Consider the following 72,089-nt stretch of genomic DNA (forward strand, 5'->3'; position numbering starts at 1 on the left):
TGACAGTTCGCACACGGAATGCCCATTGATATTGAGTACATTGTTTGTGTGAGCTTGCTGCGTTTATACTGCTGAGTTTTCTACCCAGAAATGTTGACAGTGTTTGGGGCACGTGGCATTAAAGTGGTGTTTACAGGCACAGTTAATGGCACCTTGCTTACCCAGAAACCTCCGGGTTCCGGAATCCAGCTGCTCAGGCAGCACCTATGGAAAAGAATAAACAGCTGGCGTTTCCAGCCGAGACACTTCTTCAGCACTGAGCAAGAAGGGGGATTAAAAGGTGGCGGAAGGGGTCGATAAAAAAATCTGTAAATTGATAGACACCATGTTGTTTAATTTTTATGGAAAAACAAAGTTCATTATATAAAAAAATCTCATGAATAGTTATGGCAAGGGGGGGGTCTGAATTTTCTTGATTTTGACAGTCTTAATAATATTTTTTAAGAATAAATCTTATCAACATATAAGGGGAAAGTTATATATATAAGCCTGGGAAAGACTTTCTGCTTTATAAAGCAGAACCCGGCCTTTCAAAGATAAGCAACCCACATAAAGGTCGCTGGTGAACGCAGCAGGCCAGGCAGCATCTGTAGGAAGAGGTACAGTCGACGTTTCGGGCTGAGACCCTTCGTCAGGACTAACTGAAAGAAGAGCTAGTAAGAGATTTGAAAGTGGGAGAGGGAGGGGGAGTTCCAAAATGCTAGGAGAAGACAGGAGGGGGAGGGATGGAGCCAAGAGCTGGACAGGTGATTGGGGAGAGGCCATTCACTTGTTCAAGCTGAGGGAAGAGATTCAGTCACTCATCCGGTCTATGGAAACATCAGCGACTTCACACTGGAGAGAGGCTACTCACCTGCTCAGAATGTGGGAAGACGTTCACACTCATCCAGTTTACAGCCACACCAGCGAGTTCACACTGGAGAGCGGCCATTCAGCTGTTCCATTTGTGGAATGGCATTCATTCGATCATCTCACCTACTGGCACACCAGTCTGTTCACACTGGGGAGGGGCCATTCACCTGCTCAGACTGTGGGAGGGGATTTACTTGGTCATCTCAACCGAAGGTACATCAACGATTTCACACTGGGGAGAAACCGTTCACCTGTTCAGATGGTGGGAAGGAACTTACTCTGTCATCTGACTTGAAAGTACATCAGCGAGTTCACAGTGGGGAGAGGCCATTCACCTGCTCTGAATGTGGGAAGGGATTCACTCAGTCATCCCACCTTGAAAGGCACTAACAAGTTCACACTAGCAAAAAAAAATAATAATTTGCCTGCTGGATATTTAACCTTCACGGTTGCTAAATCCAGAGGCAAACTCAAAGTGACCATTGATGTCGAATTCTGCAATTATTGCTGCTGTTCTTCAAACCCAGTTCTGCACCTTGGTCACTGAGCATGGGAGGAGTTTATTCTGCTGGTGTTCACCTTTGTAGGGACCGGAGTTCAATATTCTGGATCTGTGATATAAATTTTAATTCTGCAATGGGACCAATGACACTAGTAGTTAACCACTTCACTCCCGTCTCATTTTCACCGCTTCTGAAGGACAGTGTGTAATACTGCTGAGTTGTTAGAGAACACCACTGTCCTCCAAAGTCTGAAAGGAGAATGGGGAACCAGAAGTTGGAAGTTCAGTGGAGCAGGGTTAGAAGCCAGAGGTGGGTTAGCACAGGGCAGAGTTAGGGGCTCTGGGCAGCAGTACGGGTAAGAGCACGTGACGAGGAGCAGGGAAACAGAGCAAAGGAGGAGTGACAATGAATGACCAAGCACCAACATGTGGAATGTGATTATTTGTGTTCTGGCTTCCTCCCTCTTCCTTTCCAGTCCGGATGAAAGATCTCAGCCCGAATCATCAACCATTTATTCCCCTCCATAGATGCTGCCTGACCTGCTGAGGTCCGACGCTTTGTGTGTGTTGCTCTGGGTTTCCAGCATCTCTTGTGTTCATGATTCTCCAAATGTGGCCTCAACCAGTCTCCTAAACAACTGCACCATAACCTCCGAACCTTTATACGCAGTGCCCTGATTTATTTAGTTGAGTGTGTCAAAAGCCTTTATCACCATCCTGTCAACCTTTGACTCCAGTTACAGTAAGTCATACGTGCTCTGTCCTGCAGCACTCCCCAGGGCCTTACAGTTCTCGATGAAACTCCAGCCCGAGTTTGACTTGACAAAATGCAACATCCCGGACTTATGCAGCGTAAACTCCACCTACCATCCCTCAGCCCACGTACTCAGCTGACCGAGATTGCCCTTTTCACTGCTCACTACGCCATCTGTTTCAGTGCCTCCTGCAAACTTACTGACCTTGCCTTGTACATTCTCATCCAGATCACTGCTGCAGTTGACAAACAACGTGTTCTGCGATAGTCTCCACAGCACAGCACTAGTTAGTCTCCAATAAGAGAAATAACCTTCCAACTTCACCATCTGCTTTCTACCATCAAGCCAAATGTGTATCAGATTAGTCAGCTATCCCCGATTCCTTGTGATCTGTACTTCCAGTGCAGTCTACCAAAGGTCAAAGTAAATTTACTATCAAACTGCGTATACTATATACAACCTTGTGATTTGTCTCTTCATAGGCAGTCACAAAACAAAGAAATCCAATCGAACCTATTTCAAAAGGAAGTCCATCAAACAACCAAATTGCAGGGGGAAAAAAAAACAAATTGAGCAAACAATAAAAGTAAGTAATTCCCATTCAGAACTGAAGTTCGCAGAAGTGAGTCCACAGACACGAAACCAGCATCTGATGAAGGAGCCCATTAGTCTCTCTGGGAAGAGGTACAGTCGACGTTTCGGGCCGAGACCCTTCGTCAGGACTAACTGAAGGAAGAGTTAGTAAGAGATTTGAAAGTGGGAGGGGGAGAGGGAGATCCAAAATGATAGGAGAAGACAGGAGGGGGAGGGATGGAGCCGAGAGCTGGGCAGGTGATTGGCAAAAGGGATATGAGAGGGTCATGGGACAGGAGGTCTAGGGAGAAGGAAAAGGGGGAGGGGGGAAAACCAGAGGATGGGCAAGGGGTATAGTCAGAGGGAGAAAAAGGAGAGAGAGAGAAAGAATGTGTGTATATAAATAAATAACGGATGGAATACGAGGGGGAGGTGGGGCATTAACGGAAGTTAGAGAAGTCAATGTTCATGCTATCAGGTTGGAGGCTACCCAGACGGAATATAAGGTGTTGTTCCTCCAACCTGAGTGTGGCTTCATCTTTACAGTAGAGGAGGTCGTGGATAGACATATCAGAATGGGGATGGGATGTGGAATTAAAATGTGTGTCTACTGGGAGATCCTGCTTTCTCTGGCGGACAGAGCGTAGGAGTTCAGCAAAACGATCTCCCAGTCTGCGTGATGGCATGAACATTGACTTCTCTCATTCTCACTTCTCTCAAGTGCAATCGTGAACAACAGCCAGATCAGAAATGCTGATCAAGTCAACTAGTTCCCAAAGAGAACTCTGACAGGCCAATCAGCTGCTCAGCGATAGAACGCAAAACAGGCCCAAGGGTCGCTAGCCCCTGTACTCCAGAAACACACCTGAGCAGTGCAGCAGAGGTACGTGCTATGCATGACCTGATCTGAAAGCATCATGTTGACTCATAACAGATCGTGTTCACAGTGAAACAGCTTAGTCAAGGATAGGGTGATCAGCACAGATGGACAAATTATACCTCCACTACCCCATAGTCACAGGCCACTGCCTTAGTACAGTGCGGAGGAGAGTAAAACTTGCAGGACAGCAAGCTGAACATTCCTCGCTCCTCCTATGGCCTCAACACCCTGACCTTTTCAATCTGGCCCGGCGCTTAAATCATCCAAACCTTGGATCATCCCCTGCTCCCAGACCTGTGCCACGCTGGTATGAGATGGTCTTGGGCTGAGATCCACCAGAGATCCACCACCCCAAACCTTCCAAATCTGGTGCACAGGTGAGATTCTAAATTGGAGAAAGGACCATTTTAATGCTACCACACAGGATCTGGCAAGAGTGGATTGGGACAGGCTGTCTTATTGCAAACATGCACTTGTTAAGTGGGAGGCCTTCAAAAGTGAAACTTTGAGAGAACAAAGCTTGTATGTGCCAGTCAGAATAAAAGGTAAAGAAAATAGGGTTAGGGATAATTGGTTTTCAACAGGTGTTGAGGCCCTAGTTAAGAAAAAAAGACGTGTCACAGGTATAGGCAGATAGATACAAATAAGGTTCGTACGGAGTATAAGAAATGCAAGAGAACAGTTAAAAATATACAGAAGGCTGGGCCGGCTGGTGATGCAATGACATCAGCACTAGACTCTGGAACGGAGGTTCCCGGGTTCGAATCCAGTCAGGGCCACTTCCGAGTACGCTTTCCATCCGTGCCAGGTTGAGTGTCGAGATCGCAACTCGACCTCGTAAAATAAAAAGGGAAAAAAATACTGTGAAATGTACGTGTGAGGAGTGGCGCACCACACAGTCTCTCTCTCGCTCTGCGCCTTGTAAAAGCCATGAAAAGACATCGTCCCGCCAACATCGCACACGCACGCAGGCACACACGCCAAAAAAAATATATAGAAGGCACGAGGTTGCCCAGTTGGGGCATACTCTGGATTGATAAGACCATAAGACATAGGAGCAGAATTAGGCTATTCAGCCCATCAAGGCTATCATTCTATTTGACTGAACCTGGATCCCACTCAACACCAATTTTGAGGCTGTGCCCTCTAGTTTTGGATACCCCCACCATATCCTCTCCACATCCACTTTAGACCTTTCAACATTCGGTAGGTTTCAGTGAGATCCCCCGCTTTCTTCTAAATTCCAGTGCGTACAAGCCCACAGCTGCCAAATGCGCCTGATATGTTAACCCCTTCAGTCCTGGACTCTCTCCAGTGACAACACATCCTTTCTGATATATGGGGCCCAAAGCATTATCTCCTTGTTTTTATATTCTATTCTCCTTGAAGTAAATGCTACCATTGCAATTGCCTTCTTTTCCACAGACTAAACCTGTTAATTAACTTTCTGGGAGTCTTGCATGAGGACTCTTAAGTTCCTTTGCACCTCTGATGTTCGAGCCTCCTCCCCATTTAGATAATAATCCGCACTTTTGTTCCTTTTACCAAAATGCATTATCATAAATTTCCCAACGCTGCATTCCATTTGCCAGTTTTTTGCCCATTCTTCCAATTTGTCTCAGCCCTCCTGCAATCACATTGCTTCCTCAGCACCACCTACCCTTCCACATATCTCTGTATCATCTGCAAAGTTTGCCACAAAGCCATCAATTGATGTATATTGCACATATTCATTTCAACAGCAACCAATCTTCAGACCTGAACTTGGATTGTAGTTGAGTTTAAAATATAGTCCAGAACTATGGTGTTCTTGGAGCTGCAGGCTGGTAGGTTGCAGGCAAAGAAATACTCTGTTGACCTGAGATGCCTGCATATGCACGATTGCAGCCCAGAGTCTGTGGGGATTAACATACATCTTGGGTGTATTGAGCGTTGGTGTGAAGATCGAAGTATTTGAAAATTATTTGTAATCCAGCTGAAGAGCTGTGGATACATTGTACTTGTAGAATACTCTTGCTGTTACCTTTGATCTTTGGTATATAAAACTGGTATGTAATATTGGATCAGGGAGGCCTCTACCTCCACGAGTGTCTTCAGTATGATGCCTGCTTCTTTTGCTAAATAAAAACTTCTACATTCACCAGCTTCACTGTCTCTTTGGGGACTTTGTCCATAATCACAGCAGTCCAAACTGAAAAGATGAATTCCACTGATATGTTAAGAGCAAAAGGGTTGCAAGGGACAGAATTGGAAAAGTGGAATGGTAATCCACGTGTGGAGCCAAAAGCGAAGGGGGAGATCTTGGATAGATTTTCTGCATCCGTATTTGCTCAGGAGACATTGAACATGGAAAAGGAGGAGTACAGCAGGTTGGAACAAGTAAGGTACTTGAGTTTAAGAGATGTAGGGGAGCACTCAGGAAATAAATCAGGAGGGTAATAGAAGGCATGCAGTTTGCCTGGGAGATAAGGTGAAGGGGAATCCTAAGGGTTTCTACAGGTATGTTCAGAACAAAAGGATTGCAAGGGACAGAATTGGTCCTCTGGAAGACCAGATGGGTAATCCATGTATGGAGTGAAATGAGTTGGGGAGACCTTCAATAGGCTTTTTGGCATCTGTATTTACTCAGGAGATGAACACATAGAGTCTATAAATGTTGGACAAAATGGTATCAATGATGTGGACCTTCTACAGATTACGGGAGAGGGTGGTGTTGTTTGCTATGTTAAGGGAAGGTTTGGGTGTACAAATCCCCTGGGACTGATAAGGTGTTCCCTTGGATCCTGTGGCAGAAATATTTACATCATAGGACAATACTTTATACTTTATACTTCATTGTCATCAAACAATTGATACTAGAACATACAATCATCACAGCAATATTTGATTCTGCGCTTCACACTCCCTGGATTACAAATATTAAATATTATAAATATTAAAAATAGTTAAAATTAGTAAATATTAAAAATTTAAATTATACATCATAAACAGAAAATAGAAAAATGGGAAGTAAAACCAAGAGGCAGGTCCGGATACTTGGAGGGTACGGCCCAGACCCGGGTCAGGATCCGTTCAGCAGTCTTATCACAGTTGGAAAGAAGCTGTTCCCAAATCTGGCCGTACGAGTCTTCAAGCTCCTGAGCCTTCTCCCGGAGGGAAGAGGGAGGAAAAGTGTGTTGGCTGGGTGGGTCGTGTCCTTGATTATCCCGGCAGCACTGCTCTGACAGCGTGTGGTGTAAAGTGAGTCCACGGACGGAAGATTGGTTTGTGTGATGTGCTGGGCTGTGTTCACGATCTTCTGCAGCTTCTTTTGGTCTTGGACAGAACAACTTCCATCCCAGGTTGTGATGCACCCTAGAAGAATGCTTTCTACGGTGCATCTATAAAGATTAGTGAGAGTTTTAGGGGACAGGCCAAATTTCTTTAGTTTTCTCAGGAAGTAAAGGAGCTGGTGGGCCTTCTTGGCAGTGAACTCTGCTTGGTTGGACCAAGTCAGGTCATTTGTGATATTGACCCCGAGGAACTTAAAGCTTTTGACCTGTTACACTTGCGCACCACCGATGTAAATTGGGTCGTGCGGTCCGCTACTCCTTCTGAAGTCAACAACCAATTCCTTCGTCTTGCTGACGTTGAGGGATAGGTTATTGTCTTCGCACTGTGCCACCAGGTTCTTAATTTCCTCTCTGTACTCAAACTCAGCATTACCCGAGATACGGCCTACAATTGTGGTGTCATCAGCAAACTGATATATTGAGTTTGATGGAAACTTGGCTACACAATCATGGGTGTACAGTGAGTACAATACAACACAGGAACGGACTATTTGGCCCACAATGTTGTGCCGAACGAGCTAAGTAGTGAAACACTAATACCATGTCCATAACCAAATCTTATGTATTTGCCTTTTATCAGCATTGCACCTACCCACTCTCACCTTCAATACATGCCCTCTGGCATTAGACATTTCAACCCTAGGAAACAGACACTCTCTGTCCACTCTATCTGTGCCTCTCATAACCTTGTAAAACCTTTTTATCAGATCTCCCCTCAGCCTCCAACGCTCCAGAGAAAACAACCCAAGGTTATGCAGCCTCTCCTGATAGCCCATGCCCTCTAAACCAGGCAGCATCCTGGTAAACCTCTTCTGCACCCTCTCCAAAGCCTCAGCATCCTTCCTATAGTGGGGTGACCAGAACTGTATGCAATACTACAGATGTGGCCTAAACAGAGTTTATATTATACTGTTACAACATAACCTCCTGAGTTTTGAACTTAATGACTTGTCTCATAAAAACAAGCATACCATCAACCTTCTTAACCACCTGATCGACCTGTGCAGCTACTTTCGAGGAGATATGAACTCTGATTCCAAGAACTCTCTGTTCAGCTACACTGTTAAGGATTTTGCCCTTAACAGGGTACTGTCTCCTTGTGTGCTGCCCTGGTTTGAGACCATGCTTTGCTTTGGTGGAGCAGTTGTGCTGTTCGGTATTTTATTTTCAGCAGATTCTCTAGAAATGCAGTAAGTGTTCATTTGATTGCATCGTACAATTCACTAAGAATAGTTCTCTGATAATGTATTCTGGAGGTCAACAGCATATGTATGGAGTTGGAATTACTTTAAACAAACAAATATCAAAATGTCTTATGGGATATTGGGTGATATCCGATCGGCTGCCTTTAGTTAAATTAAGGGGTAACCCTTTTAACATTAGCATAATCCAAGCCTACGCACCAACAAATGATGCAGATGAAGAGGATAGCAACATGTTTTATGAAGATCTTGACAGCGCTTATGAGCAATGTAAATCTCAGGATATAAAACTAGTCATGGGAGATTTTAACTCCAAAGTTGGACAGGAAAGGGTTAATAACATAATAGGACCTTCTGGATTAGGGGAGAAAAGTGAAAATGGAGAAAGGCTTACTGATTGGTATGTCAGAAACAACCAAGTGATCACCAATACTTGGTATAAAAACCATCCACGTAGATTGTGTACTTGGATTAGCCCTGGAGATAGAACAAGGAATCAAATAGATTTCATTACCATCAATGAACGCTTTAGAAATAATATCACAAATTCTAATGCCTACCCAGGAGCAGACTGTGGTTCAGATCACCATCCAGTAATAGCTATCATTAAAACAAAATTAAAGAAACTGAAATGTGGAAAAAAGAGAAAGTAGTATATGTTGGGAGAACTTTAAACAGATAGCATACTTAAGCAACATTTCAAGACAGCTGTAGAAGAACACCTCAACGAAAATGAAACAACACCTATTTGGGACAGATTTAAATATGCTATACAGCAATCAGCAGAGGAGATAATCCCAGGACAAGAAATTCAACACACCAACAAGGGGTGGATAACCCAAGAAATTCTAGATCTGATGGAACAAAGAAGGTTAGTGAAGAATAATGAAGTGTAATACAGAGAGCTGGACAAACAGATCAGACAATTGTGCGATATTGCAAAGGAAGAATGGCTGAATCAAAAATGCAATGAAGTAGAAGGCCATATTAACAACAGCACAGAAATGCGCAAGAAAATTAAGCAAATTACTGGAACTAAGAAAACCTCCTTTACAGGATGCATAAGATCAGCAGACGGATCCATACTAACAGATCCAGATAGAGTATGTGAGAGGTGGATTCAGTATATAGAGCAGCTTTTTGAAGATAATAGAGGGGAACCCCCAGATATTAAACACCCTAATTCTGGCCCACTTATTACCAAAGAAGAAATAACTAAAACATTGAAAAGCATGAAACATGGTAAAGCCACTGGACCTGATGAAATTTCAGTGGAAATGATACAAGCCCTAGAAGATCTGGGCATAGATATTCCTTTTGAACTGTTTAATGGCATATATGAGTCTGGTGTATTGCCTGACAATCTCTTGAAATCAGTACAGTATTTATAACTCTGCCAAAAATTCCTGGAACTATTGACTGCGAAAATTATAGAGTAATCAGTCTTACGAGTCATATAATAAAGATTTTGTTGAGAATTGTTCTGAGTCAAATTAAAAACAAGTTAAGACCAGAAACTTCTAAACTCCAATATGGGTTTATTGAGGATAGAGGAACTAGGAACGCAATTTTCATACTACAAATGCTTTCAGAAAGGGCAATTGAATATCAAAATGATGTCTTTATATGCATTATTGATTTCACTAAAGCATTTGACAAAGTGCAACATGAAAAATTATTTCAAATTCTCGCTAAACTAAACATAGACGGAAGGGACTAACAGCTGCTTCAAAATTTATATTGGAATCAAACGGCGGCGGTAAAAATTGATGATAATATAAGCAGTTGGACTAAAATTCAAAGAGGAGTTAGACAAGGACGTGTTGCCTCACCGGAATTATTTAATATCTATAGTGAAATGATTCTCAGAGAAATAGAAGACCTAGATGGGATAAAAATTGGAGGTGTCAACATCAACAATATAAGACATGCAGACGATACCACCCTAATAGCAAGTGCTGCAGAAGACCTACAAATCCTCCTAGACAAAGTGGTACAAACAAGTGCGGATTTTGGTCTAACCATCAGCTGTTAAAAAACCAAATGTATGGTAATATCAAAACAGCAGGATACTCCCAACTGCCAATTGTACATCTGTAACCAAGAGATTGAACAAAAGACCAGCTTTAATTACCTTGGTAGTTTTATATCACAAGATGCTAGAAGTAAAGTAGAAATAAAAAGAAGAATTGCCATTGCCAAAACCAACTTCCAAAAAATGAAACCCATTTTTACCAACAGACACATTTCTATGACAACAAGGCTTAGGCTACTAAAATGTTATATCTGGTCAATCTTGCTGTATGCTTCCGAAACACCAGAACTCCAAAGAAACATAGAAGCAACAGAAATGTGGTTTCTTAGAAGAATGCTGAAATTATCATATAGAGATAGGGTAACTAATGAGACAGTACTCCAACGTGCCCATACAAAAAGATCTTTAATGAGAACATTAAATGAGAGGAAACTTAAATTCCTGGGCCATGTTATCAGAAAGGGAGAAATAGAATGCTTTACACTACAAGACTGTATGTCTGGGAAACGCGGAAGAGGAAGGCAAAGAAGAAAATATATGGACACTGTGAAGGAACTAACAGATCTAAGTGTGCGAGATATCATTGATGCTGCGTGGGATCATTGGATGTGGAAAGCCATGATCGCCCAAGCATTTAACATGCAAGGCACATGAAGAAGAAGTACAATAGAGTTTTTCATTTTTGGTGTTTAAAATGAAAATTTAGTTGATTTGGTTTGGCCAATAGGATTTGTCTTGTTAGCATTTTTTTTGTGAGAGCATGTGATCAAAGAAGGAGGAACAGGGAGAAAGGAAACAGACAATGAGCATCCAAGAGGAACATTGTGAAAGGTTCACAGAATCCATTTGGTAGGCCAGAATCAGAATCAGGTTTATTATCACCGGCATGTGAAGTGAAATTTGTTAATTTAGCAGCAGCAGCTCAATGCAATACATAATCTAGCAGAGAGAGAGAGAAAAAAAGTAATAAATAAAATAAAACAATAATAAATAAACAAGTAAATCAATTAAATATATTGAATAGATTATTAAAAAAAATGTGCAAAAATAGAAATACAAAAAAGTGAGGTCATATCCAAAGCTTCAATGTCCATTTAGGAATCGGATGGCAGAGGGGAAGAAGCTGTTCCTGAATCACTGAATGTGTGTCTTCAGGCTTCTGTACCTCCTACCTGATGGTGACAGTGAGAAAAGGGCTGCCCTGGGTGCTGGAGGTCCTTAATAATGGACGCTGCCTTTCCGAGATACTGCTCCCTAACCCTCTGCTCTCAACCTTTCCTCATAATCAGGTCACTTCCTTAATATATAACTATGAAAGTAATCTCGACAGTCCTCTGAAAACCCTGGGTTCCTCTTATCCACTTTCCCCATTTTAATATCCTAATCTTGTTGATGGTTCAACTCAAAACTAGGATCCCACACCTCTATTCGTCTCTTCGTGCGCTCCCTGGGACGCCAAATGTGTTAACCATTCATCAGCTGAACTTGGTTAGGCAACACACAACGCAACACCAAATTAATCAAAGTTCACACTTTATTGTCTCTGCACAAACAAACAAACAATGTAACTATTTTGACCCCAGACTAATAAATTAAAAGGTGTATTCTACTGCTCCCTCTGTACCAATACTCACTCAGACTATACTGAAACAGGACATCTCCTGTTGTCCAAATGATCGACAGTCCCTGGCGTGGGGGGTTCTGCCTTGCGATGGTTAGTCTCTGGAAGTTATCACCTTGTTGCATTTGAATTTTTTTAACTTGATAAACACTTCTCATCAGTTCATATTATGCACCTCATGTTTGTTGGCTCAATGTCATCTGACAGACCAATAACATATTAGTCATAGTCATACTTTATTGATCCCGGGGGAAATTGGTTTTCGTTACAGTTGCACCATAAATAATAAATAGTAATAGAACCATAAATAGTTAAGTAGTAATATGTAAATTATGAAATAAATCCAGGACCAGCCTATTGGCTCAGGGTGTCTGACCCTCCAAGGGAGGAGTTGTATAGTTTGATGGCCACAGGCAGGAATGACTTCCTATGACGCTCAGTACTGCATCTCGGTGGAATGAGTCTCTGGATGAATGTACTCCTGTGCCCACCCAGTACATTATGTAGTGGATGGGACACATTGACCAAGATGGCATGCAACTTAGACAACATCCTCTTTTCAGACACCACCGTCAGAGAGTCCAGTTCCATCCCCACAACATCACTGGCCTTACGAATGAGATTGTTGATTCTGTTGGTGTCTGCCACCCTCAGCCTGCTGCCCCAGCACACAACAGCAAACATGATAGCACTGGCCACCACAGACTCATAGAACATCCTCAGCATCGTCCGGCAGATGTTAAAGGACCTCAGGCTCCTCAGGAAATAGAGACGGCTCTGACCCTTCTTGTAGACAGCCTCAGTGTTCTTTGACAAGTCCAGTTTATTGTCAATTCGTATCCCCAGGTATTTGTAATCCTCCACCATGTCCACACTGACCCCCTGGATGGAAACAGGGGTCACCGGTACCTTAGCTCTCCTCAGGTCTACCACCAGCTCCTTAGTCTTTTTCACATTAAGCTGCAGATAATTCTGCTCACACCATGTGACAAAGTTTCCTACCATAGCCCTGTACTCAGCCTCATCTCCCTTGCTGATGCATCCAACTATGGCAGAGTCACCCGAAAACTTCTGAAGATGACAAGACTCTGTTCCATTGGATGTAGTCCAAGGGCAATGCGACTTCATGTCTCAGGTGACTTATTTTCTTCTGTTCACTTCTGGTTCAAAACAGTCAAACCAGGTCACTCAGGCACTGGGCCGAGATAATGGGATCACTTCTGCAAACCTGACGATGTACATAATACACAGCGTATCTGAGAGAGATCTCAGATTTAGCTGTTAAATAGTACAAATGTTTGCAGAAACTCCATGTGTCCACATTCAATTGCTCTGATTAAGTTATCCCAGATGAAGTAACAGTTTAGCAAACAGTTCACAAGATGTAGGCTACAGAGCAGCTTCACAAACAGGCAGCCCCCATTCCTTCAACCTCATGGCAAGAACAAAGACAATTGGTTTCTTTACTTCCCCTGTCCTTGACCCATTTAAGTTTGATATTTTCTTCCATATTTTAATTTCTTCATGGACAACAGTGTATTCTAGCAACCCAGCAGTGTGACACACACACAAACAGCCCTTCAGAAGCAGTGAAAATGACCCATAACATTGAAATGACCAGGGAGTATGGAGGCTAACTGCCAATGTCATTCTTCCTTGGCCCAGAGATTTGATGAAAAAAGAGCTGGTCAGACATAACTGCAGTCAGATCGTCTTCTTCTTCAGACTGCAGAAAGTCATTCTAGAAATCCAAGGGAAAACTCTTCACCCACTGAATGGTGACTGCTTGGAACAGGTAGTTCGGAGCAGGCAGGTGACAATAAACTTGAGGATGGCGTCATCAGAAGCCCTCAATTGATCCACCGCTCGCTCCTGCCCCTCCTTTCCCTCTGCCTTCATGGTGATGGCAAACTGACACATGGCCTTCACCCCTGGGGTAGGAACGCTCTCCCACTCCTCGCCCCTGACCAGTCCCTCATGCACCCGTCGGGACAAAGCATCAGTATCAACGTTCCTGCTTTCTGGTCAGTACTTCAGGCTGAAATCATAAGCAGACAACGCTGCCAACCACCGAGGGCATGTGGCATCCAGTTTTGCCGAGGTCAGGATATCAGTTAGGGGGTTGTTGCCCGTCCTCACCTCAAACTTGGCCCCGTAGAGGTAGTCACTCAGCTTATCCACCTCCGCCCATTTCAACGCCAGAAATTCCAACTTGTGTGGATAGATTTTCTCGGAGGGCGACAGACTCCGGCTGACAAATGCAATGGGTCTCAACCTGGAGCCTTGATCCTGAAACAGGACGCCCCCAAGACCCTCTTGGCTGGCATCCGTGTGCAGGACATATGGCAATCAGGGGTCCGCAAAAGCCAGCCCCGGCGTCTGGGTCAGCAGCTCCTTCAGCGACTGAAAGGCCTCCTCACATTTTGCATCCCACCTCGGTGCAAAGGCTCCAATGGGTTTAGATATTCTCCACCCTCCTGTCCTTTTTTCCCCTCCCTTTCTTCCCCAAGGGAGGGTAACTGCACAGAAGCTGATTCAAACGGTGACTCACTTTCACGTAGCCTTTCACAACCCTCCAATAGTAACCACAGAACCTGAGGAACAAGCGCAAAGCGCTCAGAGTTTGGGGTCTTGGCCAAGTGGTAACCGTCTCGATCTTAGCTGGGTCTGTAGCTACCCCACCCGTGAGACTATGTGCCCAACATAGCTAACAGACGTTTGGCAGAACTGGCACTTGTCCAGGGAAAGTTTTAACCCTTCATCTTTCAGGTAGCACAGCACCTTCAGCAGCCTCGCTTCATGTTCTTCCAAGGTGGACCCAAACACAATGAGGTCATCCAGATATGTCAATATCTCAGTCACGTTCATATCCCCCACTGTCTTCTCTGTGACCCGCCGAAAGGTTGTAGGAGATCCCGAGATGTCCTGAGGCATCCTTTTGAACTGGAAAAATACCAGGGGACATCTAAATGCCGTTTTCTCTTTGTTGGCCTAACTCATGGGGACCTGGTAATATCCACTCCTCAAGTCTAGCACACTGAACTACTTTGCACCACTCAGACAGGCCAGTATGTCTTCAATCCTCAGGACTGTTTACTCATCAGGAATGGTGTGCCTGTTCAAAGTCTTATACTGCACACATATCCATCCCTTCCCATTCTTCTTTCTGGCCACTACTACTGGGGACATATAGGGGCTTCAGGACTCGGTGATGATCCCAGCTTCCTTCAACTTACACAAATGCTGTTGAAAGTCCTCCACCTCTGCAGGGGCCAGTCGCTGCAACTTTTCTCTGAACGGGGTATCCTCGGTCACCCAGATAGTGTGATGCGTGCTCTTGGAACAACCCACATCAAACTCGTCAGTGGAAAATACACCTTCCAGCTTCAACATCTTCTCTACAAACCTCCTCTTCCAACCTGCAGGAACCAGAGAGTCCACAAAGTTGAATGATTCAGATGTCAACTTTCCCCCTTTTCCAATAGTTTCTCCCCGGCGTGCCTCACAGGGGCACCAGACATTACCGTCACTGGGAACAAATGCACCAGGAGCATCCCCCGCTTGAAGGTGACCTCCCTCTTCATAATGTTCCTGACAATCACTGCCACCCTGTACAACTGAGGGCTTCTGAAATTCGGGCCTCACCAGTACCCCAGCCAGAAATCCTAACCCCGCCCCCAACCCCCCGTGGTCTTCCGGAGTGTCCACTAAGTGGGCTTCACCCTCAGGCACTCCGGGAAATTTTGGCGTCCCCATCACTCTCGCTACTTCCCCAGGCCATACCACCATTGGCTTTGACTGGGTGAACCACACAGTCCCTCGTCTAAATTCAGTATCTGGCCTGATGCAGCCCAAAACGCTGGGTGCACAGACAACGTCCCCAGAAAGCTCTCACCCGCCTTCTCCTTGCAGGCCCCCATGAGCCTCCTCACAAGAGGGGTGCTGGTCCCCACCAGAACTGAAACACCGCCCTTCTCAACAGGGTCTGGACAAACCAGCGCTAACGTATCACTGACCTCAGACACTCCCACATCGGCCTCCGAGAACTCCAACTTCACTGACAAATAACTGTCGTATGGATAATCACTAGCACGAAGCCCCCAGATCTCCAGTGCCCTGAATGGTGCCAATGGTAAATGCTTCACATACCGGTTGTAAAACGAACGGTACAACAACGTGACCCGCGACCCGATGTCGAGTATGGCTTTAGCATAAATACCCTCTATCTGTAGCGACACACTGGAGCGTGGTCCCACTAAGCCTTCAGGAATAGGGCCTTTCGCTCTGGGGGTTCCTTGGTACATTGCTGGGAACGTGTTCCCCCAGAGACACCAGGCCTGGGTCACTTTCCCAACGACTCTCCCTGCTGAGGTACCCGGGGGCTCACTCTCATTCTGGCGTGACACCTGCTGCCAGCAGCCCTCCGCATTGTTCGTCCCCTTGGGGAATCCGCCCCCCACATCAGCTCCATCATATGGGGGGGGTCACACCCACGGACAACAGCCGACATATCTCCGTTCTCAACTCTGCCACAATCTCCTCTACTGCTCCCCGGGGTAGGCTATCTGTGGTCACTTCACTGCAGGGGACACTACCGAGGACTGTACCCTGCTGACGGAGTCCTCCCACGCCTCCGCCGCGTTCTCATCCCCGTACCTCTCTGATCAGCTCTACAAAAGATGGGGGGGGAGGGCGCATCTTACGAGACTGTCAGAGACCCCGTGAAATCCGGTCATGGGACTGGGCGCCCCTGGCTACCTGGTCTATTCTTAACTGAACCACCTCAGCCGCCTGAATGACCCCTCTGCGCTGCGAGCAATTTAGCTGCCTCTCTAGCCGAGAAATAAAAGCAGAAAGCTTCTCCCCCTTCTCCTGACGCATGTTCTGAGACCCCAACAGGAGCTCCATTGGGCTTCCTGTCAGGCCAAAAGCATTGTCCAGATTGAAAACGCAAACACGAGGAAATCTGTAGATGCTGAAAATTCAAGCAACACATACAAAAAATGCTGGTGAACGCAGCAGGCCAGGCAGCATCTCTAGGAAGAGGTACAGTCGACGTTTCGGGCCTAGACCCTTCGTCAGGACTAACTGAAGGAAGAGCTAGTAAGAGATTTGAAAGTGGGAGGGGGAGGGGGAGATCCAAAATGATAGGATACCTTATTTATTCATTTATTATTATCTCCCCCCCCCCCACTTTTCTCTCTCTCTCTTTTTTCTCCCTCTGTCCCTCTCACTATAACTCCTTACCTGCTCTCCACCCTCTGGGCTCCCCTACCCCTTTCTTTCTCCCTAGGCTTTCCATCCCATGATCCTGTCCTTTCTCCAGCCTTGTATCCCCTTTGCCAATCACCTGTCCAGCTCTTGGCTCCATCCTTCCCCCTCCTGTCTTCTCCTATCATTTCGGATCTCCCCCTCCCCCTCCCACTTCCAAATCTCTTACTAACTCTTCTTTCAGTTAGTCCTGACGAAGGGTCTCGGCCTGAAACGTTGACTGTATCTCTTCCTAGAGATGCTGCCTGGCCTGCTGCGTTCACCAGCATGTTTTGTGAGCAGTGTCCAGTGCTTGCAGATATTTGACAGCTGTCACTACAGGAGACTGCAACCTGACAGCGCTCACAACATCAGCAGCCCGCCCATTCAAACTTTCAAACAATCTCTGTTGCTTCATATCATCAGAGCACTGCCACTCATCTAACGACTGGAGGTCCGCTCTGCCTAACTCTCATACTCCTGCTCCCCTTTAGGGGTGGGCGTTATTCCAGAGAATAGGTAGAGCCTGCCACAGCTGGGACTTTGGATCTGATTTTTCCATTTATTCACCAGAGAAGTAAGGGCGGATACTAACTCAGAATTCTCACTCTTCACTGGGGGACGTGGACTAATTAGACATTCCAAATCCGACCACTCTTTCCCCTCACTCCTCAGAAATGAGAGAACCCTGTCTTTGAAATCTCTGCCCCCAGCTACCGCTACCTCACCGCTGGTCTGCATTAAAATGAGAGCTGCGTCAGCCAATTTATCAAACCTCCCCCAACAATCGTAAGTTTAACAGTACGTAACAGGCGAATTAACAATTCATCCGGAGTACAAATATCCTGGTTCACTGCTCAGGGTAATCACACAGCCTCCAACGGAATCAATCCCAAACGTAGCCCCCACAGTTGTAACTCTCGCTTCAGCTAGCGGCTTAATATAGGGGCTGATAGTCCCCAGCCCGGCTAAATTTAAGAAATCTTTTTGGGTGGATGCCGCGCGATGTGTCCCGTTACAAATCAGTACCCCGAAATAACAAACAGTACACAATATGAAATAAAACAACTGAGCTTTATAATTCTCACTTTGACTATATAGTTAGTAAAGAAAACAAAAAGAAGAAAAAAGGCCCATTTTCATGAAACAGTCTGTTGCGCAAAGTTGGAGCTCACTGTTAAGCCGTTCGTCCACCATCGACCTCCTCCCATCGTCACTGACCTGCGGACCCTCGCTCCAAGTCCACCCCGTCCGGCCGTCTACCAACTTTATCCATTCACGTCTTCTCTCCTCATCTCTCCCAAGCAAAAGACTGCAAAGATTTCTCTTCCAGACTCACAAGAAAGAACATTTCTCTCATTGGATAGCCCCAGTATTCCAAACCCTGTTATCTCCAGTCATAACCCAAACATTGCTGTTACAGAGAAACCATTAGAGAGCGTGACAGAAACCCTGAATGCTAAAATGTGATGATGATGGTACTCTGTAATGAAGGCTGATTGCTGAAGGTAGGTGATTAGTTTAATAGCATAGAATAGGAAAGGTGTTGGAAAATAGATGGGGAGGGATTTTTAAGTTAAAGCAGTAACAGCAAATTCCACTGCTTCGATGGCATTTCAGACTACACATGGCATCTGAAGGCAGTCACCCCAGTCTGAATGAGGAGCTGGGCCCTTTCAGCAGTTGGGCCAGTGATCGACTGGACAGTTCGGAAGGGGGTGCCACAGAGGAGAGGTCCTTGCAGACATTGACATAGAGACCCCTTCCTGTGCATCGATGAGAGGTGTTGTGGGTGCTCCTGGACAGAAAGAGTTTCCGTGGCCAGAGAATGAAGGGGTGAAGACAAGGGGTGATTAAGCTGCAATCAACCTGCAGGGAAAGAGCCAACAGGCACAGGAAAAAAACCTGTTCAAATTTCTGGAACAACCTCTCTGCTTAACATTTGGTAGGTAGTGATTAGGGAATGCGAGGGTAGAGATCAGCACACAGAATTGGGGGGGGGGTGGATTTTAAGGCAGGACATTTTTGCTGCCCTATTGGAGTAGATCCTCCTAGGTTGGCCTTTCCTGGTACAAATTTATTTTTGTCCAGGAGGGCCAAGAGGAGGGACTGTTAGAGTGATTTTTAGGTTTAGGTCATTTACATTTGGCAAATGGATAATGTATTGTGGATTCTGTTTGAACAATGCGTTCCTGAAAGCTGTGGATCCCAGTCCAGACGCTGCTGGCGTCTGTGGTATGGATGCAAATCAGAAGGTGTGAAGTTTGCATGTAGTTTCAAAGAAAGCATTGTCTATACTTTGTAAATATGGAATTGTGTTTTGTGTTTTGCAGAGAACTATCGAGCCCCGCGTTGGGCCAGCAGACCTTTTCCACCGAAAGCATCTCCATATGAAGCCTGCTGTACCTTGTTTTGTCGAATAAAGAAGCTGCTTTGTATCTACCAGTAACTCTCTCCAGTGATTTCAACCATGCAACAACAGTCGTAAACAACATCAAACAGCCTTAGGGACCCCGGCTCCGGATTTCTTCCTCTGGATTTACTCCAGATGCCTTTCCCATGGGTGGGTATGGCCGCAAGACAGCGGAGGCTTAAAATCAGAGATTCCCTTCTCCTCGGTGGGCTGCCGTCCAAGGCTGACGAGCCCCACCTGCCTGAAGGGTCGAAATTACTGCCGTAATTTCACACTAGGGTTCTCAACACCAGTAGCCTCGATGCAGGCTTTGATTAAAGGAAGCAAGCCCCCTCTGGAGGAGGTAAGATGACGGCCAGATGAGGAAAAGGCTTTTACAGATGTCAAGAAAGGCTGGTCTCTCCACCCACGCTAGATTATCTGATGCGGCTCGCCCCTGTCACCAACACTGCGGCTATTGGGAGGGGGGTACTCGACGCAGTAGTGGCACAGGACCATGGGGACTCAAGAAGGCCAGTTCCATAATTATTCAACAAAACAGACACTCGCTGCAGGAGGACTTTCCAGTTGTGTAGCTTGGGCAGTGCGCGTATGCGAACCAGTTGTAATGATGGAAGTACTCGTACATGGGGAGAAAGGAGTCGTGGTCGCCCCACCCTGTGTTAGGTGATGATATATCATGGGATGATGAATCAGGGAAGGCAGAGCATGATCACCACCCTCCGGTAGAAACATAGAAACATAGAAACATAGAAAATAGGTGCAGGAGTAGGCCATTCGGCCCTTCGAGCCTGCACCACCATTCAGTATGATCATGGCTGATCATCCAACTCAGAACCCCGCCCCAGCCTTCCCTCCATACCCCCTGACCCCCGTAGCCACAAGGGCCATATCTAACTCCCTCTTAAATATAGCCAATGAACTGGCCTCAACTGTTTCCTGTGGCAGAGAATTCCACAGATTCACCACTCTCTGTGTGAAGAAGTTTTTCCTAATCTCGGTCCTAAAAGGCTTCCCCTCTATCCTCAAACTGTGACCCCTCATTCTGGACTTCCCCAACATCGGGAACAATCTTCCTGCATCTAACCTGTCCAATCCCTTTAGGATTTTATACGTTTCAATCAGATCCCCCCTCAATCTTCTAAATTCCAACGAGTACAAGCCCAGTTCATCCAGTCTTTCTTCATATGAAAGTCCTGCCACCCCAGGAATCAATCTGGTGAACCTTCTTTGTACTCCCTCTAAGGCAAGGATGTCTTTCCTCAGATTAGGGGACCAAAACTGCACACAATACTCCAGGTGTGGTCTCACCAAGGCCTTGTACAACTGCAGTAGTACCTCCCTGCTCATGTACTCGAATCCTCTCGCTATAAATGCCAGCATACCATTCGCCTTTTTCACCGCCTGCTGTACCTGCATGCCCACTTTCAATGACTGGTGTACAATGACACCCAGGTCTCGTGGCCTGGTGGTGGCCAGCAATGGGCTGGGATGTGGTTAAATTCTGCCACCGTTGCATCATTTGTGGCCAGCATAACCCTGGTAAGGGCACAAGGGTACAGCTGGCAGACCAGCCACGCCTGGTGGGGGGGGGGGGGGAAGCAGGGGAAAACATCCAGATGGACTTCGCAGGACAGCAGAGGACACACTACTGTCCGGTGATCATAGATCACTTCACCCAGTGGGCAGAGGCTTTCCCAACAAGCGACTGCACGGCTGCACGGATTCTCGTTCAGGAAATCGTCCCGATGTGGGGAACCCCTGTCTGGGTGGACTCGGACCACAGGGCACATTTCACAGGGGAAGTGATGCAGGAGATGTGTTAGGGATTCGACAACAATTTTATGTACTCTACCACCCTCGGAGTTCAGAAGTGGTGGAAAGGATTAACTGAACAATCAAGCATGCCTCAGCCAGAGCTATAACTGAGACGAGAAAGACATAGGTTGATGTATTACCAGGAATTCTGATGAGATGGCGAGCAACACCAAACCGCAAGCTGGCCCCTACAAATTATTGATGGGGAGGGCAACGCCACTCCACGGGGCAACTGCGGTTTGTGGTGAGCCTGGGGCTTACAGGGATAGAAACATAGAAAATAGGTGCAGGAGTAGGCCATTCGGCCCTTCGAGCCTACACTGCCATTCAGTATGATCATTGCTGATCATCCAACTGAGTACCCTGTACCTGCCTTCTCTCCACACCCCCTGATCCCTTTAGCCACAAGGGCCATATCTGACTCCCTCTTAAATATAGCCAATGAACTGGATAGAATGACGGAGTGTGTGAAAGACCTTTGTAATCAATTTAAAGTGTTGAAGGACTTGGCAAAACAATGGCAGCACATAGCTGATCAGAGAGAGAGAGGAGATCGTCCTCCCACAGCCCGGCGACCAGGTCATGGTGTGGGTATAGCTCCCAGACGGATAGATCACAGATGGCACTTCTAATAAACGATAGTTGATCCAATAAATCGATATGTCTGTGCGCAGACCTGGTGAGGTAACCCAGTGGAAACACTGGTCTCAGGACTCACCTTCTTGTCGTCCCCGCAGATGGAGATAGTACCCAGTAACAGCGTCATTTCAGACAACCCAAGTGATGAACACCAGCCCTGACAATAGAGAATGGAAGCAGACCCACAGCGGGCCGGCAGGTGGCGCAACGACATCGGCGCCGGACCCGGGAGCGGAGGTTCCCGGGTTCGAAACCAGTCGGGGTCCGCTCCGGAGTACGCTTTCCATCCATCTGTGTCGGGTTGAGATCGCAGCTCGTAAAATAAAGAGAAAATACTGTGAAAATGTCTCTCGCTCCGCGCCTTGTGAAAGCCATGAAAAAGACACACGCCCAAAAAAAAACCCATCATGACAGAAACCGTCAACAGCATGCTAAAGTGTAATAGTCACGGTACAGTACCCTGTAATGAAGCTCGTTGCTGAAGGAAGATGATTAGTCGTATGGCAGAGAATAGAAAAGCTAGTGGGGAAAATAGCTGGGGAGGGATTTAAATTAAAGCAGAGACAGCAGGTTTCACAACTTCGACAAGCATGGCAGACTGAGAAAGACTAAAGTCAGTCACCCCAGCCTGAATAGGAGTGAAGACAAATGAACTGGGCCCTTTCCGCGGTTGAGTTGGGCCAGTGATCGACTGGACGGTTCAGAAGTGGCTGCCGCCGGGGAGAGGCCCTTGCAGTCATTCAAACAGAGATCCCCACCCCACCTTTCCTGTAGGGTCTGACAGCCTGATACATTTACTTTGCTGGTGTCCCTAACCGGAGGGTAACCACTGCACAGTTTTAGGTCTCAGACAATGAAGGTGTGAAGCTAAAGAATGTGGTTAAACTGCAATCGGCCAACGGAAAGATGGAACAGACACACGAATAACGGAGGTGCATTTTTAAAAACTGTTCAAATTTCTGGAACAATCTCTCGGCTTAGCGTCTTGTAGGGAGCCATTAGGGATGATAGGGTAGATGCAAATGCACATAAGAGTAATTGGAAAGCGTTTCGAAACGGTATTTCTGCTGCCCGATGTGTGTAGATCCACTAAAGGCTGGCCTTGTCTGTTACACATTTATCTTTGCCCAGGAGGGCCAAGAGGAGAGACTGTGAGAGCATTTTGGGGTTAGCACATACAACAATTTACTTAATAGAAACATAGAAAACCTACAGCACAATACCAGGCCCTTCGGCCCACAAAGCTGTGCCGAACATGTCCTTATCTTAGAAATTACCCAGGGTTACCCCTAGTCCTCTATTTTTCTAAGCTCCATGTACCTATCCAGGAGTCTCTTAAAAGACCCTATCGTATCCACCTCCACCACTGCCGCCGGCAGCCCATTCCACGCACTCACCATTCTCTGCGTAAAAAAACTTACCCCCGACATCTCCTCTGTACCGACTTCCAACCACCTTAAAACTGTGCCCTCTTGTGTTAGTCATTTCAGACCCGGGGAAAAAGCCTCTGACTATCCACACAATCAATGCCTCTCATCATCTGAACTGGCAGGAGCGGACTGCCAAGGTGAAACAGAAACTGGGACTGTGGGGAGGGCGCTCCCTGTCGATAACGGGCAAGAACCTGGTCATCAGGTGTGAGGTGCTGTCAGGGCTGCTGTACTTGGCGCAGGTCTGGCCCATCCCCCGCTCCTACAGCTCGGAAATCACCCGGGCTGTCTTCAGATTCGTCTGGGGATCCAAGATGGAGCGGGTGAGACGGACCGTCATGCACAAGTCCCTGGACAACGGGGGCAAGAACGTCCCCAATGTCGCCCTCACCCTGATGGCCAGCTTCGTATGTGGCTGCATCAGGTTGTGTGTAGAGCCCAGGTATGTGGGCACCAAGTACCACTATGTGCCCAGGTTCTACTTGTCGCCCTGGCTACGAAGGATGGGTCTGGCCCCACTCCCGCGCAACGCCCCAGTCAGCTGGTCGTTGCCGGCATACCTCTCCTACGTAGCAAAGTTCTTCCAGGAGAACGCCTTTGACCACAGGGCCATCAGGCAGTGGTCGGCACGTAGTGTCCTGCAGGCACTGCAGGAGAAGGACGTGATGGACACAGTGGGGTGGTTCCCTGAGCAGACTGTCCAGTTCATCTGGCAAAATGCCTCATCGCCAGACCTCACCAACAGGCACCAGGACCTCGCCTGGCTGGCGGTGAGAGGGGCCCTCCCAGTCAGAGCCCTCCTGTACGCCTGGAATGTCGTCTCCGCACCCCACTGCCCACGGGAGGACTGCAGTGAGGAGGAGTCTGTGACCCACCTCTTTGCACACTGCCAGTTCACAACGAGGGTGTGGAGGAGGATGGACGGGCTAGTGTCACGTTTTATCCCCAGCAGCTGCGTAACAGAGGACTCTCTGATCTACGGCTGTTCCCGGGGACGCACACGGAGACCAGCATCCGGTGCTGCTGGCAGATCATCAACTCGGTGAAAGACGCTCTTTGGTCGGCCCGAAACTTGATGATCTACCAGCACATGGAGATGTCCGTGGGAGAATGCTGCCGACTGGCACATTCTCGGCTGCAGGAGTACGTGCTGAGGGACGCACTGAAACTCGGTGCAGCCACTGCAAGGGCCCGGTGGGGAAGGACCACAGTATAGGTTTCTCCACCCGTGGGAGTGGGAGGGGTCGGGGGGTGGGGAGTATACCCCTCAACAATGATATGCTAAGCTGAACTACTGGAATGCCACGTGGGTGGCTATAAATACGGATATGTACTGTGTATAATGGAAACGTATGTAAAGGATGAAAAGTTATTGAATGGTTTATTGTATATATTTATTTTTGAATAAAGTATATTTTGAAATAAAAAAAATACCCCCCTATCAGGTCACCTCTCATCCTCCGTCGCTCCAGGGAGAAAAGGCTGAGTTCACTCAACCTATTCTCATCAGGCATGCTCCCCAATCCAGGCAACATCCTTGTAAATCTCCTCTGCACCCTTTCAATAATTTCTACTTCCTTCCTGTAGTGAGGTGACCAGAAATGAACCTGGGGCGGGGGGGGGGGTGGAGTGCCTGACCAGGGTCCTATATAGCTGCAACATTACTTCTCAGCTCTTAAATCAGGCCTTTTAAGAGACTCCTGGATAGGTACATGGAGCTTAGAAAAATAGAGGGCTATGGGTAACTCTAGGTAATTTCTAAAGTAAGTACATGTCTGGCACGGCATTGTGTTTGCTTTATGTTGTTTTATAGATTTGCATTATATTCACGAATGAGAAGTTGACCGTATGAGGAATGTCTGGCAGCTCTTGGGCTGTATTCCCTGGAGTTCAAGAGAATGAGGGGAGATCTCATAGAAACATTCCGAATGTTAAAAGGCCTGAACAGATTAGATATGGCAAAGTTATTTCCCATGGTAGGGGATTCTAGGACAAGAGGGCATGACTTCAGGATTGAAGAGCGCCCTTTTAGAACTGAGATGCGGAGAAATTACTTTGGTCAGAGGGTGGTAAATCTGTGGAATTTGTTGCCACGTGTGGCTGTGGAGGTCAAGTCATTGAGGGTATTAAAGGAAGAGATAGATAGGTTCTTGATTAGCCAGGGCATCAAAGGGTATGGGGTGAAAGCAGGGGAGTGGGGATCAATGGATGAAGTGGATCGGCCCATGATTGAGTGGCGGAGCAGACTCGATGGGCCGAATGGCTTACTTCTACTCCTAAATCTTATGGTCTTATGGTCCTAATCTCAATCTTAGAGCTGACGAAGGCCGATGCACATAACTTCAGTATTAGCCAGGTAGTGCCTTACAAGGTGGGATGACTGAGTGAATCCCTTCCCACAGCCTACCTAGGTGAACGACCTCACCCCAGTGTGAATTCACTGATGTACCCTCAATTTAGATGACCATGTAAACCCCTTCCCACAGTCTGAAGAGGTGTATGCCATCTCCCAGGTAGGAACTCACTGGTGTGTGTGTGTTGGCTGGATGAACGAGTGAATCCCTTCACACAGTCTAAGCAGGTGAACAAACTTCCCTCAGTGTGAACTCACTAGTGTGTCTGCAGGTGGGTTGAGTGTGGGAATCCATTCCCACAGCTTTCAATCAATTCCCTCTCAATCCATTGTCAGGTGTAGTGAATGCCTCATACAAACAATGCAGTTGAAGAACTGATCTCCAGTGAACAAATGCTGGTGTGTTCTCAGCACCTGGGGCTCTCGTGGATTTTACTGAGTTACAACAGAAAACCTCATTTCAGAGACAAAACACATCTGCAGCTGGGATGAGATCATTCTTCATCTCCCAGGATCAACAACTGATATATTGGTGTTACAGTGCAAATAACTGTTCACTCCTTAAATATCTGGACGGACAGAGACAGCAAAACTGATGTGTCATTGTGTTTGAGAATCCCTAAGACATTTTTTTGCTATCTCTAACCAGTAAAAATATTTACAAAATACATCAATGGGTGAAGGACAGCATTTCGTGAATAGTATGTTCATACACTTTGGTAGGAGAAATAAAAGTAGACGATTTTCGAAATGGAGAGAAAGTTCAAAGGTCTGAGTGCAAAGAGACTTGGAAGACCTCATGCAGGATTCCCTAAAGGTTAATTTTCAGGCTGAGTCAGTGGTGAGGAAGGCAAATGTGATGATAGCATTTATTTCAAGAGGACAAGAATATAAAAACAAATGTTGAGGCTTAATAAATCACTTGGGATATTGTGAGCAGTTTTGGGCCCCTCATCGAGACAGGATGTGTGACATTGAAAGGGGCTCAAAGGAGGTTCACAAAAATGATTCAGGGATTAAGGCTTTTCATACGAGGAGTGTTTGATGGCTCTGGGCCTCTACTGACTAGAATTTAGTAGAATGCAACAGGACCTTAATGAAACCTAGAGAATGTTGAAAGAGTGAACATGGAGAGGATGTTTCCTATGGTCGGACATTCGAAGACCAAAGGACACCACATTCAAAATAGATGGATGTCCTTTTAGAATGGATAAGGAATTTTTCAAGCCAGTCTGTGGTGAATCTGTGGAACTTGTTACCACCGGCAGCTGTGGAGGTCAAGTGATTGGGTATATTTACGGCAGAGGGTGATTGATTCTTGATTAGTCAAGCCATGAGGTGATACGGGAAGAAGGCAGGTGACTGATGCTGAGGGAAAATGGATCGGCTATCAGGAAATGCCGGAGCCAAATGGCCTAACTCTTCTCCTATATCTTATACGATAATTTTCTCATCCTATATCTTGGTGTACCCCACCCCCCAACCCCAGCAAGTCTCAGGGTCGCTCAGGTCGCTGTTGTCTAGGGAAACAGCCCTCGACCCCGCCAAACTGGGTAATTAGTTTGTGAGGATGCTGTGTGATGTACCCCACCCTGCCTAAATAACAGACAATACACCAGATACGATTAAGTGAATTACAGTTTATAGATATTACTGGAACTATATAATTAATAGAGAATAAAATATAAAAGTCGCCACACTTATCAAAGTTCAATCTCTTTGTGCACAAACAGTTGGATCTCTAGTAATGATCCCCTCTTCACCACTCGATCCTCTCTGACCACCTCGACCCGCCACCTGGGACCAACCACGGTGGTCGACCAGACGCTCCACACGAGTCTGTCTCCGTCTCCTCTCCTCGCCGAAGACCCAGGACCTCGGACTCCTGCTCGGGGTCCGACCCCATTGGCAGGCTCACATCACCTTATCGATCCTCTCTCTCTCTCCATCACGCCTTCTGCCCAAAAACCCGCGCATCACAATAACTTACAGACACACAAGAAAGAATAACATCGATCCCAATTGGTTCATTTGCTCAATTATCAATAATATAACCCAAACAAGCTGCTAGTGAGAGGACTCTCTCAGCATTTAACATAACAAAGAAGCCATTTTAATTAGCCTACGCAGTAACATAAAAGAAGAAACGCCTTACATTGGTTGTAGACATAGAAGAGTACAGCACAGGAACAGGCCATTCGGCCCACAAAAACAACTAAACATTAATCTCTCCTACCCACATCATGTCCACATTCCTCCACTTCCTTACATTTATCTGCCTTTCCAAACATCTCTTAAAAGCCTCTAATGTGTTTGCCTCGACAAACACATCAGGCAACGCATTCCAAGCACCCATGACTCTCAGAGTAAAGAAACGTATTCCTCACATCCCCCTTGAACCTACCCCTCTCATCTTCAATGCATGCCTTCTGGTATAAGACATTTCAACCCTGGGAAACAGATTCTCTCTGCCTACTCTCTCTATGCTTCTTGTAAGCCTCCATTAGATCTCCCCTCAGCCTCTGACACTCCAAAGAAAACAACCCGTTTATCCAGCCTCTTGTGTGATGGTATTCATAGTATTCATAGTCATAGTCATACTTTATTGATCCCGGGGGAAATTGCTTTTCGTTACAGTTGCACCATAAATAATATAGTAATAGAACCATAAATAGTTAAATAGTAATATGTAAATTATGCCAGGAAATTATGAAATAAATCCAGGACCAGCCTATTGGCTCAGGGTGTCTGACCCTCCAAGGGAGGAGTTGTAAAGTTTGATGGCCACAGGCAGGAATGACTTCCTATGACGCTCTGTGTTGCATCTCGGTGGAACGAGTCTCTGGCTGAATGTACTCCTGTGCCCACCCAGTACATTATGTAGTGGATGGGAGACATTGTCCAAGATGGCATGCAACTTGGACAGCATCCTCTTTTCAGACACCACCGTCAGAGAGTCCAGTTCCATCCCCACAACATCACTGGCCTTACGAATGAGTTTGTTGATTCTGTTGGTGTCTGCTACCCTCAGCCTGCTGCCCCAGCACACAACAGCAAACATGATAGCACTGGCCACCACAGACTCATAGAACATCCTCAGCATCGTCCAGCAGATGTTAAAGGACCTCAGGCTCCTTAGGAAGTAGAGACGGCTCTGACCCTTCTTGTAGACAGCCTCAGTGTTCTTAGACCAGTCCAGTTTGTTGTCAATTCGTATCCCCAGGTATTTGTAATCCTCCACCATGTCCACACTGACCCCCTGGATGGAAACAGGGGTCGCCAGTACCTTAGCTCTCCTCAGGTCTACCACCAGCTCCTTAGTCTTTTTCACATTAAGCTGCTGATAATTCTGCTCACACCATGTGACAAAGTTTCCTACCATAGCCCTGTACTCAGCCTCATCTCCCTTGCTGATGCATCCAACTATGGCTGAGTCATCAGAAAACTTCTGAAGATGACAAGTTTTCGGATGACTCTGCCATAGTTGGATGCAGTAGTTGAAGTCCGAGGTGTAAATGGTGAAGAGAAAGGGAGACAAGACAGTCCCCTGTGGAGCCCCAGTGCTGCTGATCACTCTGTCTGACACACAGTGTTGCAAGCACACGTACTGTGGTCTGCCAGTCAGGTAATCAAGAATCCATGACACCAGGGAAGTATCCACCTGCATCGCTGTCAGCTTCTCCCCCAGCAGAGCAGGGCAGATGGTGTTGAACGCACTGGAGAAGTCAAAAAACATGACCCTCCCAGCGCTCGCTGGCTTGTCCAATTGGGCGTAGACACGGTTCAGCAGGGAGACGATGGCATCCTCAACTCCTAGTTGGGGCTGGTAGGTGAACTGGAGGGGATCTAAGTGTGGCCTGACCATAGGCCGGAGCAGCTCCAGAACAAGTCTCTCCAGGGTCTTCATGATGTGGGAGGTCAACGTCACCAGTCTGTAGTCATTGAGGCCGCTGGGGCGCGGCGACTTCGGTACAGGGACGAGGCAGGACATCTTCCACAGCACAGGAACCCTCCAGGGCCTCAGGCTCAGGTTGAATACATAACGAAGTACTCCACATAGCTGAGGGGCACAGGCTTTGAGCACCCTGGTACTGACACCATCCGGTCCTGCAGCCTTGCTTGGGTTGAGACGTTTCAGCTGTCTTCTCACCTGTTCAGCTGTGAAGCCCACCGTAGTGGTTTTGTGTGGGGAAGGGGTATGGTCATGAGAGCAGGGTGGGGGACTGTGAGGAGGGGTAGGAGGGGAGAGTGGAATATGTGTTGGTTGGGGGCCGACAACAGGTGGCTCATGTGGGGGATGGGCAGGGGTCACAATGTCAAATCTGTTAAAGAACAGGTTAAGTTCATTGACCCTGTCCACACCGCATTCAGCTCCTCTGTTGCTAGTTTGCCGGAACCCAGTGATGGTCCTCATCCCCCTCCAGACCTCTCTCATGTTGTTCTGCTGGAGTTTCCACTCAAGCTTCCTCCTGTACCTGTCTTTAGCCTCCCTGATCCTGGTGATAGCACATGCCCTCTAAACCAGGCAGCGTCCTGATGAACCTCTCAGTGTTTAGACCGGCTTTGACTCATCAGGCTTAAGCCAGACAATGCTTCTGTGAGGTAGGTTGTCTTGTACGTTACTCTCTCTCTCACCCTGTTCTTATTTCTTCAGTCCTTATCTACTAGTGCACAGTGAGAATGGTTCCAGAGGCAGTGTTTTGTATTCTGTGCGGGATGTGGGAAGTCTGGGAGATCTCCAGTCTCCCACAGCAGCACATCTGCACTGAGCTGCAGCTCCTGAGAGAACGTATTGAGGAACTGGAGCGGCTGCTTGATAACCTTTGACTCAAATGGGAGAACGAGGAGGTGATAGACCGCAGCTACAGAAAGGTACCTCGCAGGAGACAGGTAACTGGGCGACTGTCAGGAGGAGGAGGGGGAAATGTACACCCGTGACCGCTCCCCGCAATAACAATTGTACAACTTTAGATGCTGCTGAGGGCAGTGACACACCAGAGGGGAGCAGGTCACAGTGACCAGGTCACTGGCTCTGTGGCTCCGAGGAACACAGAGATGAAGAGGAATACAGTGCTAATAGGAGATTCCCTCATTGGGGGAGCAGAGACGAGGTTCTGTGGGTGCGATAGGGACACCTGAATGGTACATTGCCTCCCAGGTACCAGGATCAGGGATGTCTCAGAATGAAATTGGGGCTGAGAGGAAAACTGTATCAGCCATGATAAGATGATGAAATGCACTAGTCTTGTACATATTGGCACCAATGACAGATGTAGACAAAGTGAGGAGGTCCTGAAGAGAGATTTTAGGGAGCTAGGTAGAAACCAGGGAAACAGGACATCTAGGGTACTAATCTCTGGATTCCAGCCGGTGCCGTGCATTTCTAAGGGTCAGAACAGGATAACTTGGCACGTGAACGCGTGACTGAAGAGCTGGAGCAGGGGGCAGCGGTTCAGATTTACGGATCATAGGGATCTCTTATGGGGAAAGTATGCCCTATATAAAAGGGAAACGCGAGGAAATCTGCAGATGCTGGAATTTCAAGCAACACACATAAAGGTTGCTGGTGAACGCAGCAGGCCAGGCAGCATCTCTAGGAAGAGGTACGGTCGACGTTTCAGGCGACGTTTTGGAAGGGCCTTGGCCTGAAATGTCAACTGTACCTCTTCCTAGAGATGCTGCCTGGCCTGCTGCGTTCACCAGCAACTTTGATGTGTGTTGCCTATATGAAAGGGACAAGTTTCACCTGAACCTGGGGTGGCGGCGGGTGGCAATATCCTCGTAGGCAATTTGGCTCGAGTTGTTCCGGTGGATTTAACCTAACTTGGCAGGGGATGGGAACCGGAATGACAGTGCTGAAAGCAGTTGGTTTACAAACAGAGGCAATGTGTAGTGAGACATATTGAACACGGGACTGAAGTATATGGAATAAGATGGATTAATTTGTGGCACGGTTACAGATTGGCATGTATGATGTAGGCATAACTGAATCACGGCTGAAAGAAGATTATAGCTGGGAGATTAATGTCCGAGTATACACATTGTATTAAAAGGACAGGCAGGAAGGCAGAGGGGGTGACGTGGTTCTGTTGGTAAAAAATGAAATTATATCATAAGGAAGGGGTGGCATTGGGTCAGAAGGCATTGAATTGTTGTGGATGGAACTAGTGAGCTGCAAGGGTAAAAAGACCCAGATGGGAGATATACACAGACCCCCAAACCGTAGTAAGGATGTGGCCTGCAAGTTACAATTAGAGCTAGAAAATGCATGCCAGAAGGTCAATGTTTCAGCAGTCACGGGGGATTTCAATATACTGTACAGGTAGATTGGGAAAATCTAAATTGGAAGCATGCCTTATGAGAATAGGGTGAGTGTACTTGGCCTTTTCTCCCTGGAGTGGCAGCGGATGGAGGTGTACACGATAATGACAGGCATTGATTGTGTGGATAGTCAGAGGCTTTTTCCCAGGGCTGAAACGACTAGCACGAGAGGGCACAGTTTTAAGGTGCTTGGAAATAGGTACAGAGGAGATGTCAGGGGTAAGTTTTTTACGCAGAGGGTGGTGAGTGCGTGGAATGGGCTGCCGGCGATGGGAGTGGAGGCGGATACAATAGGGTCTTTTAAGAGACTCCTGGGCAAGTACATGGAGCTCAGAAAAATAGGGGGCTATGGGTAACCCTAGGTAATTTCTAAAGTAAGGACATGTTCGGCACAGCATTGTGGGTCGAGGGGCCTGTATTGTGCTGTGGGTTTTCTATGTTTCTATCTGTCAGGCGTGATTTCCCCTTAAGGCAAACATGGTGAGTTTGACTGATCTTAATGTGTGCTTTTAAGTACCCCAAAAACCTGTTCCTCCAAAATGGACAGCAAAGGTGTCCTGAGGTGCAGGATTGCCCAGCGATGATCTTATTCTGTGCTCGGAGATCTCTGGGCCTGAACACCTGGGCGGATAGTTCTTCCTCCAGCTCTGGAGCTTGTCTCTGGCTTCAACGGCTGAGACTCTGACCGTCAACCGTCAACCCATTCTGCTTTGGACACTTTTAACTTGCACTGGACACTTATAACTTGATTTTAACTGACATGTGGTTGTTGTGTTTTACTATTTGTTGTTATGTTTATTATTTAGTGTTGCGTTTGTTATGTTATGATTGCACTGCTCCTGGGAAACGCTGTCTCATTCTGCCCTGCTGAGCTGATGTACGGTTAGAATGACAATAAAGTTTTTTGAATCTTGAATCTTGAATCTGAGTTGGTTAAAGTTTTGGCAAAACATTGTGGGCCGAAGGGCCGGTACTGTGTTTCATTCCCGGAATCGTCCCCCGAAGGAAACTAAGCTGACTTTGGCCCATTTTATCATCTGCTTCCAAGTACACCAAAAACTCACTCCGAATAATGGTATCCAACGTCTTCCCAATGACTGAAATCAGGCTAAAACCGGTCTGTAATTTCCTGCTCGTTCCTCCTCCTCCCCACACCCCGTTAATGTGGAGGGTTTAAAAGGAGTTGGCAGGGCTAGGGGAACCATGTGACAGTGCTGAGGATGGGCAGGCGGTGTAGAAACAGAGCCAGTGTAGTTGCATTGTCAGGAAGGGCAGACAAATGATAGGGCAAAATTTCAATCAATGCGATCAGTCATAGTCATAGTTTATTGATCCCAGGGCAAATTGGTTTTCGTTACAGTTGCACCACAAATAATAAATAGTAGTATGTAAATTATGCCAGATGGAAATAAGTCCAGGACCAGCCTATTGGCTCAGGGTGTCTGACCCTCCAAGGGAGGAGTTGTAAAGTTTGATGGCCACAGGCAGGAATGACTTCCTATGACGCTCTGTGTTGCATCTTGGTGGAATGAGTCTCTGGCTGAATGTACTCCTGTGCCCACCCAGTACATTATGTAGTGGATGGGAGACATTGTCCAAGATGGCATGCAACTTGGACAGCATCCTCTTTTCAGACACCACCGTCAGAGAGTCCAGTTCCATCCCCACATCATCACTGGCCTTACGAATGAGTTTGTTGATTCTGTTGGCGTCTGCTACCCGCAGCCTGCTGCCCCAGCACACAACAGCAAACATGATCGCACTGGCCACCACAGACTCGTAGAACATCCTCAGCATCGTCCGGCAGATGTTAAAGGACCTCAGGCTCCTCAGGAAATAGAGACGGCTCTGACCCTTCTTGTAGACAGCCTTGACCAGTCCAGTTTATTGTCAATTCGTATCCCCAGGTATTTGTTGAAGTGCAACAGTGCAATAAAATCGAAAATGGTGACAAATAGAGGACTGAATGTGTTCTATTTGAATGCGGAATGAGACCTTGTAACGCAGTTAGAGATTGTCAGACATATGTTGTGGAAGTTGAGGCTGGAGGAACCCACGGCGCTTGTCTGGCTTGTGGGATTGTTTGCCACCTCCCTAATTGTCAAGTATTGCTCTCTGCACGGCACCCACAGCAATTGGCGGTGAGCGCAACCGATTCCCAACAACCCTTTTGTTCTCACACACCTCACAGTCACTCCGTGTCACTTCACAGGTAGGTGTCCATCGCATGTGAATCTCCTCCAGCATCTCATCTGAAGGCAGCACCTCACCCCAACTCACCGTGAAGTTCGGAGTTGTGAGGGGGGGGGGCACTGTATGAGCGCGTACTGCGCTGTTCACTCCGCGTCCCAAAACTTCTTCGCTTCCTTCGAACAGGAAGTCAGACTCCATGGGTAAGAGGATGTGGAAAGCTGTGTAGTGAGTTAAATGAACCTGACGCACTGTATTATCGTGCTACTGGAGGGGTGAGAGTGGTTCGGCACTAACAGATGGAAGACCTTCTCCACATGTGGAAATCCAAATGGAAGGAACGGTGCAAACGGCTACCCTCAGCTCCAGTAGCAAATATCCGATTCTGGTGTGGTCACGGAGCCCCGAACTGCATCCTTCTGATCGTCAAGGATTCCTGACAAATTTTCAATCCCAGATCTCCTTGAATAAAAACTGTCCTGAAATATACTGCAAACAGAACAGAGAAAACTGAAGAGGAGGACCGGCCCTTTGGACCACAATGTTTTGCCAAAACTTTAACCAACTCTAAGGACATTCTAAGATTCTCCCTACGCAACCCTCCATTTTTCTATCATCCATGTGCCTATGTAAGTTTCTTAAATGTCCCTAATGTATCTGCCTCTACCAACACTCTGTCAGCCCTTACCACACACTCACCATTCTCTCTGGAAAAGAAACATGCCATACTCAACAACTCAAACAGATTGCGTGTCAAATTTGAGGGATCTATGGACGTGGATCTCTGGCCTTCCACACTTCTAAGAAACCTGTCATTAGCCCTGCGTTCTGCCTTCACATTTGTCCTTACAACGTGAACCACTTTGCTCTTTTAGAGCACAAGATATATGATCAGAATTAGGCCATTTGTCCCATCGAGTCTTCTCTACCATTTCATCATGGCTGATCCATTTTTCCTCCCAGCACTAATCGCCTCCCTTCAAGCCCTAACTAATCAAGAATCTATCAACCTCTGCCTTACCTATATCTAATCACGTGGCCTCCTCAGCTTTCTGTTGCAACCAGTTCTACAGATTCACCACTATTTGGTGAAAGAAATTCCACCTCTGTACTAAAAGGACATCCCTCTATTCCGAGGCTGTTTCTCTAGTCTTAGATTCCCACACCATAGGAAACATCCTATTCACATCCACTCTTTCAAGGCTTTCACCATTTGATATGTTTCAATGAAGTCCCCCCTCATTCTTCTGGATTCCAGTGGGAAGAGGCACAGAGCCATCAAACACTTCACATACGATAAGCCTTTCAATCCCTGAATCATTTCTGTGCATCTCTTTTCAACACTCTCCAATGTCAGCACATCCTCTCTTAGATAAGAGGCCCAAAACTGCTCACAATACTCCAAGTGACACCTCACCGTTGCTTTATAAAGCGTCAATATTACATTACTGATTTTATATTCCAGTCGTCATAAAATGAATGTCAACATCGGATTTGCCTTTCTCACCAATGACTCAATTGTAATTTAACCTTTAGGTTAACCTTTGGGGACTCCCAAGTCTTTTTGCATCTCAGGTTTTTGAATGACCTCTCTATTTAGAAAATAGTCTACATTTTTATTTCTTCTATCAAAGTGCATGACCATGCACTTCCCAACACTGTATTCCACCTGCTATTTATTTTCTCATTCTCCTAATCTCTCTGTCCTTCTGTTCTCTGCCTACTCAAAAATACATGCCCCACCACACAGGCATAAAGCCATCAATTCTGTCATCCACATCATTGGCATATAACAAAAAAAGTGATCCCATGTAGATCACGCCAAGTCACTGGCACAACCAGAAAAAGGCTCTCTTTATTCACATTCTTTGCGTCCTGCCAAACAGCCAATGCTCTATCCATGTCATCATCTTTTCTGTAATACCATGTGCACTTAACTCGTTAGGCACCTCATGTGTGGCATCTTGTGAAAGGCCTTTTGAAAGTCCAAGTGCACAACATCTACCAAATCTTCTTTGTCTATCCTGCTTGTTATTTCTTCGAAGAATTCCAACAGATTTTTCAGGCAAGATTTTCCCTGAAGGAAACTACGCAGACTACGGCCTATTTTATCATGTGCCTCCAAGAACTCAGAAACCACTGTTTTAGATTATGAGGACACACAGCCCTCTTTTATTGTCATTTAGTAATGCATGCATTAAGAAATGAGACAATATTCCTCCAGTGTGATATCACAGAAACACATGACAATACCATAACTTGATGGAGAGCAGACCATGGGCACGGTAAAAAAAAAAGTCTCAAAGTCCCGATTGACTCCCAAGTCCCCAAAAGCAGGTGGCAAAAGGGAGAAACTCCCTGCCATAAACCTCCAGGCACTGACAACTGCCGATGCATTGGAAGCACCCGACAACAGCCAACACTGAGTCCGTCCGTCCGAAAACTTCAAGCCTCCGAACAGCCCCTCTGATACAACTTCCTGAGCACCATCCTCTGCCAAGCGCCTTCGACCTCACCCCGGCCGCCAGAATAAGCAAAGCCGAGGATTCGGGGCCTTCCCCTCCGGAGACTCTGGACCACACAATAGCAGTGGCAGTGAAGCGGGCATTTCAGAAGTTTCTCCAGATGTTCCTCCGTACTCTCACGTCTGTCTCCATCAAATCAGACTTGTGCACGGTACCCTACTTGACAGATAACAGATATCATTCACCGGAGTGGCCACGCGCGCTGCGTCGTGGCGCCATCTTCTCCTCCTCCTCTTTGTGTATACTAAGAATCTTCCCCAACAGTGAGACCCGGTGTTATCCCTATTACATTCCTTGAACAAACCTACAACGTTTGTCACCCTCTAATCCCCTGGTACTACTGAAGAAGGCAATAGGAATGCAAAGTTCATCACCAAAAGTGCAGAACTATCTTCCCATAAAAAGCTGGGGCATATCTCCTCTGGGACAAGGGACTTATCCATTCTGATGATTTTGAAAAGTTCCAGCTAATCCTTCTTCTCTATCCCACTGTAACCTTAGACAACCCTCACTTTCACCACACACCGTTTTGGTGTTGTCCACAACCTCACTAATTGTTTGACCTACGTTCTCCTCCAAATCATTAACACACGTGACTCCTGGTCTGCAGCTGGACATTGGGCACCATTTTCAGACAGGTCCAGTTGGTGCAGCTCACAGCCTCTATTGTCATCACCTCGACAGCAGCTTAGTAAAGCGACAGAAAGAGATGATGGTAGAGCTCAGCTCAAACAAAACAGACAAGCAAAACAAAGAGCAGGTAAAATGTCCAACTGCAGGAGATACGGCAAATCTCCATCCGATGTCAATGAGCTCTATCCCAGTGAACATAGCGAACATAGTCGGTCATTATAAAAGCCAGTGTCACTCGAATCCAGTCCTACAGCAGATCAAAAGAGCACGATTCATACAAAGCGCAAGCTTTCCTTGGGGCTCTAGATTTAAATAGACAAGGCTGCAGTACTACGGTTCAGTTCACCATACTGATAGGTCCCTCATCAATCATGGGACCACTTCGTCAAGCACCTCTGCGCCATTCTCCACAAGCAGGAATTCCCGGTGCTCAAACATTTTAATTCACCATTAGCCTCCTCTTGAGCCAAGATGTGGCACCTTCAGAGTGCACGGGCAACACCTTATATTCCATTTGGGTAGCCTCCAAACTGATGGCATGAATATTGATTTCCCCTTCCAGTAAAGAAATCCCAAATCCGCCCCCCCCACCACTGCCTCTATTCCCCACTCTGAGGGTTTAGCTCTCAGCAGCCCATTACTTTCCCCAGGGTCACCTCCTGCGATGGTCCACTCTCCTCTCCGATCAGATTCTTTCCTCACCAGCCCTTGACCCGCCTTCACTTAGCACCTTCCAGCTAGCCTCTTTCCCTTCCTCCCACTTTTTCATTCTGGCATCTTCCCCCCTTGCTTCTCAATCCTCAAGATGCTGCCTGAGGGGCTGAGCTCCTGCAGTATTTTGTGTGAGTTGTTTTGGACTTCCAGCATCTGCAGACTGCATCGTATCAGGTGCAGAATTCACCGTCCCTGACCAGGCGACCAAACGCGCATGCGTAAGGGCAACAGGCTGGTTCGGAAACTCGCGCATGCGCTCAGAGGACAAAAGGCTCGGCGATCGACAGCAGGTAGGACCGGGCTCCAGGTTGGGTTTGGGCTCTCACTGGCGCCGGTGGCCGAACTGCGACCGGAGGAGAGTTATTGTGAGCTCTAGGCACACCGTGGCTCCGCATTGCGTGCCAGTTCCAGCCCTTTCCCTCTCTCTGAGCCCCAGAGTCCGTAGCCGTGCCCCGCTGATCGCCGACTGAGCTGGCGCCATCGCCGTGGCGCATGCGCATCGCTGGTACCGCGGCGGATAGACGGGGCTCTCTTTCGTGGGGATCACTGGGTAAAAAGGCAGCCATTGCTGACACTTTATATACCAGTTCATTGTACGTGTTTGAAAGGGCAGGGGGCGGGAATGAGAGCAGATGGATCTTCCAGCTGCTTCAGAGCTCCAGCTATCCAAGTCCAAGGGTTAAGAACTTGGAACAAAAATATAGCTCCTAGTTAATCTCGGATGAAGAGTTTACTTTCCAATCAATGAAAATGTCAATTAGTACTGCATGTGAGAAAAGAACAAAACCATTCATCTGGTTTAGTTCTTGACAAAATCACCTTTGTTCTAAATACTCATGTGTTCTGCCCGTGAGAACCATAACACACAAGAGCAGAATTAGGCCATTTAGTCCATCAAGTCTGTTCCGCCATTCCATCATCAGTGATCCTGGATCCCACTCAGCCTCATACAGCTGCCATCTCACCATATCATTTGATGCCCTGACCGTTCAGGAAACTATCAAATTCTGACTTTGGTACATAGAGCTTAGAAAAATAGAGGGCTATGGGTAACCTTAGGTAATTTCTGAAGTACATGTTCGGCACAGCATTGTGGGCCGAATGGCCTGTATTGCGCTGTAGGTTTTCTATCTTTCTAAATATATTCACAGACTTGGCCTCCATTGCCACATAGGCAGAGCATTCCACAGATACAGTACTCTATGCCTAAAAAAAAATCCTCCTTACCTTTGTTCTAAAAGGTCACCCCTCAGTTTTGAGGCTGTGCCCTCTAGTTCTGAATATCCCCACTAGAGGAAACATCCTCTGCACATCCACCCTATCTGGTCCTTTCAAAATTTGGTAGGTTTCACTGAGATCCCCATACATCCTTCTTAATTCCAGTGAGTACAGGCCCAAAACTGCCAAACGCTCCATGTATGTTAACCCTTTCATGCCCAGAATCAACCTCGTGAACCTCCTCTGGACTCTCTCCAATGACATCACATCTTTTCTGAGATATGGGACCCAAAACTGTCGACAGTACTCCAAGTGCGGCCTGACTGGTGTCTTATAAAGGCTCAGTGTTATCTCCTTGCTTTAATATTCTATTCCCCTTGAAATAAATGCCAACATTGAATTTGCCTCCTTTACCACAGACTCAACCTGTAAATTAACCTTCTGGGAGTCTTGCACGAGGACTCCTTAGACCCCCTGCACCTTTGTAGTTTAAACTTTCTCCCCATTTAGATAATAGTCTGCACTATTGTTCCTTTTACCAAAATGCATTATAACATATTTCCCAACACTGTTCCATCTTGTAATGTTTTGCCCATTCTTCCAATTTGTCTAAATCCTGCTGCAATCACATTGCTTCCTTAGCACTACCTATCTTTGCATCATCTGCAAACTTCGCCACAAAGTCATCAATTCCATTTTCTAAATCATTGACAAACAATGTGAAATGTTGCGGGCCCAATACTGACCCCTGAGGAACACCGCTAGTCACCGGCAGCCAACCAGAAAAGGTCTCTTTTATTCCCAGTTGCTGCCTCCTGCCTGCCAGCCATTCCTCTATCCATGCCTGTTTCTTTTCTGTAACACCATAGAATTTTAGCCTCATGTGTGGCACTTATCAAATGCTTTCTGAAAATCCAAGTCAATGACCTCCACTGCATCTCCTTTTTCCAGTCAGCTTCTTACTTGCTCAAAGAACTCTAATGGATTTGTCAGGCAACATTTCCCTTTACAGAAATCATGCTAACTTTGTCATTAGTCTCCAAGTACCCCAAAACCTCACTCTAATTGGCCTATAATTTCCTTTCTTTTGACTTCCTCCCTTAAAGAGTGGAGTGACATTTGCAATCTTTCAGTCTTCTGGGACCATGCCAGAATCAAGTGATTCTTGACAGATCATGACCAATGCATCCATTATCTCTTCAGCAACCTCTCTCAGGACTCTGGGATGGAGTCCACCTGGCCCAGATGACTAAGACTTTTGAGTTTGCCCGGCATTTTTTCCTTTGTAACAGCAATGACACTCACAGACCTCTGGCACACTTTGTCTTCCACAGTAAAGATTTAATAAGTTCGGTCTGCCTTAGCAGTGAGCTGTGCATTGGTGCAGTTGCTGGACTGGCCGCAGACCGTGTCGCTGCCTGTAACAGGAAGGCATCAAAGACACTGGAGTCGGTGTACAAAGGGGGTGTGCTGTGTAATGGGGGTGGGGGTTAACTGTCTTGATGTTCTTGTGTTCACAAAACTGATTAATTCACACTGACACAATTGCAATTCTAAGCTATATTGACTGTTCTGTTGTATACCTGACAGTACATACTATAGTCGACCTCCTGTAATCCGGTTCCTTCGATAACCCGGCACTGATTTCAAATTTTCTGCGCAACTGTAATTTCAAATTTCCCGGGCCACCGTACCATTCTGCTGCGCGTTGTTTTGGTTGCACTAGATCTGTTCACATGTTGGCGCACTCTCGTAAGCACAGACAGGCAGTTCCTGCTTGTTTTCCCGCATCTATTAATATCATCGGCTCCTTTTAGCCCCAGTGAGTAAAGGAAATGCACCTCGTGCTGTGAAGCGGAAACACTGCACGTTATCCATTAAAGATAAGGTTGAACTCTTGAAAAAACTGGACAGTGGTGTGTCGGTGAAAAGCTTGTGCGAGTGTTACAACATTGCCTCTTCCACAGTGTACGATATAAAGAAACAGAAAGAAAAACTGCTACATTTTTTTGCTGATAGTGGCTCAAAGAAACAGATGTGTGTAAGAAAAACAGTGAAAGACGGAAGAAGTTCGGAACTAGATAAAGTGCTGATAACGTGGTTTAACCTTCGTGTAAGTGAAGGTGTTGAACTATCTGGAGATATGGTGAAGGAACAAGCAAAAGCGCTTCATAAGGAACTAGGGCTAGGTTATGAGTGTGGCTGTAGTGAAGGCTGGTTTCACCATTTCAGGCAGCGTTATGGCTTACAGTTTCGTGCAGTGACTGGTGAAAAACGTTCAGCAGAGAAGGAAACAGCAGCAGAGTTTGTTGACGAGTTCACCAAGTTAGTTTCCGATGAAACAGAGCTAACTAATCCTGCTGCCAAGGATCTTGCATCAAGGTTCAGTGATGACAATGTTGAGGAATGGATGAATATCGACGAGGATGAGCCTACTGTTCATCATTATACTGACTCGGAAATTGTGCAGATGGTTGTACATCCAGAGAAGGAAGATATTGGAGGAGTAAGCAGTGATGAAGATGAGGAATTTGTCGCAGACTTTCTATTGACAGGTGAATTGCTGAAAGGATTAGAGCAACTATGTTTTATAACTGAGCAAGAAATAATGAGTGTTTATATGCTGCAGGATAAGCTAATCAGAGAGAGAGACCAAAATATATGAAACAGCTTACCTTGGAAGATAGGTTCAAAAAAATTGCTAGAAAAAGTGCAATAGGGGAGCGAACACTTCAAAACGCAGTCATCAACTTCTGCTCAGCCAGATGCGCTGCCTCCAACATCAGCAGTTTGTGAAGAAACTGTTGTGCCAGTTTCAGCACCAGTTCCTGATGCTTCACTCATTTTTCAAGATGAAAATGTTGATGATCCTGACAACCCCACGCTTGCAGACATGTAACTTTGCCTGAAGGTGTATTAAACGTCTCACTTTAGAAGCGGAAGTGCTCAACTTTTCTGTACAAGTTAATCCCTGTACATTTACCTGTACCCTTTATTTTATCTGTGCCTGTGCAGTATACTACTTCATTAAAATTTCACTTACTACTCATTAATATTTCTGTTTCATTATTATCTAACTTGTATTGATTTACATGATATTTTTAAAGTATGATGAGGCGGTTAGCTATTGCTTCATGTGATCCTTCTGTAATTCGGCATTTTCACTAATCCGGCACTCCTCAGGTCCCAATGGTGCCGGATTAGTGAAGGTCGACCTGTGTTACAAATTACTATAATTTGCACACTGCACATTCAGACGGAGACATCATGTAAAGATTGTGACTCTGCGTGTAAGTGATAAAGGCAATTCCATTCAACAGAGTTAACAGTGGAACCATGCTCACTGACAGTGTAACTTGCCAGATGAACCCTCATGAGTGCTAACTGACAGTGGCACAAGTACAGAATGGATCACTCATTCCCGTCTTAAAATCAGGAGAAGAAAATAAAGTTTTTCGACCGCAAGGTTCCGCTTTAGGGATAATTTGTGGGTGGATCGTCATCAGTTCAGGATAGGTAGAGACTTACAGGATGCTATATAAGACCAGAAAGCACAGGAGGGCCATTTAGCCCAACGAATCCGCTCCAGCATTAAATCGTGATTGGTCCTTTTTTCCTCTCCTCAACCCCATTCCCCAGCCTTCTCCCTGTAACCTTTGATGACGTGTCCAATCAAGGACCTAATGACCAGTTTTCCACAGCAGTCTGTGGTAATAAATTCCACAAATTCAGCGCCCTCTGGCTAAAGAGCGCATGGTGCATAGAGTTATCAAACCAGCACAGGCAATTTAGGTTGATATTTTTAGGTTTCTGGATATTTTTCATAAATATATGTGAACCAGAATAGTCTTACTGTAAACTCTTCCTTCTTGTAGATCTCACTGGGTCTGTAGCGCCAATTGGTCAACAATCATCCGCTTCTGACACCATCACAAACAGGAGGAAATGGGCAGATGCTGGAAATCGGAGCAACACACAGAAAATGCTGGAGGAACTCAGCAGGGCAGGCAGCGTCTGTGCAAAAGAGTACAGTTGAAATTTTGGGCCAAGACCCTTCAGCAGGGCTGGAGGGAAAAAAAGATGAAGAGGAGATTGAAAAGGCAGGGTGAGGGGAGGGGGGAACACCAGGTGATCATTGAAACTGGGAGGGGGGAGGGATGAAATAAGGAGCTGGGAAGTTGATGAAAGAGAAACAGGGCTGGAGAAGGGGGAATGGGATAGGAGAGGACAGAAAGCCTTGGAGGAAAGAAAAAGGAGAGGAGCACCAGAGGGAGGCGATGGGCAGGCAAGAAGATAAGGTGAGAGAGGGAAGAGGGAATGGTGAAGGGGGGCCATTACCAGAAGTTCGAGAAATCAGGTTGGAGGCTACCCAGGTGGAATGTAAGGTGTTCCTTCAATCTCAGTGTGGCCTCATCACAACAGTAGAGGAGGCCATGAATAGACATATCAGAATAGGAATGGGAAGTGGAATTAGAATGGGTGGCCACTGGGAGATCCCGATTATTCCGGTGGATGGAGCGTAGGTGCTCTGCGAAACAGTCTCCCAATCTACGTCAGGTCTCACTGATATAAAGGAGGCCACACCGGGAGCATCAGACACAATATTTGACCCCAACAGACACACAGGTGAAGTGTCGCCTCCCCTGGAAGGCCTGCCCATCGCCTCCCTCTGGTACTTCTCCCCTTTTCCTTCTTTCATGGCCGCCTGTCTTCTATTAGATTCCCCCTTCTCCAGTCCTGTATCTCTTTTACCAACTTCCCAGCTCTTTACCTCATCCCTCTCCCTCCCCGTTCCACCTATCATCTTGTGTTTTTCACTCCCCTCCCCCCAACTTTTAAATCTACTCTTCATCTTTTTCTTTCTCCACTCCTGCTGAAGGGTCTCGTCGCAAAACATGGACGGTACTTTTTTCCACAGATGCTGCCTGGTGTGCCGAGTTCTGCCAGCATTTTGTGTGTGTCGCTTCTGAAGCCATGTTGTGTTTGTTACTGAGGGAGGGTGCAGAGCAGCATGTGGGATGCTCCACTGACCCTTACAGATAATCACGCTGGTGCAGTATGTGAATTCTTTTGCTGGATGGGTGCCTAACCGAGTGGAATAGAAATAACACTATTAACAACAACTTACATCTCCCCTTCTTGAAAGAAAAAGAAAAACTGGGTGTATACTTCTTGTCTATAGAGACTAAAATTATTTCATCTGGAATGCTGGCCTTCACCCATTGATGTCTTCTGTAAATAATTTTTCAGGTTCCAAGGACCAAGCATTTGTGAATGGGAATCACAAAAAAACGACACATCAGTTTGCCTGTCTCTGACTGGATATTTAAGGAATGATCAGATATTTCCATCGTGACACCAGTATATCAGTTGCTGATCCTTGGAGATGACAAATGATCTCATCCCAGCTGGAAACGTGCTTTGTGTCTGAAATTTTCTGTTATAATTCAGTGAAATCTACTGGAACCAGGGTCTCAGTTCAGTGTGGATTGGGATTTTTTCATTCAGCCGAACCGCAGACACATTAGTGATTTCACAGTGGGGAGAGGCATTAGGGTATGGGACAGTACGCGACTCTGTGTACGGGACAGGATCTACTCAGTCATCCAGCCTGAAGATACATCAGGAAACTCACAGCAGCAGGAGGCCGTTCACGTGTTCTGTGTGGGAACAGACTCACTCACCCACTCAGCCCACCCAAAGAAGCACCAATGAGTCAGTCAGTTCTCACTGGGGAGACACCGTTCAGTTGCTCAGACTGTGGGAAGAGGTTTACTCAGTCATCTGAACTGAACGTACATCAGCGAATTCACACCGGGAAGAGACCGTTCACTTGCTCAGACTGTGGGAAAGGATTCAGTCAGTCATCCAACCTACTGGCACACCAGTCAGTTCACACTGGGGAGTGGCCATTCACCTGCTCAAAATGTGGGAAGGGATTCACTCAGTCATCCAAACTACAAGCACACCAGAGAATTCACACGGGAGAGAGACCATTCACTTGCTTAGAATGTGGGAAGGGATTCACTCGATCATCTGACCTACTGGCACACCAGCGAGTTCACACTGGGGAGAGGCCGTTCACATGCTCAGACTGTGGGAAGGGATTCACTCGATCATCTGACCTGCTGGCGCACCAGCGAGTTCACACTGGGGAGAGACCATTCACATGCTCAGACTGTGGGAAGGGATTCACTCAGTCATGCAACTTACAGACACACCAGCGAGTTCACACTGGGGAGAGACCGTTCATCTGCTCAGTTTGTGGGAAGGGATTCACTCAGTCATCCAAACTACTGGCACACCAGCGAGTTCACACTGGGGAGAGGCCGTTCACCTGCTCAGACTGTGGGAAGGGATTCAGTCGATCATCTGACCTGGTGGCGCACCAGCGAGTTCACACTGGGGAGAGACCATTCACTTGCTCAGACTGTGGGAAGGGATTCAATCACTCATCAAATCTACAGAAACACCAGCGAGTTCACACTGGGGAGAGACCATTTACTTGCTCAGACTGTGGGAAGGGATTCACTCGATCGTCAAACCTGCTGGCACACCAAAAAGCCCACACTGGGGAGAGGCCATTCACCTGCTCTGTATGTGGGAAGGGATTCACTCGGTCATCTAACCTACAGACACACCAGTCAGTTCACACTGGGGAGAGGCCATTCACCTGCTCAAATTGTGGGAAGGGATTCACTCACTCATCCAAACTACAAGCACACCAGCGTGTTCACACAGGAGAGAGACCGTTCCACTGTTCTGTGTGTGGGAAGGGATTTACTCGGTCATCCCACCTTGTGGCACACTACAGAGTTCACATTGCCAAAGAAGTTTAAACAAGATGCATGCGGGATATTTAACCTTTACAGATGTAGAATGCAGAATTAAGTCAAAAGTGACTGTTTTTGCTAAACTCTGTAATTATTGCTGTTCTTATAAAACCCAGTTCTGCACGCTGGTCACTGGGCATATGAGAAGTTTCTTCTGATATTCACCTTTAATGGGACTGGAGTTTACTCTTCTGAATCTGTTACAAATAAATCAGTTTTATTTTAGACTCTGTCTCAGGTATTTACTGAACCTACAACACAGCCAATGTACAGTCGGGAGTCACCTCAGTTCAGCTGGTCCCTGCCAGTGAATTTGTTCAACGATAGTTCTTTTATAGACAGTTATTTTATTAGCCTGACTTATGTGGTTGAAAGGATGTTGGAGTCAATTGTTAAGTATAAGGCTATGGAGTACTTGGTGACACAGGACAAGATAGGACAAAGTCAGCATAGTTTCCTTAAGGGGAAATCTGACAAACCTGTTGGAATGTTTTGAGGAGATTACAAGTAGGATAGATAAAGGGGATGCAGTGGATGATGTATATTTGGACTTTCAGAAGGCCTTTGACAAGGTGCCACACATGAGGCGAGGTTGCTTACCAAGTAAAGACCCCGTGGTATTGCAGGAAAGTTACTTACAATGGTTAGAGCATTGGCTGGTTAGTAGGAGGCAGTGAGTGGGAATAAAAGGATCCTATTCTGGTTGGCTGTCAGTGACTAGTGGTGTTCCGCAGGGGTCGGTGTTGGGACTGCGTGCTTCTTATGCTGTATATCAGTGATTCAGATGATAGAATAGATGGCTTTGTTGCCAAGTTTGCAGATGATATGAAGATTAGTGGAGGGGCAGGTAGTGTTGAGGAAACAGGATGCAGAAGGACTTAGACAGATTAGGAGAAGGGCAAGAAAGTGCAAATGAAATACAGTGTTGTCATGCACTTTGGTAGTAGAAATAAATGTATGGACTATTTTTGAAACAGAAAATCCAAAAATCTGAGATGCCAAGGGACTTGTGCAGAACACCCAAAATGTTAACTTGCAGGTAGAGTTGGTGGTGAGAAAGGTAAATACAATGTTAGCATTCATTTCGAGAGGTGTAGGATACAAGAGCAGGGCTGTGATGCTGAGGCTTTATAATGAACTGGGGAGGCCTCACCTTGAGTATTGTGAACAGTTTTGGGTTCCTCATCAACAAAAAGATGTGCTGGCATTGGAGGGGGTTCAGAGGACATTCACAAGGATGATTCTGGAATGGAAGGGTTATCATACGAGGAACGTTTGATGGCTCTGGGTCTGTACTCCCTGGAATTTAGAAGGATGAGGGGGAATCTCATTGAAACCTTTCAAATGTTGAAAAGCCTAGACAGGGTAGATGTGAAAAGGATATGTCCCATGGTGGGGAAGTATCGGACAAGGGGGCACAGCCTCAGCATAGAGGTGTGTCCATTCAACACAGAATGTGGAAAGATTTCTTTAGCCAAATGGTGGTGAATTTGTGGAATTTGTTACCACAGGCAGCTATGGAGGCCAGTTTGTGAGTGTATTTAAAGCAGAACTTGCTATTATCTTGATTCGACATGGAATTAAAGTTACAGGGAGAAGGCCAGGGAATAAGGCTGGGGGGGGGGGGTGGTAGTAAAGGATGACTGAATGGCAAAGCAGACTCGATGGGCCAAATGGCCTAATTCTGCTCCTATGTCTTATGGTCTTAAATCCATCCCTGTGTTCACTTCTCACTCTTCCTATGGTGATGGGTTGCAATCACCACTCTATAGGTGAAGAGTTTTGTCTTGAACTTCCTGCATGACTTTCTACAGGCTGAAGAAGATGATGAGCTGACTGGGGTTATGTCTGACATGATCTTTGTCTGTCAAATCTCTGGGTGGAGAAAGAATGACATCGGTAGTTAACCTCATTATTTCCTGCTCGTTTCAATGTTGTAGGTCATTTTAACTGCTTGCAGCTGGATTGTTAGAATACACCACTGTCCTCTAAAGTCTGAAAGCAGAATGGGGAACCATTAGTTGGATGTACAGTGGAGCATGGTTGGAACCAGAGACTTTGGGGCTCTGGTCAGTGGTAAAGCATATGACAAGGAGCAGAGAAACAGAGCCGGAGGGTGGCGGGGGGGGGGGTGTATGTGCAGGCGTGGTAATGAATGACAGGATGGCAACATTTGGAAGCTGATTGGCAGTAAAATTCAGATAATTTTGACTTGACACACACAATGCCTGTTGAGTATATTGCTTGTGGGAGCTTGCTGTTCAACTGGCTTCTGAGTTGTCATAAAAATATTGATTGGATTGGTGCCATTTGGCAGAGGGAAAGGAATGTTTAAAATTATTTCAGTGGCATTGTTCTTACCCAGAAGCCGTTGAGCTTCAGAATGTACATGCGTTCAGTGGACAGAAGTTACGTAATGAGTGCACTGGACCTCCCATACACAGCTGAAATCCTGCTGTCTAAACCTGAGGATTTGGAACTGGAATGAAAAAGTTTCTGCAAGTTCATCTTGCACGAAAACGTATACTGTATCTTTCACATATTACCGATTTTCTACCAGTTGAAGTGAATATTGAGATCAGGTTGGAAGGCCAAAATCAGCTGACGTCTAGATCTTGGTAATCAATGGGAATAGTTGAGACTGAGGCCTAAAAGGAAGAGCTGTGTCCAACTTCCAGTGCATTAAAATGTCAATTATAGCCGCAAGGGTTAAACAAACTTGGCACTTTTGGTTCTTTAGCAGATCACATTTGTTGAACGTCATCTGGTTCTGGATCCTTCTGCCAAGTAAGACCATTGTTTCTTAGAGTCATAGAAAAATACAGCACAGAAACAGACCCTTTGGTCCATTTAGTCAGTGCTGAACATTTAACTTGCCTAGTCTTATTAATCCACACTGGCCCTCCATGTCCCTGCCATTCATGTACCTACTCAAACTTCCCTTAACCGCTGAAATGAAGCTCACATGCACCACTTGCATTGGCAGCATGTCCCATGCTCTCACCACCAGAACTGTTCAGCTATAGTAATGGACAGAGACATGCTGAGGGAAATCACAGACAGATGATGGGCAGGATTTTCCCTTTGTGATACAGACAGGTAGAGTCCAGATGCCTGAACCGTGATCAGATCGAAGTTGAAGATTTGTTCTCTTAACTTGTGTGGAGTCTTATTGTCACCGTATGATGTCACAGGTCACCTTGGAGACTAAAACTATCTCATCTGAAATGCTGTTATTCACCCATTATTAAGTTCTATAAACCTTTGAACAGGGTAGAAAAGGAAAAGGATTTGTGTCCAGCAATCTCAAACACAACACCTTATCAGTTCTGCTTTGACTGTCAGTTCACCAGTACCATCCATCCATCTTTGAATGTGGAGGTGCTCGATAGCATCTGGATAGTACCATACCAGTCACTGCTACATGTGTCCGTATACGGGTAACACTTGCATGAAACAACATGAAAATAAACCTTGTAAGTTGTTTTCAAGTTACTGAAGAAGTGAACAGATATTCCTTTGTAATACCAGTATATCAGTTTTAAGTCCTTGCGGGGGGAGGTGTTGGAAAGGCATATCACATCACAGCTCAAGACGTCTGAAATGAAGTTTTCTGTTTTAATTTCTCTTTGAAAATCCCTTTGGATCCGGACACTCCAGCATATCCTCACTCGAGATCAGGTGCTCAACAACTTGTATGGGAGGGATTCACTACATTATCTGACCTGAAGGTGTACTAAGGAGCTCATAGCAAGGAAAAATCACTCCCCCATTCTGAGTGTGGGAAGAGATTCAGTCAACTATCCAGCCTGTGGACACACCAGCGAGTTAACAGTAGGGAAAGGTCATTCATCTGCTGTGTGTGTTGGAAGGGATTCACTTACTCATCCAACCTACTGTTAGAAACCACTGCAACACACATCAAAGTTGCTGGTGAACGCAGCAGGCCAGGCAGCATCTCTAGGAAGAGGTACAGTCGACGTACAACATCCTAGAGATGCTGCCTGGCCTGCTGCGTTTGAAACGTCGACTGTACCTCTTCCTAGAGATGCTGCCTGACCTGCTGCGTTCACCAGCAACTTTGATGTGTGTTGCTTGAATTTCCAGCATCTGCAGAATTCCTGTTGTTTGCGTTAGAAACCACTGATTCTTTTACTAATACTTTTAGCAAACTCATGCATTTTTCACACACACTGGCAGAAAGCAGTAGAGCAGCTAAACTAACAGTTTTTCTTTGGCTGAGGAATAGCTCATTACCCACATGATGTAATTGTTTTAATTATGTAATCTATTAACCAGTTCATTCCTGCCTATAGAATTGTCCTTAGCTTATTATGGGATAGATTTTTTCAGAAGTATCATGTTTATTCCTTTGTCTTCATATACATACGCTTAGCATCGATTCTCGGCTCGTTATTTAGTCTCTATATTTGTTTGTTTGTTTGTACCATACAATAAATGATTGTTGGAATTAAGACCATAAACAATAGGAGCAGATTGATGCCATTTGGTCCATTGAGTCTGCTCTGCCATTTCATCATGGCTGAATTAAGACTGGTCATCATTCCTGACTTCTGGATGAACCCTAAGGATCAGGTAATAAACAGAGATCCACCACCCTGAACTATCAGGATTTTGAAGCAAAGGGGGTAATTTCACTCAACTTCACTAACCCCGTTATTGAATAGTTCCCAGAACCAATGATCTCAGAGTTCCAACACCCTGAGCGATTCGGCTTTTGAAGCAAAGAAGATAACTTCATGAACCCCATCACTGCCCGGTTCCCAGAACCAATGATCTCAAAGCTCCAACACCCTGAGCCACCCGGCTTTTGAAGCAAAGAAGATAACTTCACGAACCCCATCACTGCCGGTTCCCAGAGCCAATGATCTCAGAGATCCAACACCCTGAGCCACCCGGCTTTTGAAGCAAAGAAGATAACTTCACAAACCCCATCACTGCCCGGTTCCCAGAGCCAATGATCTCAGAGATCCAACACCCTGAGCCACCCGGCTTTTGAACCAAAGAAGATAACTTCACAAACCCCATCACTGCCCGGTTCCCAGAAGACGCTGGTGGGAGTTGTGTACAGGCCACCTAACAGTAGTAGTGAGGTCGGAGATGGTATTAAACAGGAAATTAGAAATGTGTGCAATAAAGGAACAGCAGTTACAATGGGTGACTTCAATCTACATGTAGACTGGGTGAACCAAATTGGTAAAGGTGCTGAGGAAGAGGATTTCTTGGAATGTATGCGGGATGGTTTTTTGAACCAACATGTCGAGGAACCAACTAGAGAGCAGGCTATTCTGGACTGGGTTTTGAGCAATGAGGAAGGGTTAATTAGCGATCTTGTCGTGAGAGGCCCCTTGGGTAAGAGTGACCATAATATGGTGGAATTCTTCATTAATATGGAGAGTGACATAGTTAATTCAGAAACAAAGGTTCTGAACTTAAACTCATCCCAGTTTGGCAAAAGAATAAATCAAGGAAGGTAATGCACCCGTGGCTGGCAAGAGAAATTAGGGATAGTATCAATTCCAAAGAAGTAGCATACAAATTAGCCAGAGAAAGTGGCTCACCTGAGGACTGGGAGAAATTCAGAGTTCAGCAGAGGAGGACAAAGGGCTTAATTAGGAAGGGGAAAAAAGATTATGAGAGAAAACTGGCAGAGAACATAAAAACGGACTGTAAAAGCTTTTATAGATATGTAAAAAGGAAAAGACTGGTAAAGACAAATGTAGGTCCCCTGCAGACAGAAACAGGTGAATTGATTATGGGGAGCAAGGACATGGCAGACCAATTGAATAATTACTTTGGTTCTGTCTTCACTAAGGAGGACATAAATAATCTTCCAGAAATAGTAAGGGACAGAGGGTCCAGTGAGATGGAGGAACTGAGTGAAATACATGTTAGTAGGGAAGTGGTGTTAGGTAAATTGAAGGGATTGAAGGCAGATAAATCCCCAGGGCCAGATGGTCTGCATCCTAGAGTGCTTAAGGAAGTAGCCCAAGAAATAGTGGATGCATTAGTGATAATTTTTCAAAACTCGTTAGATTCTGGACTAGTTCCTGAGGATTGGAGGGTGGCTAATGTAACCCCAATTTTTAAAAAAGGAGGGAGAGAGAAACCGGGGAATTATAGACCGGTTAGCCTAACGTCGGTGGTGGGGAAACTGCTGGAGTCAGTTATCAAGGATGTGATAACAGCACATTTGGAAAGCGGAGAAATGATCGGACAAAGTCAGCATGGATTTGTGAAAGGAAAATCATGTCTGACGAATCTCATAGAATTTTTTGAGGATGTAACTAGTCGAGTGGATAGGGGAGAACCAGTGGATGTGGTATATTTGGATTTTCAAAAGGCTTTTGACAAGGTCCCACACAGGAGATTAGTGTGCAAACTTAAAGCACACGGTATTGGGGGTAAGGTACTGGTGTGGGTGGAGAATTGGTTAGCAGACAGGAAGCAAAGAGTGGGAATAAACGGGACCTTTTCAGAATGGCAGGCGGTGACTAGTGGGGTACCGCAAGGCTCAGTGCTGGGACCCCAGTTGTTTACAATATATATTAATGACTTGGATGAGGGAATTAAATGCAGCATCTCCAAGTTTGCGGATGACACGAAGCTGGGCGGCAGTGTTAGCAGTGAGGAGGATGCTAAGAGGATGCAGGGTGACTTGGATAGGTTGGGTGAGTGGGCAAACTCATGGCAGATGCAATTTAATGTGGATAAATGTGAAGTTATCCACTTTGGTGGCAAAAATTATTATTATCTGAATTATTATCTGAATGGTGGCCGATTAGGAAAAGGGGAGGTGCAACGAGACCTGGGTGTCATTATACACCAGTCATTGAAAGTGGGCATGCAGGTACAGCAGGCGGTGAAAAAGGCGAATGGTATGCTGGCATTTATAGCGAGAGGATTCGAGTACAGGAGCAGGGAGGTACTACTGCAGTTGTACAAGGCCTTGGTGAGACCACACCTGGAGTATTGTGTGCAGTTTTGGTCCCCTAATCTGAGGAAAGACATCTTTGCCATAGAGGGAGTACAAAGGAGGTTCACCAGATTGATTCCTGGGATGGCAGGACTTTCATATGAAGAAAGACTGGATGAACTGGGCTTGTACTCGTTGGAATTTAGAAGATTGAGGGGGGATCTGATTGAAACGTATAAGATCCTAAAGGGATTGGACAGGCTAGATGTAGGAAGATTGTTCCCGATGTTGGGGAAGTCCAGAACGAGGGGTCACAGGTTGAGGATAGAGGGGAAGCCTTTTAGGACCGAGATTAGGAAAAACTTCTTCACACAGAGAGTGGTGAATCTGTGGAATTCTCTGCCACAGCAAACTGTTGAGGCCAGTTCATTGGCTATGTTTAAGAGAGAGTTAGAGATGGCCCTTGTGGCTACAGGGGTCAGGGGGTATGGAGGGAAGGCTGGGGTGGGGTTCTGAGTTGGATGATCAGCCATGATCATAATAAATGGCGGTGCAGGCTCGAAGGGCCGAATGGCCTACTCCTGCACCTATTTTCTATGTTTCTATGTTTCTATCTCAGAGATCCAACACCCTGAGCCACCCGGCTTTTGAAGCAAAGAAGATAACTTCATGAACCCCATCACTGCCCGGTTCCCAGAACCAATGATCTCAAAGCTCCAACACCCTGAGCCACCCGGCTTTTGAACCAAAGAAGATAACTTCACGAACCCCATCACTGCCCGGTTCCCAGAACCAATGATCTCAGAGATCCAACACCCTGAGCCACCCGGCTTTTGAACCAAAAGGGGTAACTTCCGATTTAAGTTGCCACTACCGAAGACATGGCACAGCTTACATGTGGTTCGAAAGCAAAGGAATTTGACTAAAAACATTCTTAATAATGGTTTTTAAAGTAAATTGTGGAAAACTATCACTGCAAACAATGACAAGGCGAGTGAAGTCGAAGCAAACTTGAGAGGTATGCGCTGCAAGATTGATGCATGGAGTTGGAGCTGTGCTGGTCGGGGTGGAGGATTTGGAGGGGAGAAGACAGATCAGAGGAATTCCGATGCATGTCCAGCTAACCCGGGTAGATCGATTTGGAGAGATTGAGAACGGCTTCTTCGACAGCAAAATCCAGGTCTGTAGTGGTTCCCCACGGTGAGGCCCGGGTCCGAATGTGAGGTGCAATATGCTGTTTGGACAATCTAAACGCTGGCCCAGTTAGACTGGAAAGGCTGGGTGTTGAGAGTCACGCGAGGTTGGCTTGCTCTGGGTGCCGAGCTGATTTGGAGAGGATCGTAAGGGGTTTCTTCTTTTATGTAACTGCTAAGACTAATAAAATGGCTTCTTTGTGATGTTAACTGCTGAGCAAGTGGTTCTCTCTCTAGCAGCTTATTTGGGTTATAATTACTGATAATGAGAATTGTAATCATTTGCTAACCAATTGGGAGAGATGTTACTCTTTCTTGTGCGTGAGCTATTGTTTTCGCGGGTTTTGGGCAGAAGGCGCGATGGGGACAGAGAGAGGAGACGCGATGCTGTAAGCTGGCTGATGGAATGGACCCCGAGCAGGAGTCTGAGGCCCAGGGTCTTTGGCGAGGAGGGGAGACAAGGACAGACTCGTGTGGAGTGTCTGGTGGACCACCGTGGTTGGTCCCAGCCGGCGGGTCGAGGAGGTCGGAGGGGATCGAATGGAGGAAAGAAGACTCCATTAATTGAGCTCCAACGGTTGTGCACGAAGTGGTTGAACTTTGATAAGTTTGGCACCTTTTACTTTCCTTTTATATTTTATCTCTATTAATTACATAGTTCCAGTAATATCTATAAATTGTAATCATTTAATCGCATATGGTGTACTGTCTGTTATTTGGCGTGGTGGGGTACATCACACAGCATCCACACAAACTCGATTACAGAGTTTGGCGGGGCCAAAGGCTGCTCCCCCAGACGGAAATGAGCTGAGTGAGCCTGTGGTTTACCAGGAGGCTACAGGATGAGGACAGCTTCTTCTGGAGTGAAATCTAGGTCTGGAGCGATTCGCTGAGTGGCGAGATTTATGTCCTGAGTGCTTCGCCGTAGAGGGCCCCAGGGTTCTAGTGAGAAGTACAATCTGCTTTAATATAAACGCCTGCTGAGATAGTCTGGCGGCTCCTCCCTCTGTGACACTAAGGCCATGAGTCTGCCCCCGGCCGCTGTGCTTTGTGTCTGAAAACTTTGCGGTGATTTGCCCTGCTAATATGATGACCTGAATACCGAAGCTTTGGGCCTACGCTGGGATTTGGTTCGGAATGCTTTTGTTGCTCGCTTCTATTGTTTGCTTGATCTGTTTTGTTTTTTCTCTTTCTCTGTGGGCACTAGGGGTTGGTCTTTTTTAAATGTTAGGGTTCCTTGCTTTGCGACTGCCTGTTTAGCAAACAAATCTCAAGGTTGTATAATTTATACATTCGTTGATATTAAATACTCTTTAAATCTTTGAATCTAACTTCACTAGCCCCACCATTGAACGGTTCCCATAACCAATGAACTCAGAGATCCAACACTCTAACCCTAACCCCGATGTGAAGTGTCTCGGTTCAAAATGTCAACTGTTTACTCTTTCCCATTGATGTTGATTTGGATTTACAGCATCTGCAGATTACCTTGCGTTTGAGATAATATCGAAGACCATCAAGTCAGCAATGGATGATTTGAAATTAGATGTTGCCAACATGGTGAAGCTAACAAGAGAAATTTCGAGCCCCTGCTGAACATGTGGAATGGGATTTTGACGTCCAAATAAGATCAGTACAGATCTTACAGGTCTCCACCTGCTAACCAACAGAACAAGTGGATTGGATGCAAATTATGTGGTAGAGGAGGACATTGGACTAGATCTTGTTGGCATAAGAAATCAACTTCACCACAGGATCAACAACAAACTCGACACCAAGCTCAATCCCCTATCTCACAAGGAAAGAAAAATGTTGATTGGATGGCACAACTTTGGCTGTAATTGCAGATGTAACGGCGATGTTGTCAAAATTGCAAAAGTGACTCTGTCCAGCACCATAGCCTTTGTCTGCAGTGGAAGAACAAAAACCAGACGGCATAAATACACAGTCAGTGAACATGAAAGTCTAGAAGGATCGGGACAATAACATGCCAAGAAGGTGCAAGTTGTCAAAAAGAAGCGCCTTTGTTGGGCCTGGACCTGGTTCCTCACAGTGATGACTCTTCAACCATTGAGGGAGGAATTTGAATGGCTGGTTGGGCTGTTGTCTCAGAAAATGGGAAACATGGTTCTGGTACCTCTGCACAATGGGCAGAACTGGAAGCTTTAATTGAAGCCTGTAAGCTGGGCGAAGGAAGATCGGCTAATATCTCAATATGCTTTGGAGTCGTTCATGACTTTGGAAATTTATGGAGAAAAGAGAATTTCTTACAGCTGTGAGAACTCCAATCAGGAATGGCGAACCAGTACAAAAATTCATGGAAGTCATGTGACTACCATCAGAAGTTGCAGTAATAAAATGTAAAGGTCACTCTCAAATGACCACATGGAAAGCTGTGGAAAAGCTTTTGCAGACAAAACTGCAAAGAGGACAGCCAAAGAAGGAATGGAGAAAATTCCCGACAACTGAAACTAAGAAAGGTGACCATGCGAGATATTCACGAAATACAAGATCAGTGCTCACATGATGGAAAACGGTGGGTGCTTAAATTATGATGGAGTAAGGAGATACGGCACTAGTCATTAGTAGCCACAGCTCAGTTGCTTCCTCACCTGGCACAGCAGACACATTGGAATGTAAAAGATGGTTGACATATTCCCCCAGCGGTGGTGGAATCCAAAGTTCAGGATGGAAGCTCGACAAACAGTTGACAGATGTATGACGTGCCAGGAAACAAGCCACAGATCAATAGAACGGCCACCTCAACTAAGTACTCCTGCCCCAACTAGTGCATTCTTACATCTACAAGTGGACTATATTACTTTACTGAAGTGCCAAGGATATTCAGATGTGTTAGTGACAGCGGACTAACAGTGGACAAATTTTCAAGATGGTTGGAAGCCAGCCCAGCAAGAAAAGCTACTGCCACACACACAGCTAAGACTCTGATTAAGGACCATATTCTTCAATGGGGATTGCCATGCCACATTGACTCTGACCAAGGCATACATTTCACTGGAAATGTTTGACAATAATTATGTCGACTGATGAACACTGAATGGTCTTTTCATTGTCCACATCTTCCAGAGTCATCAGGACAAGCTGAAAGAATGAATGACATTCTTTTTTTTTTTAATTTTATATATATCAATGGAAAAAAAAAGAAAAAAAACCCCCAAAAAAAACCCACCGTGCAACTAACTAAAAGCAAAGCAATGGGCTAGAATGACATTCTAACAATGGCTGACTAATTATCTTGAGGAAGGTGTACTGTGGCCTACAGCTCTTCCTTTGGTTTTATGTGGCATCAGAACAACCCCAAACAAAATGGAGTCCATTTGAAGTGATGATGGGGCATCCTATATCACTACTGGGAGCTTTTGATCTCAAAGAGGCTGATATATGGTATATGTTATTGCAAGTATGTTTATTATCAAAGAATATATAAATTATACAAGGATGCACAAAAATGCAAAATGCATTTTACACAAAAATTAGATTAGACTATGAGGACACGCAGTCCTCGTTTATTGTCATTTAGTAATGCATGCATTAAGAAATGATACAATGTTTCTCCAGAATGATATCACAGAAACACAAGACAAACCGACTGGAAAACTGACAAAAACCACATAATTATAACATATAGTTACAGCAGTGTAAAGCAATACTGTATTTGATAAAGAACAGACCATGGGCATGGTAAAAAAAGTCTCAAAGTCTCTCGAAAGTCCCAACATCTCACGCAGACAGTAGAAGGAAGAAAAACTCTCCCTGCCATGAGCTTCCAGTGCCGTAAACTTGCTGATGCAGCACCCTGGAAGCACCCGACCACAGCCGACTCTTGAGTCCGTCCGAAAACTTCGAGCCTCCGGCCAGCCCTCCAACACCCAACACCCAACACCGAGCACCGAGCACCATCTCTGCCAAGCGCTTCGACCCAGCCCCGGCAACAGGCAATAGGCAAAGCCGAGGATTTGGGGCCTTCCCCTCCGGAGATTCTCGATTGCACAGTAGCAGCAGCAGCGAAGCGGGCATTTCAGAAGTTTCTCCAGATGTTCCTCCGTGTTTCTCACGTCTGTCTCCATCAAATCAAGATTGTGCACGGCCCCTAGTTAACACATACGATATCATGTAACTATATGTAACTATATCTGAGGAAGACTGGACAATAATATGGAGGTATCAATGGAAATGTACCAGTTCACAGAAATGGAGGGAGTTTGGTTGGAAAAACCTGATAAGATGTTTTATTACACCCTCTCAGAAATCCCATTATGACAGTAATCTCCCTGTTTGCTGGAGAAATTGTGGAAATCAAAATGCAAACCATTACCATATTTTCTGGGAATGCCCCATTATCAAAGACTATTGGAGTGGGATACACAATGCCCTACAAGACATTTTTAAGTGTGAAATGCCCTTAGAAAGTAAGACCATATATTTTGGGTATATACCTCAAGAAAGGTTGAAAAGAGATAAATATTTAATGAATATACTGCTGGTGGCTGGTAAAAAGACTCTTACCAGGAAATGGTTATCACAGGAGAGCCCAACTTTAAACGCGTGGATGGAAATTACAATGGACATTTATAACATGGAGAAGATAACAGCATCTGTCAATCATAAATTGGAAATAATTTGATTCATACTGGGAAAAATGGTTTAATTACATAACACCCCATAGGCCTGATTTTATTCTCACAAATCAATGATAATGTTGTTAAAAAAAATCACTCCCTATTCGTACATAGTTTTCCTTTTGTTTGTTCTTTCTTTTCTTTTCTGTAAGGGTATACCTCAGATAAATACTATATGGAGATTTGTGGCAAACATGAATATATGATATATACATACAGTATCTGAAATACATCTTATGGAAATGTTTGTATGATGCTGAATTTCAATAAAAAATAAATTACAAAAAAAAACTCCATATTCCTGCCTTCTCGCCATATCCTTTGATGCCCTGACCGATCAGGAAACGTACCCATGGAATTGGCCTCCACCGCAGTCTGTGGCTGAGCACTCCATAGATTTACTACTCGCTAGCTAAAAAAGAATTCCTCCTTACTTAATTCTAAAATGTCACCCCTCAATTCTGAGGCTGTGTTCCCTAGTTCTAGATACCCCCACCATAGGAAACATCCTCTCCACATCCACCCCATCTAGTCCCTTCAACATTCAATGAGATTCCCCAAGCCCAATTCTTCTTAATTCCAGTGAGTACAGGCCCAAAGCTGCCAAATGCTCATCTTAACCCCTTCTTTCCCGGAATAATCTTTGTGAACCTCCTCTGGACTCCCTCCAATGACAACACATATTTTCTGAGATATGGGGCCCAAAACCGTTGACAATCTCCATGTGGCCTGACAAGTGTCTTAAAAATGCTGAGAATTATCTCCTTGCTTTCATATTCTATTCCCCTTGAAATAAATGCCGACATTACATTTGCTTTCTTTACCACAGACTCAACCTGTAAATTAATCTTCTGGGAGTCTTGTACAAGGTCTCTCTGTACCTCTGATGTTTGAATTTTCTCCCCATTTGGATAACACTATACTATTATCTCTTTTACCAAAATGAACATTCCCACATTTCCCAACACTATATTCCACCTGCCACTTTTTTGCACATTCTTCCAATTTGTCTAAGTCAGGGGTCCCCAACCTTTATCACACTGCGGACCGGTTTCATATTGACAATATTCTTGCGGACCGGCCGACCGGGGTGGTGGTGGGCGGGGGGGGGGGGGGGAGAGTAGGGTAGGGTTGCCAACGGACGAGAGTAGCAGTCAAATACGCTGTGTTTACTCCGAGAAAGACTACAATGACCATGAAGCCTTGCGCGGGCACCAGCGCGCATGCGTGTACGGTTTTTTTTCTACAAATCGTTTTTGGCGATTCTGTTCGGGGGATCTTAATCACGACCGGAATATCGGTGATAAGTGGCTAATACACTCAATTTCCTTTCTAAAAGGGTTTATCTAACGAATTTAATATTAAACACACAGCGCATATTTTCCTCGCATGAATATAGTGATAAGTCAATTTTCAGGGGAGGACAGGGAAGCTTGAAGTAAGTTTTGAACGAACTTCCAGTAGTAGTGGTAGAGGCAGGTTCGATATTATCATTTAAAGAAAAATTGGATAGGTATATGGACAGGAAAGGAATGGAGGGTTATGGGCTGAGTGCAGGTCGTTGGGACTAGGTGAGAGTAGCGTTCGGCACGGACTAGAAGGGCCGAGATGGCCTGTTTCCGTGCTGTAATTGTTAAATGGTTATATAAATCAATAGCATCATTACATTTTAAGTAACGTTTGGATATTAAACACGCAGCGCATATTTTCCCCGTATGAACATATAAAATCATTGCAACGCACCAATATCGCTGAATCAGTGGGAGCCCTGGGCTTGTTTCCCTGCAACAAGACGGTCCTATCGAGGGGTGACGGGAGACAGCGATACTCGAAGGGGGTTCCTTGTGTCCAGTCTATTCTGCAATTTAGTTTTCGTTGCATTCATTGCAGAGATATGTTGGAAATGGAAGCAACGTTTTCAGTGCCTTCGTGGCTATCTCAGGATATTCAGCCTTGACTTTTATCGATAATGCCGGCAGAGATGTTATGTCAAACATACTTTTCAGCTCGCCGTCATTTGCAAGCTCGAGGAGTTGATCTCCTTCCCGCGCTGACATGGCTGACGCGCGGGTAATGACCTCGCGTGTGTAATGGCTCAACAGTGTGTGTGACAGGGAATGAGGAAAGGTGCGGCTGACTCCTATCGCCAAATCATATCGCTTCCTCACGGCCCGGTAGCGCACGCTTTGCGGCCCGGTGGTTGGGGACCGCTGGTCTAAGTCCTGCTGCAATCCCACTGTCTATTCAGCACTACATAGCCCTCCACCTATCTTTGTATCATCCACAAACTTTGCCACAAAGCCATCAATTCCACTATCTAAATCACTGACAATGTGAAAAGTAGCGGTCCCAATACTGATCCCTGAGGAACACCTTTTCTGGGGCAGGTATGACCTGTACCAAAAGGGTGGGAGGGTTGCACTTGAATCTGTGGGGGACCAATATCCTGGCAGGAAGGTTTGCTAATGCTGTTAGGGAGGGTTTAAACTAGATTCGCAGGGGGTGGGATCTGAAGTGAAGAGAATGGGGAGGTGGAGCACAAGTAGAGACAGCTTGTAGAGAGTTTGTGAGGAAGATAGGCAGATGTTAGAGCAAAGAAACACTCAGCCTGATGGTTTGAGATGTGTCTATTTTAATGCAAGGAGTACCATAAACAAGGTGGATGAACTTCGAGCGTGGATCAATACGTGGAACTGTGACATTGTGGCCATTACAGAGACTTGGATGTCTCAGGAACAGGAATGGCTGCTGAATATGCCAGGCTTCAGATAATTCAAAAAGAACAGAGAGAGAGGAAAAGAGATGGGGGTGTGGTATTGCTAATTAGAGATAGTGTCACAGCTGCAGAAAAGGAGGAAGTCATGGAGGGATGGTCCACTGAGTCATTGTGGGTGGAAGTCAGAAATAGCAAAGGGACAATAACTCTGCTGGATATTTTTTACAGACCACCCTGCCCCCCCCCAATAGTAACAGGGACATCAAGGAGCAGGTAGGGAGGCAGATTCTGGAACGGTGCAATAATAATAGGGTTGTTGTGATGGGTGATTTTAACTTTCCTAATATTGACTGGCATCTCCTTAGTGCGGGGGATTAAGGAGGAGGGAGTTTGTTAGGTGTGTTCAGGAAGGTTTCCTGACGCAGTATGTAGCTAAGCCACTAGAGGAGAGGCTGTACTTGAAACTGGTCCACAGCAGAGGTGATTGATAAGTTCGTGGCCTAGGGTAGAAGGAGATGCGTTATTAACTTCAAACTTTCTGCATAATCACTCAGAGTTGAACTGCACGTGCATGCAAGGAGAGCTGTATAACTCATCTCCTTCCACCTTAGGCCACAAACTTATCAATCACCCCTGCTGTGCACCACTTTCTGGAGGTCCAAGACGCCGACTTCTACAAAGAAGGGATCCATATGCTCCATGACCGCTGGACTAAGTGTGTAAATGTAGCAGGGGACTATGTTGAAAAATAAATGTGCTAGGTTTTCTAGAATTGACTCCTTCTACTGTAGGCCACAAACTTATCAATCACCCCTTGTATCTACTGCCAAGTGTCTCAACTCCCATCAAGCTCGTTGGTCCCTGTTTTTCTCAAGATTCAGCTTTACTCTGTCCTTCTGCCCTGGTTCCAAGCATGGAAAACCTGATGCCCTCTCCCAAAGACTTCCTTCCTCTGAGACCCCTGAGGTCCCCGATGTCATTCTCCCTGCTCACTGTCTCGTGGGTACAGCACAATGGGACATTGAATCTATTGTGCAAGCTGCCCAACAGAGCGACGCAGCCCCTAGACAATGCCCCACTCATCGTGTTTATGTTCCCAGCTCTGTCCGCTCACAGGTATTGCAGTGGGGTTATTCTTTCCCAGTTATCCTGTCACCCTGGAACTAAGCGTACTCAGGCCTTCATCAGTCGGCGGTTCTGGTGGCCCTCCATGGGAGATGACATCCGCAACTTCGTCTCAGCCTGATCGGCCTGTGCTCAAGGCAAGAACTCTAATCGGTCACCCGCTGGTCTGTTACAACCCCTCTATCCCCAAGAGACCCTGGTCCCACACTGCCCTGGATTTTGTCACCGGTCTTCCCCCATCAGATGGTAACACCACCATTCTCACGGTAGGTGATCGTTTCTCCAAGTCTGTACACTTCATTCCCTAACCTGAACTCCCCTCTGCCAAAGAAACAGCCAGATTACTAGTACTGTATGTTTTTAAATTACATGGTTTACCTGTAGATGTTGTGTCAGACAGGGGCTGTCAATTCACATCCAGCTTCTGGAGGGCATTCTGTAATCCTGTGGATGCCTCTGTGAGTCTGTCTTCAGGATTCCACCCACAGACCAATGGCCAGACCGAGCGGTCCAACCAACAGCTAGAGACAGCATTGTGGTGTCTGGTCTCCCAGAACCTCTCTGCGTGGAGTCAGCAGCTACTCGAGATACTAGACACGAGAATACTACAGCACAGTACAGGCCCTTCGGACTTCGATGTTGTGCCAACCCATATTCCTAAAAACAAAATGTACTAAACCCACACTACCCTGTAACCCTCTATTTTTCTTTCAAGCATGTGCCTGTCCAAGAGGCTCTTAAATACCCCTAATGTTTTAGCCTCCACCACCATCCCTGGCAAGTCATTCCAGGCACCCACAACCCTGTGTAAAAAACTTACCCCTGATGTCTCCCCTAAACTTCCCTCCCTTAACTGTGTACATATGCCCTCTGGTGTTTGCTGTTCGTGCCCTGGGAAACAGGTAACTGGCTATCCACCCTATCTACGCCTCTCATAATCTTGTAGACCTCTATCAAGTCCCCACTCATCCTTCTACACTCCAAAGAGAAAAGTCCCAGCTCTGCTAACCTTGCCTCATAAGACTTGTTTTCCAATCCAGGCAACATCCTGGTAAATCTCCTCTGCACCCTCTCCATAACTTCCACATCCTTCCTATAATGAGGTGACCAGAACTGAACACAATACTGTAAGTGTGGTCTCACTAGAGATTTGTAGATTTGCAACAATCTCTCTACTCTTGAACACAACCCCCCTAATAATGAAGCCTAGCATCCTAAAGGCCTTCTTAACTGTTCATCCACACTCTTAAGTAACCCTGTACTCAGCCTTCTGGTTTGTCCTTCCAAAATGCATCACCTCACACTTATCCCAATTGAACTCCATCTGCCACTTTTCTGCCCAACCCTGCATCCTGTCTATATCCTCTTGTAACCTTCAACAACCTACAGCTCCATCCACAACTCCTCCAATCTTCGTGTCATCTGCAAACTTACTCACCCATCCTTCTGCCTCTCCATCCAGGTCATTTATAAAAATCACAAAGAGCAGGGGTCCCAGGACAGATCCTTGTGGCACTCCACTAGTCACCGACCTCCAGGCAGAATACTTTCCTTCCACTACTACCCTCTGCTTTCTTCCTGTAAGCCAATTTTTTATCCAAACAGCCAAGGTTCCACTGATCCCGTGCCTCATGACTTTCTGGATGAGTCTCTCATGGGGGACCTTGTCAAATGCCTTGCTAAAATCCATGTAGACCACATCTACCGCCCTACCCTCATCAATTTCTTTTGTTACCTCTTCAAAAAACTCGATTAGGCTTGAGAGGCACGACCTTCCCTTCAGAAAGCCATGTTGACTATCCTTGAGTAGACTGTACTTCTCCAAATGCTCGTAGATCTTATCCTTAAGAATCCTTTCCAATAGTTTGCAGACTACTGACGTAAGACTCACCAGTCTATAGTTCCCAGGATTCTCCCTATTACCTTTTTTAAACAAGGGAACTACATTCACCATTCTCCAATCCTCCTGCAGCCAAAGAGGATTCAAAGATCATAGCTACTGCTCCAGCGATCTCTTCTCTCACTTCCCACAGCAACCTGGGGTATATCGCATCCAGCCCTGGGGACTTATCAATCTTGCTATTTTTAAGAAGATCCAACATTCCTTCCTTAATCTCCACATTGTCCAGCACACAGGCCTGTTCTATTTCAACCTCACCCTGATCAAGGTCCTTTTCTCTTGTGAATACTGAAGCAAAGTATTCATTTAGGACCTCCCCAACCTCCTCCACCTCCAGGCACATGTTGCCTTCTTTATCCTTTAGTGGCCCCACCTTCATTCTTGTCATCCTTCTGTTCTTCACATACGCATAGAACGCCTTGGGGTTCTCCTTAATCCTACATGCCAAGGCCTTCTCATGCCCCTTTGAGCTCTCCTAAGTCCTTTCTTATGCTCCTTCCTGGCTACCCTATATTTCTCATGAGCTCCTCCTGTTTCCTGCTTCTTATATCTAACATATGCTTCCTCCTTCCTCTTGACGAGTTGCCTCACGTGTTTCATCAGCCACAGTTCCCTTTTCCTACCATTCTTTCCTTGTCTCAGTAGGACCTATTCTGAACCCAGCACAACTGGTCTCTAAACTTCCTCCACGTTACTTCTGTGCATTCACCCTTGAACATCTGTTTCCAATTTACTCTCTTTTTTTAATCTTTTTATTAATTTTCAAGTTCATAAATGTAATAACGATAGTGATACAGAGATTGGAATTACCTTATTGTTAATAAACATATACAAAAAAAGACTACAAATAGTACAAGTGTAATAGACTTCCAAACTCTTCATTTAGTTGATCATGGAGAAAAAAGAAATAAAAAGAAAACGATATTGCAAAGAAAACCCCCCAAAAAAACAGGAAAAAAATATAAAACTAATGGCTAAACCCAAAAATAAACCAGAACTAAACAAGGCTGAACCAATATATTAGATCGAATACATTCATTAATGTCGTCAACTCTGCTCCTCTATTCATATATTCTAAGTTAATAAAAAGGATTCGGAAAAGGTCAAACTATATCATATGAAAATGTTGAATAAATGGCTTCCAAGTCTCTTCAAATTTAACCGAAGGATCAAAAATGACACTTCTGAGTTTTTCTAAATTTAAACATGATATAGTTTGGGAAAATCATTGAAATGTAGTAGGGGGCTTGGTCTCTTTCCAATTCAATAAAATGGAGCTTCTGGCCCTTAATGTAACAAATGCAATCATCCGACAGTCTGAAGAGGATAAAGATCTATGTTCTGTCATTGGCAAACCAAAAATTGCTGTAATAGGATGAGGTTGTAAATCAAAATGCAAAACTGTTGAAATAATATCAAAAATATCTTTCCAAAATTTTTCCAAGAGAGGGCAGGACCAGAACACATGAGTCAAAGAAGCCACCTCAGAGTGACATCTGTCACAAATAGGATTCATATGGGAGTAAAACTCCAATTTACTCCCGCTAGTTCCTGCCTCATCCCTTCATAGTTAGCCCTTCCTCAGTTAAGCACTTTCCCATTTTGTCACTAAGGGAGTTGTGGCCACTCTCACCAAAATGCTCCCCCACCCAGAGGTCTGCCACCTGACCAGGTTCATTACCCAGAACTAGATCCAGTATGGCCTCTCCTCTCGTCGGCCGGTCCACATACTGTGTCAGGAATCCTTCTTGAACACACCCGTCAAATTCAGCCCCATCTATCCCCCTTGCAGTCAGGAGATGCCAGTCAATATGAGGGAAGTTGAAATCATTCATAACTACAACCCTGTATTTCCTGCACCATTCTAAAATCAGCCTTCTTATCTGCTCCTCAGTGTCCCGAGGGCTATTTGGGGGCCTATAGACTACTCCCAGCACAGTGATTGATCTCTTCCTATTTCTGACTTCCACCCACACCGACTCAGTGGACACTCCCTCTGCAGCGTCCTCCCTTTCTACAGCCGTGATACTATCCCTGACTAGTAATGGTACTCTCCCCCCCCACCCCCGCCTTCTCTACCTCCCATCCTATTCCTTTTAAAACACCTAAACCCCGGTACCTGCATCAGCCAATCCCGCCCTTCCTCCAGCCAAGTTTCAGTAACGGCCACAACATCATAGTTCCACGTACTGATCCATGCTCTATGTTCATCCCCTTTATTCCTAATACTCCTAGCATTGAAATAGACGCACTTCAACCCCTCTAACTGGCTACATTTATGTTTTGTCCCCCACCTGTCCTTCCTCACCAACTCAGAGCACATAGCATCGTGCCCTTGTCCTTCTACCTTAATCTCTGCACTCACATTCTGATTCCCACCCCGCTGCCAAACTAGTTTAAACCCTCCCCAACAGCTCTAGCAAACCTGCCCGCCAGGATATTGGTCCCTTTCCAGTTCAGGTGCAGCCCGTCCTTTTTGTACAGGTCAGACCTTCCCCAGAAGAGATCCCAATGATCCAGAAATCTGAACCCCTGCCCCCTGTACCATCTCTTCAGCCACACATTCATCTGCCATGACTTCCTGTTCCTACCCTCTCTGTCTCGTGGCACAGGCAGCAATCCCGAGATTACCACCCTTGAGGTCCTGCTTTTTAACTCCTTTCCTAACTCCCTATATTCCTTCTTCAGGCCCTCATCCCTACTCCTATTTATGTCATTGATCCCCACGTGGACCACGACATCTGGCTGCTCACCCTCTCTCCTGAGAATACCGAGAACTCGATTCGAGATATCGCGGACCCTGGCACCAGGGAGGCAACAGACCATCCGGGATTCTCGATCTCTCCCACAGAACCTCTTACCTGCCCCCTAACTATCGAACCCCCTATCACTACTGCTCTCCTCTTTCCTCTCCTTCCTTTCTGAGCTGAGGATCCAGTCTCGGCGCCAGAGACGCGACCACTACAACTGGGCCGAGTACGCCATGAACTCTCATCCGTCCTCATCCACCAGTCTGTTCCCCTTTGAGTGCTGCCTTGGCTACCAACCTCCACTGTTCCCTGCCCAGGAGGAGGAGGTTGGTGTTCCATCTGCCGAGGTATTCTTCCGCCGTTGTCAGCGGACGTGGAGGCGCACTTGCTCTGCCCTTCTCCGTGCCTCTGCTAGGATCAAGCGTCAAGCTGACCGCCATCACTCCGAGGCCCTACGTTACTGCCAGGGACAGCGTGTGTGGCTTTCAACCTGAGACCTGCCCCTCTAGGTGGATTCCTACAAGCTCGGCCACCCCCCCCCCCCCCACACTTCATCGAACCTATTCCCATTGCTAAAGTCATCAGCCCTGCTGCCGCCCATCTCAAGCTCCCCTCCCCTCCCCGTCGCATTCATCCCGCCTTCTGTGTCCCGCATCAAGCCTTTCATGATCCACCCCCTCTGTCCCATCCCCAACACCCCCCCTCCCCCACGGCTCATCGATGGGTCAGAGGCCTTCACAGTGCGTCAACTGCTGGACGTTCGTCACTAGGGACGTGGTCTCCAGTACCTTGTGGACTGGGAGGGCTACAGTCCTGTGGAGAGGCGCTGAGTCCCCGTGACATCCTGGACTTTCATCGCCAGCACCCGGCTCTAGCTGCCGTGACGCCAGGAGGCGTCCTTGGGTGGGCTGGGGGGAGTTTACTGTCAGTACCTCCAGTTGAACTGTCTTTTTGTGTGTTTGCCCCGAGCTGTCAGTCTGTGGTTTTGTATTGCCATGTGCTCCTGTCCCCGCTCCTGCTCTACTCCAGCCCCTGTATTACTGAGTACTCCGTCTCTCACCTGTTTCTCATTGTTACCTGTATCGCTGCCACCTGGGTCTCATTGTGCTCCACCTATCATCTGCCTCTCTGTGTATTGTCAGTGTGTTTCAGTCCTGTGTTTTCACCTGTTTGTTGTCAGATTGTGTCAGTGAATTTTCCTGAGCCTTCCCAGCATTCGTATCTGTGCTCTGTCTGTCTGAATATCGACTCTGCCTGTTTCCCGATTCTGGTTTTTGGATTTCTCTGGATGTTTTGATCTCTGCCTGAACTTTGACACCAACTTTTTTTGCACCTCAGGATTTGTTACTCAATTAATATCAGTGTGTGCACAGTACAGGGTCTGTGATTGGATCCCTGCTCCAGTGTCCTGACAGGGTTATACTGGGCACAAATCAAACAATTCTTACCATATTGTTCTACATATCTTTGACATTTTGGCACTAACACAGATTATTTAACTGTTTCATGGTTCTATCTGTGCCCAAAATGCCACATTATCAATACATCATTTGGTTTCTTCCACCTTCTGGCACCACAATCTACCATAATTAAGTACAATTCCAATGTGTATCAATACTCCTGGATATTTCCCATACTCTTCAGAATGCTTTCCTTTCCTAACTCCTGACCATGTTGCTGTACCTTGACTAACTCTATAGGTATACTGTTTGCTGGTTTCTGTGTCACCCTTCCCTCTACATCTGTATTCCATTTCACCCTGCATCTTACTCCTAGTTTGGCTGGGTCGTCTGCCATCCTTCAAATGAGACTTCACCATTTTTACTCCATAAATGTTTCATAGAAACATAGAAAACCTACAGCACAATACAGGCCCTTTGGCCCATAAAGCTGTGCCAAACATGTCCTTACCTTAGAACTACCTAGGGTTACCCATAGCCCTCTATTTTTCTAAGCTCCATGTACCTATCCAGGAGTCTCTTAAAAGACCCCATCGTATCCACCTCCACTGCCATCGCCAACAGCCCATTCCACACACTCACCATTCTGTTTTTTTTATAAAATAAACTTACCCCTGACTCTCCTCTGCACCTACTTCCAAGCATCTTAAAACTATGTCCTCTCATGCTAGCCATTTCAGCCCTGGGGAAAAGCCTCTGACTATCCACACGATCAATACCTCTCATTATCTTGTACACTTCTATCAGGTCACCTCTCATTCTTCGCTGCTCCAACCTATTCTCATAAGGCATGCTTCCCAATCCAGGCACCATCCTTGTAAATCTCCTCTGCACCCTTTCTATGGTTTCCACATCCTTCCTGTAGTGAGGTGACCAGAAATGAGCACAGTACTCCAAGTGGGTTCTGACCAGGGTCCTATATAGCTGCAACATTACCTCTCAGCTCTTAAACTCAGTCTCACCATTGATGAAGGCCAATGCACCGTATGCCTTAACCACAGAGTCAACCTGTAGACTCGGACCCCCAGATCCCTCTGATCCTCCACACTGCCAAGAGTCTTACCATTAATGCTTTATTCTGCCATCATATTTGACCTACCAAAATGAACCACTTCACACTTATCTGGGTTGAACTCCATCTGCCACTTCTCTTGCCTTCTCAAATATCTATTTCAACAATAGTTTACCACCTGCTGAGACATAACCTCTAGCTTCCCATTATAGTAAATATTCAGTCAAACTACCACAGACATACAGACTAGCTGAGTATATGGTTGCTCCTGAGGATAGCAGTCTGGATGACTAACAACAAAAGCTGGAGCAGCAAGCACTCCCACTTGAGCACTCATTGTTGTGGGTAACATGATTTCAATACTTTCCATCTCTACTCTTGCCTCATCTGCTGCATTGATACCACATCCTGTAAGTCTCTCGCCATCCTGCAGTGATGATGATCTGTCAACAAATATCCCTAAAGAGGAACTTCCTGGTCAAAAAACTTCATTTTCAATAGACAATAGGTGCAGGAGTAGGCCATTCGGCCCTTCGAGCCAGCACTGCCATTCACTGTGATCATGGCTGATCATCCACAATCAGTATCCAGTTCCTGCCTTCTCCCCATAACCTTTGATGCTGCTATCTTTAAGAGCTCTATCCATCTCTTTCTTGAAAGCATCCAGAGAGTTGGCCTCCACAGCCTTCTGGGGCAGAGCATTCCATATATCCACCACTCTCTGGGTGAAAAAGTTTTTCCTCAATTCCGTTCTAAATGGACTACCCCTAATTCTTAAACTGTGGCCTCTGGTTCTGGACTCACCCATCAGCGGGAACATGCTTCCTGCCTCCAGCGTGTCCAATCCCTTAATAATCTTATACGTTTCAATAAGATCCCCTCTCAGCCTTCTAAATTCCAGAGTATACAAGCCCAGTCGCTCCAATCTTTCGACATATGACAGTCCCGCCATCCCGGGAATTAACCTTGTGAACCTACTCTCCATAGCAAGAATGTCCTTCCTCAAATTTGGAGACCAAAACTGCACACAATACTCCAGGTGTGGTCTCACCAGGGCCCTGTATAGCTGCAGAAGGACCTCTTTACTCTTATACTCAATTCCCTGATTTTAGGATGGGAATGAATGGTCCATTCTGTATGTTCTACAGTCACCTAAAGCTCATGAGGTTCACCCAGTAAGTTAAATTGTCAGCGAACATGGTTTACTGTTAACAGCAACATCACGATCCTGTAATAACAATGTCCATTGGACTAGTCAATTGTGACTGGCTGTTCCATCCTTGATACAACCATCCAGTATAAGCTGAATTGGAGCGTGTTGGATGTCTGTTATTTCTGACGATGAGGTAAGGAGGAGTTTTACAGTGAAAAAGGCACTGCCCTGGGACTGTTCCACTCTCTCGGCCTCAGAAATTTTGGTTCAATGGTATGAAAAATCATCACAACCGGAGACTTCCTCAGCTGAACTGGAATATGCTCTGTTAAAATGGTTAGAGCATTGAGACCCACAATATTAGTGAGGTGCTTATCTACCCAAAACAGTGCTAACAGATGACGCTCACATTTCCTATATTCTTGTCCTTCTGGAGAAAGCATTCAAGATGCATCACTGGCTCCAGTCGGCCATGCGTCTCCTTGAATAACACAGCTGACATCCTGTTACTGGTGGCACTGGTCTCCAAAGACAATGGCTGGGAAGGATTCGGGGTCTTAAGAGCAGATTCTACTGCAAGGCTAATTTTCAGATCTGCCGCTGTGTGTTCTGGCTTCCATTCCCATGAAACATCTTCCTTCAGGGGCTCTGTAAGTGGGTAAGCTTTAGTGGCAAAACCAACTACAATCCTCCACCAAACCTAGAAATGACCTCAACCCCCCATGTCATTGGGGAGAGGTAGTTTTACCACCACATCCACACGCTATTTATCAATCTCTCCTCTCCCAGGAATTATGACCATTCCCAGGTAACTAACCTGCTGCTTCATGACTCAAACCTTTTTAGGGTGTCACTCCACTCTAAGAAGGGAGGAAGACAAAAGGAAGGAAATTATAGACCAGTTAGCCTAACCTCAGTGCTTGGGAAAGTGATAAAGTCCATTATTAAGGATGTGGTTTTGGGGTACTTGGAATCTAGAGATAAAATAACTCAAAGTCAGCATGGTTTCTGCAAAAGGAAATATTGCCTGACAAATCTGTTGGAGGAAGTAAAGAAGAGGCAGTAGATGTAATTTACTTCGATGTTCAGAAGGCATTTGATAAGGTGCCTCACA

At 46.0% G+C, this 72,089-nt stretch overlaps 1 protein-coding gene across 2 annotated transcripts; it reads left to right on the top strand.

Moving 5' to 3' along the window:
- Positions 1 to 38,298: 38,298 nt before the first annotated feature.
- Positions 38,299 to 46,276, top strand: LOC134338910 (zinc finger protein 239-like). 2 transcript variants are annotated; one of them, XM_063035091.1, is made up of 2 exons: positions 38,299 to 38,328; positions 44,507 to 46,276. In XM_063035091.1, exon 2 carries the CDS (start codon positions 44,968 to 44,970, stop codon positions 46,093 to 46,095), a length of 1,128 nt encoding a protein of 375 aa, XP_062891161.1. In that variant the 5' UTR covers positions 38,299 to 38,328; positions 44,507 to 44,967; the 3' UTR covers positions 46,096 to 46,276. The 2 variants fall into 2 exon arrangements, with proteins under 2 accessions (XP_062891161.1, XP_062891162.1); XM_063035092.1 differs by lacking the exon at positions 38,299 to 38,328 and adding an exon at positions 38,352 to 38,588.
- Positions 46,277 to 72,089: the final 25,813 nt, after the last annotated feature.

This window comes from Mobula hypostoma, chromosome 28 (genome assembly GCF_963921235.1).
Source record: "Mobula hypostoma chromosome 28, sMobHyp1.1, whole genome shotgun sequence".
NCBI classification, from domain to species: domain Eukaryota; kingdom Metazoa; phylum Chordata; class Chondrichthyes; order Myliobatiformes; family Myliobatidae; genus Mobula; species Mobula hypostoma.

Excerpts from the sequence above, each read along its gene's own strand:
- LOC134338910 (XM_063035091.1), top strand. The coding sequence starts at position 44,968 with ATGAGTCAGTCAGTTCTCACTGGGGAGACACCGTTCAGTTGCTCAGAC.